Source organism: Caloenas nicobarica, chromosome 10, assembly GCF_036013445.1.
Source record: "Caloenas nicobarica isolate bCalNic1 chromosome 10, bCalNic1.hap1, whole genome shotgun sequence".
Taxonomy (NCBI): Eukaryota; Metazoa; Chordata; class Aves; order Columbiformes; family Columbidae; genus Caloenas; species Caloenas nicobarica.
In genome coordinates this window covers 12,227,837-12,298,930 of record NC_088254.1, presented here as the reverse complement: position 1 = coordinate 12,298,930, position 71,094 = coordinate 12,227,837, and the positions used below count along the sequence as shown (strand labels likewise).

Sequence of the window (71,094 nt, the reverse complement as noted above, 5' to 3'; positions counted from 1 at the left end):
TTGCAACAAATATTTATTTAACAAAATGGATGTCACCAACATATCTCCAAAATGCAAGTATGTATAGCAAATGTAACAACAGTTGGTTTCCAAAATGAAATCAACATCAAATTTAAGGCAGGATATTCTGTGAGTTTTCATGCAAGAGCATATTCAAATGTTCCTTTATCCAACCCCTCAACTTCATCTTCCCATGTAGAAGAGGGCATACTACTGTAGGGGTCTAGCAAGATTTTGAAGCATCTGATAATTAGAAGTCCCAAGAAAACACACAAAATCCCCACAAAGGCAAAGCCAGTTTTTTGCTCTAAAGTCAGAGGGAAGGCAGACATTTCGTTGACACTCATGCTGGCTGAAGTGTTGCTGCAGTAATTACTGCTCATCATTGGGCATCACATCCTGGTGACTCTCTGGGATTTCCACCTCTATTGCTTCTTTGCCTGCATAGAAAAGTAGAATCAGTTTGGTTAGGTCTAAATGGGATGTGTATATCTAAGCTGCAGCGTATGAACTTTAGTCATGTCCTGTTCCTTTTTTCACATTTAAATTATTGTCATAAAATTGCAACTTCTAGCCTCTACACACCATCCAGTTATGGCCTCTGTTATAAGACGGCAAACTTACAATTTTCTGGCCTTTTTTCTCCTCAAAACAGAGCAACTTCAGCACATGGCTGTTGCAAACATCATTTTGTCAGACTGGGCACAAGCCTACAGATTCTGATTAGGCATTACTCACCAAGGTCTCCACCTGCGTGAACCAGCATGTTTTCTGAAATGGCTTTACATGTCAGTCCTTGAACTAGTTACACTCGCATTGACCTCAAAGGGAATTTCAGCCAAATAATGTGGATTTTGCTCATTTTCTCCTTGGTCTTCCCCATTAAATACATACATATCCTGCCACTTTACAGGCATAGTAAACCCCGGTCTGAACATGCTCCTCATGGAGCTCAGGGGACTGATACCGATGTGAGCCCTATGGAGGCAGGATGCTCGAGCATCTCCACCCCTCCATTGCCACCAGGAGAGCTCTGTGTGTTTCCTTTTGTCTTTTTAAGGAGATCTGATATATAGATTTTACTTGGGGGTGGGAAATGTTTTGCTTTATTTTAGGTTTTCCATCAGATATTGAAATCACATCTTTCTTTTGTCTCTATAGACAGCAGGAGAATTGGAAGGACTGGGACATCAGAAGTGCTAAAGGACAAAGGCATTCTAAGGTTGGACCTTGAGGGTTTTTGGCTCTTGTTAACTAATGTGCCTCAGGGGAAAACTCTTTTTGTTAACAATTCAACCGTCTTTCCACCCCAGGGAATTCCCAGTATCCATTTATTTCTTGGCAGAGTAATTAGGCCACTCAGAGCTCTGTGCTGCCATGGCTACACTGCATCAAATACCTGTGCTGTTAGCCAGTTCAAAAGGAGCTCCAGTGTCCCTACTCTGGACTGCAGTCATGGCTGAGAGTAGTCATATCCTGAGCCAGCCTACAATTAATAACAACAGAAAAAGTAAAAAAAAGATTTGGTATTCCTGAGAAGACAGAAATGGGCAGAACTTTTATGTTGTTTGGTGTCTCCTTTCTCACTTCAGAATTTCTGGGATTTTTTAATATTATCCTAAAGAATGAACATTTTAAAACAAGGGTTAAAAGGGCAAGGCACAAGTCTTTTTCTTTTCACAATAACTCTCAATATAGTACGTATTAAATAATATGGTTTCCTATTACAGTCTTTACACATTTGCCAGAGCATAACAACCAACGTTGTGTTTGTTCTGTACACCTGTGTATGAGATCCTTCCTTGCTTTGAATGATGCTCTGCTCTTTGGGTCATGCTGTTTTAATTCCTGTTAAATTAGAGAAAAAAAAAACCAGATACAGCCTGTGGGAATTAGAAGTAATGTCAACAATAATCAATATTTATTTTCTGAAAATATATCATTGATTAAGCCCACCTGCTGTATGGATTTTCATTGGGCATAATTCCCGTTTTTCTGCTAAGTTTCACCTTACGTAGGGAAAAAAATCACAGAAAATACAATATCACAAATTTTTGTCACAAATCAGCTGATTTGAACAAGAGCCAGTCAAGCAAAAATTACGTTCTGAACGTCCTATGACACTGGATTAAAAAAATTAAATTCAAGGTTTACATGGGAAAATGATATGTAGACACTAACTGAGAAACCAGACCCCAAAATCCTGATTGCTGTCTTGAAAGACACATAGAGAAATCTTAGGGATAGGCTGGCCATGCAGAACCCTGCATTTGCACTGAGTCCAGAGAAATATGTATGTGAGGTGACTTTTTTTCACCATAGAGAATCATATTGCAAGAATATGACTTCCAGTCTTAATAATTTTGCAGGTTTCACACTGGAATTAGTGGGATCTGTTTGTACATTATCTGCTTGTCAGGAGACATAATGGGACAGATCTCTGTGCAAAGCTTGACTGATGCTGAAACGTGGAGTGGTAAGAAATTTATACCTTAGTCTTATTTAGCAAGAGTTTGGCTGAAACAGCTGCATGAGAAAACAGTGGGCATTTTGCCTGGGGGGATTGGTTCTGGGAAACAATACTATGCAGCTTTGTGTTCTTCTCTTCCGTGTCCTGAATATCAGGAATTGTAATTGAAGCCTTAAAGTTCACAGAACATTTTGCTCTAATTATGTATCCCCAAAACTGTGGTACCAAGACTGACCTTGAGTGCCTTTGGATTGTTCTCACATTTTAGTGCAGCATGCAGTTTAGATGTCCTCTCGCAGTTAGTCAGATATCCTTCCATTTGCTGCAGTGTACCTGTCAAGTCGTGAGTCAGAAGACTCTGAATACTAACTGACATGGCCTGGATCCAAAAATCCTTGAAGATAACCTTTAGGGCAGTATGATGGGGACAGGCATTATATCAGTTAGAATCTGCAGTCATTTTGTAGGGACTGACCTCTCTTGACTTTTTTTTATAGGTCAAGACTCTACTCATCTTTGATTCATTGCCTGTATAAAAACACTGGCATACAGAAAGGCTCCTTAACATCCAGCTGTGAAATAAAAAGCCACTGGAGGCCCTTGTGAGGCCAGAAGAAACAATTGGAGTCCTAGAGAAAATAGGAATGAGGAAAACAGCTTAGGAAAACACATAGGCCACTGAGGTAAGAAAGGAGGTATGAGCTGGGCATGCTGGCTGAACCTATGGAGGGTGAAGGGGAACACCATGGACACTAAGTATTGTGAGGCAGCTAAAAGAAAGATGTTGAAATTCTTACTATTCTAGCAGCATCACCAGCTCAACTCTGCCAATGTTTGGTGTGGATTGAAGATCTTAGCCCCAGCTCTTTGGTGATTTGAGCGTCATTTTTTTCAGACCTAGCTTTCACCCTTATGTTTTCAGAGATACTGAGAAGATTGAGGAACTAGCCAGTAAGTAAATAAAGACTTCCTGAAAAATCTTCCCTGTATTTTGGGTTTCAGTCGTCACCTTACAGAACCCCCTATAAGTTGGTTTGGTTTTGTTTTGTGTTGTTTTTGTAATGGCTCAGTACTGGAAGTTTGTACCTTTAGCATCTGCTCAAGCTGGGAGTATTCATCATCTTGGCATGATTAAACATCAGGTGCCTGAAAACTTGCTTCATAAACCATAGTGTGTAGCAAAATGGGCTATATTAGTTGCCATCTGCTCTCCCCTTGGGTGTCTGCAGCCCAGCTGCTGGTTCATGGATCTGGTCATTCTGAAGGTACTTCAAATAGCTTTAGTTGTGGGTTTGTGTTAGAGTGACAGCAAACCTGACTTGCAAAGGTGCCGGTGTGGATAGGGACAAACAGGCATCCTCTGGGAGTTTCAGAAGCACCTCATTTGCACTTAACTACCTGGTCAAGGAAACCAAACTGTATTCCAAGAATGCTGTTATAGGAATTGGGCACAGGAGGTGGTAAGGTGAAAGGATTAGCAGTGGGCAAGTCCTAATGAAATAGAACTCGGCATTAATTTGGAATTCTCCAAAGGGTCAGAGCCGAGTTAACAACACATGGCCAGAAACACTGCAAAAAGTGACTACATGGCCAAGCTGTCATGCTCATGTGTACATTGCATGCCTGTATTCTCTAAACCGCTGGGGAGAAGACAGTTTTTTCATGGTAGAGTTTCTAGGACAGCATACAGGGAGGTGTAAGGTAAGAAGGCCTGGGCATGGATGCTGAGCAAATGAAAGCACAGTGAACTGTTGTGCAAGGATAGTGAAGCCCCACAAAAATAGGCAGTGTTTTTGTAGCATGCTAACTCAGAGTGCAGGCAACACTTTTTCACATAAATGGCATTCCCCTGCAAAGAAGCAGCAGCCAGGCAGTGGCATTTCCAGCCTTTAGACAAGCAATGAATTGTGCAGAAATGAGACTTTATCCTTAGCAAATACACAAGCCTGGATTCTCCACTGGATGAGAGCCCCTGTGCTGTGAATTCACATATGTGGTCTAGGTCTGGATAATATAGAGATGCAGGAAAATAAAACGTTTGCTAGCATCATCCTTAAGTTGTGAACGTGAAAAAGCATTGCCTGCTTCCCCGAGGATGGAGGCTGTGAGAGACCAAGCACCTGCAAAGCAATTGTTGCTGTAGGATTGCAGGCACAGCCATCGCATCACCTCCACCGGCCCCGCTTCCCTGGCAGGGCAGGTTTACGCGTTTACCCTCCCTCGGTCGCCCGCCCCCCGCCCAGGGTGCCCCCCACCCGCAGGGAGGTGCGGGCCGGGCCGGGCGGCGCCGCAAGATCAGCCCCGCCGCGCCCCCCGCGCCGCGCTACGAACCCTTCTCCTCCGCGCCCGCGCTGCCCATGGTGGCGGAGCGCGGAGCTTTCCGCGGCTTCGGGCTCGCTTCGCCAGTGGTCGAAAGCCCAGGCTGGAGCCCCGACGGCTCCAGCCCCGAGGGACGGGGTCCCGGGAGCCGGGGGCGGCTCGCCCGGGCTCCCCTCGGCTCCCCTCGCCGCCCGGCGATGCGGCCCCGCCGGGAGATGCTCTAACCGCCCTAATTAAAAAATTAAACACGGTCGCTGCTGCCACCGCCTCCTCCCCGCCCGCCCCCTTCCATCGCTATTCAGCCGCGCACCTCTCTCCTCTCCAACCCCCCTTTGCACGGATTAAACTGAGGAGCGTGGAAAGTTCCTGCAAAACACTACGTGCGCTGCATGGGTAAGGGCCCGGCCCCGGGCCGCTGCGGAGCCGTGCGGGAGCTGCTCTCCTCCTCCCGCTGCCCTGCCGCTCTGGCCGGGTAACGGGGCTCCAGAGGCTGGGTGGTCCCTGCAGGGATGGAGCTCCGGGCTGCGGTACCCGCGGGAGCTGGGCTGCCGCCCTGCCGGAGCCCTGAGCCCGGTACCGGCCGGCGGGGCCCCGGTGCGGGACCTGTGGAGCCGCGCTAGGTGCAGCGGGGCCATTCTGCTCGCCGGGAAACGGCCACCGTGCACTCGGCCAGCAGGGTTTTTACATGCTGATGCTGAGTTGGTTTGCGTGGTGAGCTAAAACCCTCTTAGGCTGCACCTGCACTGTGGCCTCAAGTCCTCCCAGTAGCTTTAACAGTAATAACAGTTAAAGCACAGAATATGTGGTGACATATGGCTGGGAGCCGCTGTTGGTGCAGAAGCCTAGACCTCACTTTATATCCTTTCATTAGCTGTGTTTAGCTGATGCTGGTTGGATGTTAAAGAGGTTTTCATTTGCCACAACAGCAGGTGTTTAAGGTGGATAAGGAAAGAGGATTTCTTTTCCCAAAGCTGGATCTGTATATTGCACTAACAAACAGCAAATCATTTTTAAATGATAGTGATTCCAGATTTGTATGCCACCCCAGTGAATACACTCCTGCAGAAATCCACATGAGCTAGTGGAACAGGACCGTATCATAGTGCCATGCATCATGAGATTTTTGAAGGCTACTGTAGAGCTACTAGCAGAATTCGTTCTGTAGAAAGTAATTTTAAAACTCTTCATGTTTTTTGCTACATGCAATAACACTAGGATAGGTTAAACCTTTTTCTTCCTAAGACAAGCTGGGAAAAGTGTTTTGCATTGCCTGCCCTTTTAATGTCTGATTCTTCTGCTGTGACTGCAGTAGGTTTCTAAGCACTAGGTATTCTCAAAAAAATGCTTTCTCCTGCTAGCACAACTAATGGTTAAACTAATGGTTAACTCTGCACTCGCTAATGGTTATTAGTTTGATCTTCTAATGTTGCAGCATCAGTCGTGGTAAACGATGTCTGCTGCTGAAATTATAAATCAAGCTAATTTTTGAAGTGCCTCTCCTGTTTAAATATCCATGAAGGCTATATAAATAGATGGTTTTAAATAGTGTAAGATTGTGCTTTCAGAATATATATATAAGGAGCCTCTTCTGTTCCTAAGGAGCTCTAATTTTCTTTTTTAGCTCTGTCCCTGATTTACTTGGGGCCCCATGAAGATCTCTCGCTAGGGGGATTTTGGGATTAGCAAACACACAAGGGCTCACAATTTCATGGTGCCCTTCCCAAACCTAGCACAACTATTTAGACAGAGTGATATAAATCCAGGCTTTTCCGATATTATACTTGAGGAACGTTACTGTAAGTAGGTCTTGGGAGTAGCCAGGACCACTGTGTCTGCTTTGGCTGGGAACGAGAGGCAGCATTCACAGTAGAAATACATAACCTCTGAGTAGGTGCATCTTGCCTCTTCTGTCAGATTTTGGGAATGGACACTGGGTCTTTCACTACCATTTTTCCTGGAAAAAGTTTTACTTGTGGGATCTTCCTCCCTATAGATATATTACCCTTGCTTCTCTTTATTCTTGTAGGAGTGAATGTTAAGAGATTTTTTTTTCTAACTGTGAAATAATTGCCCTTCTTGTACTGTGTTGTGGCAGAAGTTACTGAAATCATGTGATTATTTCTAGGAATCTGACGCTTATGTTTGATTTTAAAGACTTTGGTTTTGGTTTTATGTGTTGCAGATCCACTTTTCATGGAAATGAAGCTGGTAAAGAAACTGGCAGCCAGCAACAGGGAATGAGTCTCCTTCTTCAGTTACGGGCTGTCAGCAGACAAGTAACACTGTTTCTGTTCAAGATGTTCTCTTTTAAAATGGAAAAGTGATGGAATGACTTAATCTTTTCCTGTCTTTCATTGTTTCTTCACTTGAAAGTTGCTAGTGTTGCTCTTGCATACAAACAGTGATTTTTTTTGTAAGGCAAGTGGGATAACAGTGTATGTGTTGCTGTTCTGGATATGTGGACAAATGGAGTGTTGAATACTCTTCACTTTCTTTATCAGGCTCCATCTTCTTTGTATTCAACAGAACAATAACTATTACTTCCATCTGACTTCAATCACATTTGCCATTGATTTGATCCTTATTTTAGGCAGTATTAAGCATGTCCTCAAAGGAGAGCTCTTGAACAGAAATAGAGATTTTATAATCATCTAGTAATTTGGTACATTGACCTTGCAAATTCAACTGGCCTAGTTTGAGGTTGGGTGAGACACTTAAAGCCAAGTTGGTACCAGTAAGTGAAAGACAACAGGGAACTTTTAGAGCTATTAGCTGGTTAATACTTTTCAATGTTTAAGGATCATTGAAGTGATGTTAGTGTCAAGAAAATGTAACTATTTTGAGGTATAACTAACTCCATTGCAACTTGCTTTTCAGTTTAGCTTTAGAAAGCTCTTTGAATGTTCCTTCCTTCACAAACAAACAAACTCTCCCTTCAGTTGCTAGAAATTTAAAATGGGCTGATGAGGATAGAGTCAGTGAAGACTATTGTGCACAGAAGAAACAGATCAAGTTGAAATTCCCCTCCTAAGCAAATTTAAGCAAGTCTAAACAAGTCTGAACAGGCTGCCCAGGGAAGTGGTTGAGCCACCGTCCCTGGAGGTATCTAAAAGACACGCAGATGTGATGCTAAGGGACATGGTTTAGTGGTGCACTTGGTAGTGCCAGGTTAACTGTTGGACTTGATCTTAAAGGTCTTTTCCAACCTAAATGATTCTATGATTCTGTGACCCGGGTTGGTGGGGTGGTTCTGAGCCAGTTAGTGCTGTTGAAGACTTATTCAGGATGGGGGAGGGAGAACAAGAAAGATAGAGAGGGCAAACTGGAAAGGTGTGAAAGGACATGGGAGCAAGTGGCAGAAGCAATCAGCACCGCAGCTACAGGTGTGAAGGTCTGTGCACGAGGTGGGCTCTAGTTGTGAAATGGTTGTGCTCTGCTGCAGCGAGGCTGGAAGATGCCTGCTGGCAGATGCCTGCTGGCAGACAGGCTGTTGCATTTGATAGTTTGCCCTTTTGAAGTGTAAAATGTGTTGTATTCCAAAGGTAAAAAGTACAATGCATTTCTCAGACTGAAAAGATAATGTTTAATTGCAAAGAGAGGGTTTGGGGAAGATAATATTTTAATATTTATTTTACTTGAGGTCCTTTACGCTATTGCAAAAGAGAGTGTCAGTTGCAGATTTTTGTGTTTGTTTTTTTTAGCACAGAGTAGTGTAGGTTGGGTGCAGCCTTAGACAATGTAGTCGGGTTTGGAAATACTTGTGGCTGTGCAAAAAGAAATCTTTAAATGAGCTGTGAAAGTAGAATGATTTACAAAGCAAATCTGTTAAAGCAACCGTTCTCCAGCTGTACTCAGGACTTTCTGGAGAAGGGAAAATGCTAAGCATGTTTAGGTGCCATAGCAAACAAAACAAGAAAAAAATATGTGCAACACATTGACTATGCAGGTATCATAAAGGCGAGAACAATGTCTGACTGAAAACAGTCATTTACAAAAAAAAAGTCAACGGATTTAAAATGTATGAGGCTCAGAAGTCCCATTCTCTCAAGTTCCATGCAAACTGACTTTCAGGAAGATAGATCTTTTTCAAAAGTCCCACCTGATAAAAGTGTTGATAAACTGCTTTTGATCATGATTTACCTGGAAGCAAAATGAAAAATAATATTGAGATAAACCAAAGACCAATTAAAATGACTCTTTCTAAAAGGATGGTGATACTTATTTGGTCATTAGCAAGTTGAGAGCAATGACTTGTTTTTCAGTGAGGACTTGAGACATGAATTTACTGGAGAGTTACTGTACTGAAAAGAATGGAGATACTTAAAACACGTGTAATTATTTTAGCTCCATAACTACTACTTGTACAAGAGACTTCCAAGGCTAGTTCCTCTACAGTTGTTTATATTTACATATATATGCAAGAACACTAATAATATTCCATTACCCTCTATCCTCAACTTGGTGTGTAAATTAGTACTGTCAGCTCCCTGCTTGCCAAGAATATACAGCCATAACACCATAGCCCAGAATGGTCTGAGAAACACTGTTCACATTAGGGGACTACGAGAGGAATTTGTTAGGACAGCAGATCAAGAACACTTCTAACAGTTTTGTACTAAATGAGAGATCCCCTTGTAACAGGAACATTCTTCAGAGACCATGTCTTTCTCCTGTGGGGACATGAACAGAGGCGGAAGAGATGTTGGAAGTCCGTGTATCAAAAGATAATTTTAAAATATTCTCAGGAGGGATCAGTAGTGTGTAACAAAGGAGACTTTCTCAGCACAAGCATAGGAAGATTCTCTTTTTCCTTTTTTCACTTACTATGCCAAGTAGACTTGTTAATTTTTATTTCAATCATTTTATAAGCAGAAATCTTCCTAGGGAAAAACTTAAAACTGTTTTCAACACAGTTTGTAGACCAAAGAAATCCCACCTTTTAATCCCAATTCACCCATTCACCCCTGCCAGTTTCCTAACAGCTCCTTGTGGCATTGCTCTTCCATTTTAGTTATTGTTCTTTGAAGACAGAAATACTGAGTGATTATGTGTGAGACTTCTAGAAAAGGATTGCAAGACTCCCATAAAAATCCTGAAACTGGCAACCGAGGTAAACAGAATTCTATAAATAGGAGTTGTAGTGCGAGGGGGACAGGGCAAAGCTAGTAGCACTCCTCCAGGCTTTAAGCTAAATAATGCCCCTATGCAACTGTCACACAGAACGACTCTACATTTATAGATGTGCATCACGTATGGATTGTACAGTTACCAGTAGTTATTTCAAAACACATGGAGTTACAACTGATTTTGCTGGTACAAAACTGTGTGTATGCTGAGCCAAAAAGTCATACAAACTTGAGAACGTAGCAGTTGAAATAGCCAGTAGATTATTTGGAACAAGTAGGCAAACCGTGTGTAAGAAAGTCAATAATTGTTCCTGTTACTAGCATGCACCGGCCCGCGGGTGCAGGAATTCAGCATCGGCTGCTTGGTGCCGTTGTGCTGGGTTAGGGCGCACAGGATTCCAACGCTTGACATGCTCTGTGCAAAGCAAGATCGAACAGAGGTCTGGCAACAAGGTTTAGTTATCTGCACATGCAAATTACTTCCTTTTATCCTGTAGAAGTGAGAGCTGTAAAATGTAATGACAGCAGTTTCAAGTAAACATTAACTATTTCAGCAATGATTACTATCACAAATACCAAGTTATTTATCCAATTATGGTTAATGTGTGAACAGAATTACACCTCTTATCAGACCTCTAGACATACCCTTCTGCCTTCACCTGGGATGTAGGTTATTAGTTTATTAGGGTGTTTCATAGTATCTTTGAGCTTTCTCCAAAATCTCAGGTGTTACCAATAACTGGTGTCTTGAGGACAGACAGACAAAAGTGAGTCCCAGCAGCTCATAAGGAGTTGACTTCAAAAACCCACATTTGTCCAGGTCAGTGATTCTTAACTGTCTCTTGCCAGAAACACACTCCCATAGAGATGTGGAGCCTCCGTACAGCTCAGCTTTTCTTAACCTTCATTTATGGTTTTCCTAAAAGAAGTGCATGGATTCCTGTGGGGCAGCAACCAGAAGCCACTGATCTAAATTTCACAGCAGAGGACTGAATGGTTTTCCATACATAACAGATGTTGGTATACCATTTGGTGACCCCTCCAGAAATACTTCGGTATTTGTGGTTAGTGAAATGATTAAACTCTAAATGATAGAATTTATTCTTTTATTTTAAAAATATCTCTTAAAACCTATTTTTCCCCAAGTGATAGAGAGAAAATGACATTGAAGAAGCCAAGGGAATCTGCGAGGAATGTGTCATAGATTCCACTTCGTAAGTAAATGAACATCTTCCAGGATGAGTGAAAGAGAATGCAAAATGTTTAGTAGTGTGTGTGTGGCATGGACCTATGCAATTTTAAAATTTTGTAGCAGAATTACGATGATTCATATTTAATTGTAATTTATATTTAAGAATAAACTAAATGTCCAACTAGAAGCTTCCAATGCTCTAATTGAACTTGCAGCTTAATCTGCCCAGTATCTTTATATGTTTATAAGCAATCAGACATTTGCGGTGAGAGGAGAATTTAAGTGCAAGCTGATAGCTTTTTAGCCAATACAAGCTGGGTATAAGGGTAGTCCCAATGTTTGGTCCTCGAGCTGTCTCGACCACAGGTTAAGGGGTGATTTGAGTCCACAGAATTCAGGAGCCTTCATTTCCGCATGAATGTGAGGATCTTCTTAAGGCTGGGGGTACTGAAGTGTTTGGAAAAAGACCATACAAAATCTTACAGGCAGGAAGAGTACTTTACTTGTGACTGCATTGATTTTTGAAAGAACAAGGAGACTATAAATGTGGGAAAAATGCAAGGCAAATTTTGTTTTGAGAGATCATGACTTCAATTCATTGAGTATTCCTAGCATAAAATTTGAATAATAAGTTACAGTCTATTTTCTGAAGTAGAGAGGAAGCGGTGACCGCAGTGACTTGCTTTGGAACGCAGATGATACCCAAACAGGCGCAATGCTCCTCCATTAAATTAAGGGTCAAGCAGCCATTTGCTGGCGTGTACGGTATTATTAGAAATGTAAAGGTCAAGAGTGGAAAATGTGCAACAGCTTATCCATTGTTAGCACCCTGCAGCTTTGCAGATATTCCGAGGCTCATGAAAATGGTGTTAGGCCTCCAGCACCGGGCCCATCGGCTTGTGTGAGGCGCCCGGGCCCCGGCCAAGGGCTCGGTGAACCCGCAGTGATTCTGTGCAGGGGCCGCTGGCCACTTCAAGAGGTGGTCGGTTTAAAAGTGGGGCCATTCGCGCACGGCGGGCTGCGCCGCTCGGGGAGGCTGCCTGCCGGGGGTCGGAATGACCGAACACTCGGAGTAGGCCCGGGCTCTGGGCAGAGCTGCCCAGCGGTGGGCAGCAGCACCCGCGGGTAAGGCACCGCTCGGGGCGGGGCCTGCACACCCGGGGCCGCGGGGACACACGGGCGAGCGGCGGTCCCCGGGGGCCGTGCGGGAAGCGCCCGCCGCGGCTGTGGGGCCGCCATGGCGACCGCGGGCCCGGCAGCCCCGTGGCGTCGCCATGGCAACCCGCAGAGCCGCCTGGCGCGTCCCCTCCCCCGCGCCGCACACCGCGTTCTCGCGAGACTCGGCCGGCCCGGCGCGGCGAGGCCGAGGCGCTCCGGGCCCTTTTCAAAGCCAGCGGTAGCGGGGCCGCGGCCCGGCCACGAAATGGCGGAGACCGACAAGCCGGAGGCTGCGGCCGCTGCGCCGCAGCGCGGAGCTGAGGAGGCCGCCGCCAGCCAGCCGCCGCCGCAACAGCCGCCGCCGAAACAACAGCCGCCACAGGAGGAGGCGACAGCGACCGAGAGCGGCGGGGGCAGCGCTAATGGCGTGAAAATGTGTGTGCGGGGCCGGGCCGGGCGGAGTGGGGCAGCGCGGACGGGAGAGCACGGGGGTGCGGCGGGCCCGCCTAGGCCGCGGCGGGGGGAAGGCGCCGGTCTCCTCCTCCCCCCGCCCCGCCGGGCTCCTCCCCCGCCAGGGGATGGAGCCGCTCCGGCGCTGCGCGGCCCGAGCGCCGAGCCCCCGGTGGGCGGCGGCCGGAGGGGGCCGGGGCCGGGGCTGGGCGGTGGGTAGCGAGAGAGGCCACTCCCGCCCCGGTGAGTTCCGGCAGGGTGCACGGAGGAGGCCGTGGCCGGGGTGTGAGGGAAGGTGAAGTGTCTGGGTGAAGCCGCAGCCGCCGCGGGTGCTGGCGGCGCGGAACCACCGGCGGGAGGCCGGGCTGGGGGAGCCCCGGGCTGGGGGAGCCCCGGGGCGGCCTTGACGGGCTCTGGCCAGGCCGGTTCTCACAGGCTCCGTTCCTTGAAGGGGTCTGCATTGTTCATGGTTTTGTTTGCGTTTCTGCTTCTCACCGTAGCGGTATGTGTTGTGAAGCCTTTGAACTAATCCTTGCTTACGTGAGAATGGCAAGACAGCCCTATATATAGTGATTTACTTTTTAAAAACAAACAACCCCACATACATGCACAAAATTTTCTTGTAAATAGTAACGTATATGGAATATGTAAACTGTGCCTTATATAGCAGATCTAAAATGCACGTATTATATGAGAGCTAGAAGAATCAGCTCTCTAGAAAAATACTGTGAATAACATTTGATGGGTTTGGTTGTTCTGGATGCCAGGCTTGAAGGGTTGTCATTCTTTACAGGAACCAGATTTTAGCCTCACATCATTGGAATTTTAGGATCTCTTCTAATCGTGCTTGCAGCTTGGAGGGAAGATACATTTATAGTAGGCCCACTGTTGCAGTACGTCAAAGCTGTGGAGATCTGTGAAGCTGACATGTTCTGAGCAGCCCAGGTTTGATACTGTTTAAAAAATGCTCAAGAGATCAAGTTCAATATAAAGCTGCAGGAATAAAGATGTCCTTCATGCCTTTACTTGACTCCCTGTGAAATTCAAATAGCTTACAAGTTATAGATTTCACATTACCATAAAACAACAGGTGGTGGTTTGGTTCTGGTTTTGTTTTTTTCCCCTGAGCCTGGCCCTCAGCTTCCAAACTACGCAAACTGGGATTGAATTTTCACAGAAAGATTGTGACTCTTTTGCACCTTTGAGGCATAAAACATTTTATTGACTTTTGGGGTTGCTGCTGTTAAAGTAATGACTTAAATCCTCTGTATCTCTCCTTCTGCCAGCAATTTTCTTCTTTTCCCTCTGAAACTGATCACAAGCATGTGAAAAATCCCAGTCATTTTGTGTGGTAGAAATTACAACTTTATGTTTGAAAAGAATGCAAAGTTCTTGGTAATGGAGTTTCAAATCTTATTTTTTTCTCAGATAGTTTCCAGTCTTCCCCAAAACACATGTACAAAGGATTAAGCTGTCAGTGTGCAGGTGAAATGTAGTACTTAAAAAAGTATTTCAGTAACCAGGTTTGCTTAGCACTTGGATTAAATTGGAGAGGAATCCTGGTCTCAACTTGCACACTTCTCTAAATTTGTTGTGTTGAGAAGTGGAACTGTTCAGTGCAACAAAGCTAAACTGATCTGTATGCTTTAGAATCATATGCTTTGAACTTCTTGCATTTCTGTCTCCGCTGATCTTATTATTTGCATAGCCACTTGTGAGCAAAGTAGTAGAAGTTTCTTTAAAAAAAACCCCACAGCTTTTAAGGCTTTCATGTTGATTTATCTTGTGCTTATTATTTTGTAGGCTTCTGGTTTTGTGTTTATATATGGAAACCTTGTCTTTTGTTTCCAAAGAAATTATAGAAGTTCAAAGGTATTATTTTTCAAAAGGTAAAAATTGCCATTTTTAGGAGGATGTGTTGGGTTTTTTTTCCCTAAGAAATTGACTTAGACATCTTTTTGAACCCTAGAAATCTGTTAGTGATTTCATAGGCAAATAATAATTAAAAGTATAAAATTATTAGTTCATTCAAAAGATAAAGAGTAGAAATTATTGGTTTTCCCCCAAGAAAATGTCAAGTCATGGTTTCTGAGACTGTCTTTTCTGTGGTCTGTAGGTGACTAACATGGCATTACTTTGAATGTATTATTTGCTTGAAATTTTTTTCAGTATTCAAGGAGGAGGGTAAGAACTATATCCATAGAAGGATCTTGGCCTCCAGCTTGTTCACTGGCCAGTTGGTTTCAGCAGTTTAGTTTTGTAAGAAGGATTGGGTATTTTTTTTTCATTAATCTTCTGTTTTCATGAGACTGGCTGTGATCCCCAGGCTGAGTGAAATGTCTTCTCATTTCCCAGATTTAAGAGTTTATGCCAAACGCATATCCTCTGTGCTCTCTACAGGTTTGTACAGGCAGGCCTTGTAGAGTCTGTGGATTTCATATTTGGAGACCTGGCTCTTCCTGTGCACTACATTTAGTACCCAGAGGCTGTTTCCTAATCCTTTAAGCAGGAAAGAGCTGAAAAGGCTACAGAGCATCCATTGCTCTAATCCTAAAAAGTTAAGGAAGAACTTGGATTTTACTAGGGGTCTCACTGGGCGGAAGTTTTGCATTTGCAAATGGGACTGGATTGGAAGGAACTGATTTGAACTGAAAAATCTGATACTCTGTTCTTTCCCTCCCCTCTGTTTCCAGCTCCCTCCAGTTCCCTGTGTTGTTCCCCCCATTTCACTTCGTTACAAAGCCACACAAGAATGATATTGCCACACAGACAGGATGGTGTGGAGGAGGGATGACACGGAGGGAAGCTGGAGGATACTTGAACCAGATAACGCGTTGTTGACTTTGAATGTTTTAAATTTTATGAATACTTAGCCCAGAGGAGTGTCAACACATTTCTCAGCTGCTTATCCTCTTTTAATCCACTTGTAAACACAAGGACCACGAAGTTCATATCATGAGTACTTTAAAATTTGGGAAGAAGTCATGAGAGAAATATGGATGCATTTGAATTTATTCCCCCCTGAAAAGTGCCCAAGCTTGAGTAGATAATACATTTAGCTTCATAAAAGGCTATTTGCATGTTCTCTGGAGTGCAAGACTGCCACTTACTCACTGTGTTGTTAATAACTATGCAGACAGCTGTAAAAACTAATTTCAATTAATCGAAATAGGTGATCTTGCCATATGTTGTAGTTGTAAAACTGAAATGTGTGTTTTGGCTAATCTTACACCAGAAACTTTCCAAAGTGTCAAAATGAGATAAAACCTAAGTTTTCTGAAATGTGGGAAAAAATGTGAAGATAGTGATGTAATGTAAGGAGGGTTCACAATCAGTCACTTTGACAGTCCTGTAGGGCCTTTCCTTGTAATTGTTCTAGCTCGAGTGGCAAACACTGGCTTTTTGAAATAAATGTTTGTGTAAAAATACTTTTGAACTTTCTCATGAAGTGCATGAGATTTGAACCATGTATATCTTTAAGTAGCATCTGTTTAGTGGATTACATTTGGATTCTTTCAGTTCAGCAGTTCACCTTTTTTTAAATTAACAATTCAGGCACCTTGATCCTCTGTTAGCATGCTAGACCACCTCTTGACAGTAATGCTATCAAGAGTGCTGAAGAGTTTTGGATATTTCATCTAATTCTGTTCAAAGTGTATAGTTTTATCGAAGTTAAGATTTGTGCTGCTTTAAAAGAGAGGAAGGAAATTTTCCTGCATCTTCATGTAAAAATAAAAAGACTTTAGAAGGAGAACAGCTGCTGGTGCTATATTTTTGAAAGATGGAGGACCGGAAGTTCATTTTGTTGTTGTTTCTAGTGGATAATGCCTGGTGACTTAATTAGTCTTAGATGCAGAGCGTGCCTTAATATACCTATTTCCTATGCATTTAGCAAGTTTTCAAATTCTAGTAGTGTTAAGCCGTGAAAGTGAAAGAGCATTTGTTGTCCTTTATTGAATTTTGGTTTCTGTCTAAAAGCGGCCTGGCACAAATTGTGAATAAAAACTATTTACATAATAAAACGTGATTTGATCTACAACGTATTAAGAGTTGCTTTTTATATATTATTATTATATTGAATGAAGTATACCAAGCTGTTCAATAAGTTAGACCGTTTTGACTCTCACTTCTCTGGTGACTATCGTGTAAGGTAGCCAGGTCTGATGTGAATATTATTGAAGCACCAAAGTACAGATGCTCTAGCTTATTTTTCAGCTAAGCTGTGGTATTTTGGTATTTGTAGTAGTTTCATAGTACCATATTGCTGAATCTTGGCATACATAATGGAAATGGAATGTAACTGAAGTAGCAAGATGTGCTTTCTTTACCTACGGTAGTGAATAAATCTATGGTAACATTTTTTGTTCTAGATAAAGCAACGTATTTTGGAATTAGATCGGTAGCATGAGTTTATTTTTCCTAACTTGAAAAGCAGGATTTGACATCCTGGGAGTTCTAATAGCATAGGAAGTATACAGCTATATCTGTAGGAGGTATAATAGTCTAATGATCCAACACAAGACTAACATGTTTTTGGTTTTGTTGTTTTTAATGTAGGGATAATGATGAGACAGCAAAAGAAGAGAAAGCGCCTGTGAAAGAGAAGTATGTTGCAAAACCAAAGGCAATCCCTTCTCTTGGAAGTAAGAATAGATTCCACCCCTACTCTAAGGACAAGAATGCAGGCACCGGAGAGAAGAAGACTATTAATCGTAATAGAGTTTTTATTAGCAACATCCCGTATGACATGAAATGGCAAGCTATTAAAGATCTTATGAGAGAGAAAGGTAACTTATTCCTTATAATACACTTCACACAGAAAGGGGTAGAACTGAAATGGAATGTATATGTCCTTTGAGCCACACAGATTTGATTTGACTTCTTTTTTTTTTTTTCCTTTACTTGGTACATCTATTTCCCTTCCCCCTCTTTCATCTGAGACAATTGCATTATAGGGTAGGATGGGTAACTGAAGTGCTTATGATCTTCTGCCATTCTGGTGTGACAGTAGAGAGTATATGCATGACCTCATGACTTCTTAAAGAGATTGTGTTTCGTCTAGTTGTAGTCTTTGTAGATTTTTTTTTTAAGGGCTGTTGTATTTAAGCAACAGATTTAGTGTGTTAACATGAATAATAAAGGATGTCTTTCAAAAGTTGTTTTGTATTTCTTTGGTGGAATCTGGCTGTGGAATTATCTTTGTCTACATTGTCACTACTGCCATGACTGTTTGTCTGGAGATGTGTATTAAAAGCTTGTTACTATTGTTGCAGTTCTGATAGAGTAATCTTACTACCCCAAACATTTTATTTTCAGTTTGGTGTAAAACAATGCTAATATATGAATTCTGTAAAAAGTTAGTTCTGTGTTTTCTTTGAAAAAATTGATTCTTCAAAAGTAATGCAAAGCACACTTGGCTTTTAGGCTATGAAAAATGCCAGACCCCCCCTTCTGTAACTGCTGGTTTATCTGTTGTAAGGTGACGTGACTATTTGATTGGTTTATTTACTGAAACTTCCTACTTTAGAAAGTGAGTGGCTTGCTGTGAAATATTTGATGAGTAAATTTAGTTATTATTGAAGGCAAACTTACTATTGAAGACATTCAGGTAGAAAGTCACCTTAAAACAGGTGTTGTGAGTAGGATGATAAATGTAACACTTTCTAGTGAACGTTGACGTTTCATTTGTGAGGTTAAGGGACTGTGTATATCTGAATTTGTTCACCAACTATATCATACTGGCCAAAATATGATCTGTAGTATGAATTAGGTTAAATATAGTTGTTTGGTTTTAGCTTTTGAGAATGTGGCTGCTGCATATTTCTGAAAATTAGCTAAATTCTATAGCCATTGGCAGGAGGTATGTTGGTCTGGTTTTGATTGTTGGTGAATAATAGGTGCTGCTCTGTAGAGTTGTGCACAGGGGCACAGTAAAGAAAGATACTGGTGTTTAAATGCATTGTCTCTTGGTATTTTCCCTTTGTATGTCTTATGTAGTTGGTGAGGTTACATACGTGGAGCTGTTTAAGGATGCTGAAGGAAAATCAAGGGTAAGTGCCGTGGGCAACAATCTGCTAGAGGTGTAAAAGTTCCTCAGCAGTTTTATTTTTGTATAATACCTGTACCAGTTATTGGAAAGTAAGTTTCATTTTTACATTGATTTTCATTATGATAGCCTTGAGGATTTTGTCTTAGAAGTAGTCTGACACTTTCATGCAACTCAAGCTAGCTGGCTGTAAAGGACGAAATACTTCTGTAAATGTTAACAAATGGCATTTACTTAATTCTTTTTAGCCAATATCTTTGTTTTGGTACAAATCTGTTTCGTACAAAGGATGTTCAATAAACCACTGATTTTATTTAAATTTTGTTAGCATAGTATTCTCTTCTTGAGGCAAATGAGTATAAAACGTTAGCTAAGAAAATACTGTTTGAAGTGCCTGATTTGACAGCTTTGCAGGGTTGGTACTCTAAACACTGGATTAATGTATTTGTTTTCTTAAAACTAAATGGATAGAGGTGGTTTGTAGCCAGCAGAGTGCCAGCAATGAGGCACTAAGAGTGACGATTGTTAAAGCTCCTTTGTCGTCTTAAAAATAGTCAAAAGTTTGGCCAATAGTAGCTCCGAACCTGCAAAGAGAACATGAGAAATGCAGGTTTTGACTCTTAACTGAGGTTGTATCAATTGTTGTAAATGACTTTCTTTAACACTTGTTAAAACTAAAACATGCTGTCAGCTTTGCTTTACTTAAAGCAATCTTCAGCCCTTTGCTTTATTAGAAGGATTCTGGTGCAGTCAATAGGTGATTTTCTTCCAAAGTAATTTTTCAATTATGCTTGTAATACTGAAGAGGTATGCAGACTCTTTGTTCATCATACTTGTATGTTTAATGTAGGTAGATTTGACTTCCGTAGTCAGTGTGAAGCTTTTAAGGACACGATGAGTGTCTTGATTGTTTTTTTGTTATGTTTTGGGGCTTTTTTTCTTTCCACCCTTTCCCCTACCTCCTCTCTCCAGTTGTCCTTACATGGATCTGTGTGGCATTTTTCCAATTCTCGTTTGGCTCAAAGAGAATAAAAGATAATGTATTCTCTTGCATTTGAAAGGTATGTATGTTGAGAAAGTAGGAGCAATTCAGATTGGCTACCACTAAAGAGCATATATTATGGATTTTGAAGCTGAAAATATCTTCAATAGTTATTTAACAGTAAGCTGGGATCTTTAGCTGGAATCTTAAATGCTCTATCATATGTGTTGACTGACTTTTTTTTTTTTTCTCTCTTTACATATGATGACAAATCATCATGGATGTAGGGTTGTGGGTAAGTTTCTTTTTCTATGTGTGTAGAAACACACTACTATCCAAACATTCTGCTAATTTTAACATTTTAAACTTGATTTTAATACTTTGAATGTTTTGTTCCTTCAAAGTGTGGTTGAATTCAAAGATGAAGATTTTGTTAAGAAAGCATTAGAAACTATGAACAAATATGATCTTAGTGGAAGACCCCTGAATATTAAAGAGGTATGGTTATTGCTGCTGTTTTTAATTCAAAATAGTGAAGATACTATAACTGACGAGATGACAATACATCTTAGCTGTGTGATTTCCAGTTGAATTTTTTGTGTTGTTTTCTTAATGCGCTAATGTGCCTGGTGGCTTGCAGAAGGTCTTGGTGCTATGCCAAGTGAACTGACAAAAAGTGTGTCCTAAAGTCAAAATAATCTAATGCTGTTTTTCTTTAAAACAACTTCATGTTCTTACTTTAGTGTCATTAGGTCTTTTCCAGCCTAAGTGATTCTATATTTACATTGCTTACTTGCTTCAAAATATGACACAGAATGAGCTGAGTATCAGACTGCTACGTACGTGCAAAAATGGAGCTGGAAGTAGAGAACTTGTGCTGACTGGAAAGTGAAATTAATATGAACATTTCTGTTGTAGTGTTTTTAGCATATGATAGTGTCTGATGCAGTTCTTTGTCTTGTCACAACTTTAATAACGCTATTAACAAATAAAAAAAACCCCAAACCCTAAATTAATTCAGTTCTTGGAAGAAGATGCTAGACTAACAGTCCTTTAGATTGAAATCTTTTCTACTTGTCCATAGGCTAGGTACAGCATGTGAAGTGGCAGTGCACGCTTCCTCACCAAGTGCTTTGCCAATATGCCTCAACCCTCATCTGAAAGGACCCACCTCTAGAGGTGAGGGAATTAGGTCTCCATGCTAATTCAGTTCTTGATCCCTCTGACATGGACAAGGATACTAGTTGATAATTTTGATGGGTTTATGTAGAATTTCAAATAGTACCTTTTTGTTTGTTGCCAGTCCTCTTGCTGATGATTAAGTTGACGTAATTTTTGCCCATGTTTCAGGATCCTGAAGGTGAACACGCTCGTAGGGCAATACAGCGTGGAGGAGGGCAGTTTCCAGGAGGACATGGACCTGATGTGGCACCTGGAATAATGAATTTACCACCTTCTATTCTCAATAATCCAAACATTCCTCCTGAGGTTATAAGCAACTTGCAAGCAGGCAGGCTTGGGTCCACTATTTTTGTTGCTAATGTAAGTTAATTTTATAACTGTGATATTTGGTCTTTGTAAAATATATTCCTGCATAGTTCAGTTTTAATATAAAGAGGAAATTGGAAATTAGTTCACAACTAGTGTATTCAACTAAAAATGCCGGATATGTATTCAGATTTTGGACATGAAAGATACATTAAACTCTTGAGGGCAACATGCATTTTGAATTATTGCACAGTCGTCTGTCAATTCGACAAAAATATTTCATGTATCTTTATTTACAATTGCATTTTTTAAATTAAATATACACTTCAGTTTATCTGGCTAGTTGCTTAGAGTAACTTAAACTGTTATATTTGTTAGAACTTCATAATTTCTTTTTTTGCACAAAAGACAACTATGTCCGCAAGGGGGCTTGTGGGAGTACAGCTGCTCTTGACAAGAACCCACCATTTCTCAATGTTACTATGTCAATTAATGTAAAATACATGTATGTAGTATAAATCGTTGCTTTTAGTTGACACTTTTGAACTTGGTTGCAGTGTGTATATGTTACAAAATCCAGCTTATTTACATATGTCAAGCATTTTGTGAAGCTGAAGAGTTAATGCAGAAAACCTCTTCCAAATGTAATGGCAGAATGTGCACTGAAATCACATGTGTATTTCTGTGTGTAAGCTTGACTTTAAAGTTGGCTGGAAGAAGCTGAAGGAGGTATTCAGTATTGCTGGAACTGTAAAGCGTGCAGACATCAAAGAAGATAAAGATGGCAAGAGTCGAGGAATGGGAACAGTTACCTTTGAACAAGCAATTGAAGCTGTTCAAGCAATCTGTATCCTTGGGTTTGAAAAATAATTGATGAAATACAGAGTAGTCTTTAATGACTTCTGATAGCGTGGTTTTGCAAATGGTGCTTATTTGCCTTGTAGCTAGTATATAAGGACTGGAGTGTAATACTGTGCAGATAACATTTTGAATAGTGACTGAGTTTACTGCTGAAGTCTAAAAAGGTGTTCCTGATAATGTTAAACAAGATTAAAATACGGGAGACTATGACGTGTGAAACTAACTTTTATATACCTAACAGCTTGTATAGTCTCTTCAGGCCTTTGAATTGGCATTCTCAAGAATAGGAAAGAAAAGATATGACTCCTAAAATGGTACAGAAATAAAATGAGTTATTACAGTGATTATTCTGAAATAAATTGTCTTTTGTAGTTAGATTTCTTGACTTGCATTTCTTCAGCTATGTTCAATGGACAATTCCTGTTTGATAGACCCATGCATGTAAAAATGGTAAGTTGCGGATGTTTCTTTCTACCTTACATGTCTCTGCCAAAACATTGAAAGGATCGTAACATAACATCCTTGTTTTTTATCAGGATGACAAATCAGTTCCTCATGAAGATTTCCGTGTTACAGACAGCAAAGCTTCACAGTTACCTCGTGAGTGCACGCTCTGTTTTCTGCTCTTTGCACTTAGTATATGTTGCTATAGAGCCTTGGAACAGTTTAGTAGTACTTTTGCTTACTGTGGTCTCTTTATGATACAGAAGAAAAATCTTTCTTCTGGTGATACTTATTTTTGTTTTCAAGGTGGTCTTGGTGGCATTGGTATGGGACTTGGACCAGGTGGACAGCCCATCAGTGCAACACAGTTGAGCATGGGTGGTGGAATGGGGAGCATGGGTCCAGGAGGTAAATGTGTTCGTAATTTTTAAGTTTTACAGAGCTTTATGTTTAAAGTTGTCACTTCTGTATTTGAAAAAATGACATACTTCTGTCAAAGCAAGCCTTGTGTCCTTGCGTAGTGTGCTTTTGAGATGTTAACTGTCTCTGCGTTGTTTAAATCCATTAGGATCTTACCTGTCTTCTAAACAGTGTTCGTCTTTTTGGTTTGAAGGTATGGGAATAGACGGTCCAGGATTTGGCGGGATGAACAGAATGGGAGGCGGTACGTGCAGTAAAATTATTTGTATTAAGTGTTCTTTTAATACTGTATAGAAAACGCTTTTTCTTATTTTACAGGACTTGCCGGATTTCGTCGAATGGAAGGAGTGCCTAATATGGGGGGATTTGGAGTCAACCGAATGGGAGGTAGGCGAATGCTGTTCTCATCCGCTGATTAGTTTGCTAATATTTATTTGTTAAAAGCCCTTCCTTTAGGAATGGGTAGTGTAGATGAGTTTAAAGGAAATACAGTCAATGGCATGACTGGAGACACAGGAACTGGTGTGGGAGTTAAGTATTTAATAGATGCCTCTGACTTGTGCATTAAACCCACTTCTGTTTAAACAAACAGCTGTGAAACAAGTATTGTATAAACATCAGCTTAGATGTATGTAACAGAATATTTCTGGTTTTTTTGCTCTGTTCTCTGCAGAAATGTTCCGTGGTGGAATGGGAGGAAACATGGACAGAGATTTTGGTCGTAGTGAAATGGCATTGAACCGTGGTTTTGGAGATTCTTTTGGAAGGATGGGTATGGTAACTGTTAAATTTCTCGTGGCAAATTGCAACATGGTATTGAAAGAGCTTTACTAGAAGAAGAGACTTGATTTCATTTGGTCATCTTCCTCTGTACCCTTTCCCGCAGTCATTACTACAAGGATGTAATCTGAGTGTTTATTGTAGCCATCACTTAGGTGTGGGGTTTTTTTAATCTGTAAAATATAAATAACAATTTGGGGAAAGCATTTATCTTCATACTGTATATTGTAGGGATTTACAAATATAATAGTTAATAGATATAATTTTTAATCAGGGAAGGCCCTAGTGGACTCCTGTTACAATACAGGGTGTTCCAAAAAGATGGACTGAATTTGACTTCTCTATATCTCTGCAACCACAAACTGCCCATGAGTGAAACTCTTACCACTGGAAAGGGCAGGCCATAGAGTTTCAAATGATTACTGCTTGATAACTCAATAAACTGTTTGTAAATTTTTGTGTAATTGTAACATATTGCCATTGTGAAATATACTACTTTGACATTGGGTCCATCTTTTTGAAACGCTGTGTATTTAGGTTAATGGTATCTTAAAAGAAAATGCTGTGAGTGCATTTGGCTTTAGTACCCTGCTAGTTTCAAGGAGGGCATCAGTTAGTGAAAATGAGGATGTTTGATTTGCAGCAGAATCGTTGGAGTTGCCATTTAAATTGGCAAAATTTTGAAGTATCAAAAAAATCAAAGGTTGTGTCATGGAGCATCTCCAAGCATATAATTTTTTGTTGCTGAAAAGGCAGTGGGGGAAAAAGTACAGGTAAAGGATGCCCCTGAGGTCAGAAACAGCTGAAATCTTGCTTAAGATTATTTGAGCTTTCAGGTTGGTTTTGGGGGTTTTTTTGAAGTGCATCTTGGACTGCTGGGGAGGCTGTTTTTTTGTTTTTTTGTTTTTTTTTTTTCCCCCCCTTTTGAAAGAGACTGGGTGTGGATGGGATGTACTTGCAAACAACTAAGGTTTTCTAACTCTGGAAAACTGTGTTTCTTTTGTTTTGTCTTTACGATTCTTTTTAAGTACAAAAAACAATTGCGCTGACAGCAATCTTAAAATTTGACTTGGTGTTTCATTGCAAGACCCTCTCTGGCCTAGTGAATAAATATGAAGATCTTCCTCATATGCAAACTGTTGGCTGAAGTACTGGGAGTAATCCTGCTTGTGTTCACAGTCTGTATTTTTTTTTTTAAAGAGGCTAGTCCTTATTTTTTGATGTCTTGATGTGGCTATGACAGCATGTTTACTGAGGAGACAAATATTTCCCACAAGAGACTGGCAGGGAACAATTGTTGCTGTTTTGAACTGTGTGGAGAAAATTAATCTAATGGAATACTCAGCAGTGACCTTTTTAGATATTAAAACAATGATGTCTGGCCTAAAGATGATGGTTATTGATCTATTTTGCCATAAGTAAAAACCGAACTGCTTCTTTTAGGTATGAAAATCAAGGAAAATAAATGCAGCTGACAGTTCCACTCTGTTCTGCAGTGACAGGAATGTAGTTCTTTTGAGTTTCTACAGTTCTGGAAGCTCCCTTGGGATTACTTTCCTGAATATTAGCACTTTGATGAAAAGAATGATTTTTACCTCACTCTAGGATCAATCTCTGCTGTTCTGGAGGTGCCAGGTTTTGCCAGATAGCTTTTATTAAGTTTTGATTCCCTTTCTCCCATTTTCCTAGCAAATTCCACAACTCACTCTTCATATGCAGTAAAGAAAGACATTGGGAGAGCTGTTCATAGCTTTTCCATTAATTTCTTAAAAATAGAAGAAACGAGGGCATTTTTGTACTATGAAGTTCAAATAAGATGAACCCTTCACTTTTGAGGCTGTTCTTCCCAATGTGGGAAATGGCTTATTTAGTTGTAGGGAGTTTGTGCTGCTGGCAGACTGTCAGAGGGGAGAAAAGCTAGAAAGAAATCCTAGTAGCTTAAAATACCATAACAGAGAAGGAGGAACTAATGTTACTTACTAGATGTTTCCTATTTCGTTTGAATAATAAAGGCACGGGTAAAAGTGCTCTGTAGAAAAGAACTGCTGGGTAACATGCAATCAGTGCCCTTCGTCAGCGTGTGCTTTGTTGTTGTCGTCACTGACTGGTGGTTTCAGTCTATGTAATTTTATTATTTTTCCTGTTTAGGTGGTGCGATGATTGGTGTGTTTGCAGGAGGAATGGGAGCTCCTGGCATGGGCCCATTAAGATCTGGAATGAGTAGGTTAATTCGTTTTAATAGAATGTAAATGCACAGGCAATGTAACGATATGGTGTATATGTAATTACATCAGAGGATTTTGTTGTAGTGTCTTGCCAGTGTTGGAAGAAGTAGAATTCTGTTGCATGTGATTGCAAGTCTAACAGTTTTTAAAGCTGTTCTGTTGAGGTAAAAGTTCAGAGGAAAGCTTGCTAATACAGTCTTTCCCTTAATCTTAGTTTTGAAATGGGTTCTGGTTTGGAAGAAGTGATTCAAGAAAACTTTTGTTCCAGAAAAAAGATGAATATGCACAGTTACTTGTGTTAACTTCATGAAGCTGAACTTCAGTAATCTCTCATCATTTAAATAAAAAATTAGCCTTGAATTTCAGATTATCACTCAGTTTAATTTTGCGAAAAAATCCAATACTGAGTTTTTATTACAGCAAATTTCTGAGTTCCTCAGGCTAAAGCAGATGAGAAATTAAAATCTTGCTAGTGGTGATCTTGAGAGGTGAAAAGCTTAAAATGAGCGTCCCTCATGAATGATCTCGATAGTTTTGCTTTACATTAATTTTTAGTTATGAATTCAGGAAGATTATAATAGGTTATATGAATGCCATTGATCTTAGTTCTTTATGTAATGTATGTTAATATTGTTCATTGCACATATCATAGGCAAGTCCGTGCTCTTCAGAGTACTTGCAGTAACATCTGTTCTCTGCAAAATCCAGTTTCTCTAGAAGATTGTGTCATTAAATGTGGGTATGGCTGCATTAAATAAAGCTGAATGTGAATGCAGGAAGCAAAATAAACAATAGTGTGTACAGTCAAATTATGTATATCTTAACATTGCCTCAGTTATTTACTTGATCTCTTTTTGGTACACGGTATCAGATTTTTCTTAATTAAACTGGACAGCCTTTACATCTTAATTCTTCACTCGTGTTCAACATTTTACTGCGCTAGATGGTGTGACTAATAGCTTGATGCAGTTTACTTTTATTTTAGAACTGACACTTTGTATCTTCTAGTACTTTCCCTTAAAATATTAGCCATGCTACTAGATAAATCACTGTGCATGTATGAAGCTATGATTTATGTTACAGCAGTTTTATTGAAATTATTTTTCTCCTGATACAAAAGAATAATAACAATAATTATTATTATTTACAAAATACTTGTGTGTTTATTACTAGAAAGAGATTTTTATTTTATTCTCCTTTTCTTTCTCTATGTAGGTGGTGGAATGGGTGGTATGAACAGTATGGCTGGAGGAATGGGAATGGGGATGGATCGGATGAGTTCTGGTTTTGATCGAATGGGACCAGCTATGGGTGGAGGCCTGGATAGGAACATCGATATCGATCGTGGATTTGTGCCTGGCCCGATGGGAGGTGGCATGAGAGAGAGATTAGGCTCTAAAGGCAACCAGATATTTGTGAGAAATGTAAGCATTTGAATATATAGAAACCATGAGCTTATTTTGTTTAAATGTTTGATTACGTGCTCTTTTTCTCTTTGTAATATTTTGTTATTAATGCTGTTTTACTCTAGCTTCCTTTTGACTTGACCTGGCAGAAGCTAAAGGAAAAATTCAGTCAGTGTGGTATGTATATGAATTTTTTCCCTGTTCAGCTCCATTGATTTCGTGTTTTATATGGCGTTTGTTAGATATGTATAGGAAGACGAGGTTGTTGCTTTATCCAGAAGGAAGAGTCTGGCTAGCCTAATCTTCCTTACTTCCCCAAGCTTTCCTGAGTTATATAAATAGTTTTTAGGCATGACAAAACACATGAGACCAAAGTACAGCATGGGCTGTGTTGGTTCTGAGTGCTCATCTGCTATAAACTTCAACCCATTCCATTGATAAAATTACTCTTTGAACTTTTTCTTTTTTGAAGCAGGTATTATGTGTCCTCTGGCCAACACAGCGTATATAATGTAGCATTTATTTTGAGACAAATGCGTGCAGGGGCCTGGGCCTGTCCAGGTTATGCATTACTTCCAGAAATGGTGCTGCATGAAGTCAGAGTTAATAATTTTGCCAAAGTGGCAGATTTTTTTTTATGCAAATAGATGATCCTGATTAGCATATTTGCAGGCTGTGTTTCTTCCCCTTTCTGTTAAGAAAGAAAGGCCCTTTTTATGTAAGATAAAGGATTGCTACAAATATCCAATAATTCTTTTTATCTAATTCAGAAAAGTTGTCTTTTCACAGAAGCGAATGAAAAATGAAGCTGGGATGTAGAAATGTATGATTGTTTTGTTTTGAAAACACACTTTCAGAATGGAAAGCTTTAACTGAATTACAGGGTGGCTTTTCTTATCTTGGAGAGACAGAAAAGACAATTTAAAACATACTACTGATACCTAAGACAATCTTTGTACAGCTGCTTACAGTTTTGATATAAATTAGAACTTGCGGTTCAACTATGAAAAATTTTCAGGTGTTTGCATTTTTGTAGCTGGAGGATATAACGAGAGGTTGTTGGGTTTTTTTGTTGTTTTTTTGTTTTGTTTTTGGTTTTGTTTGTTTTTGGTTTGGTTTTTTAAGTCTTAACTGCCTCGGCAACTTTCAGATTTTTTTAAAGAATTATAAGCACAAATATAAGCAACAGATTTTATTCATGCCATTATCTTAAAGGAAATATTAAGGCCATGTCTCCATAAGTTCCATTGCTTTCAGTGAAAGGCCAGTCCTCTATTATATGATACTTAAAAATAAGAAGCATGTATTTTAGGGAAATGTTTCTTGTTCCTAGTGGTATTTGGGGGCTATAACACACCATAAGCAAAAACTCATTAGCTCCAGGCATTGAACGTTCCCTGAGGTATCAAGACATCTACATAAAAATGTTGCCTCACGAGTTGAGTGTCCAAACTTAAAACACTGCAGGAACTGAATAGTGCATGCTAGCATTCCACCAAGGCTCTAATTTTGCTCTGCAGCTTCTCAATAACGTTGCTTGATAATTGTGATTGTTTGATAATTGTGTTTGCTTGATATGTTGCTGTGATGAACACGGTGGACTGGATTGAACTATAATTCAGTTAATGCCTGGCAGTAGTCGTGCATCTGGCAGTGTCTGTAAATCAAACACAAAACCTTCCCTTAGCCTTATAGGGCACGTTTTTCAAACTCAAGGTCAGACACAGGCGTAGTTCATCTTGCGCTGGTGTGAAGGAAGGATTCGAAACAGTGGATGTTAATTTGGATTCTTCACTGCTGTCTTGACCTGTGTCACCTTCCCTGAATGAGTGAATATACCATCAGTCTGAAAGTGCTGATTTCGTATGTACCCCTAGATTAGATATTAAAATGCTTTTTTAACACTTCTGATGAGTTCTTTAAGTTTTTAGGGCACTGAAAACTTTAAATAACTGCTGTTTAACTTATTTATTCAGGTCATGTAATGTTTGCAGAAATAAAAATGGAGAATGGAAAATCAAAGGGCTGTGGAACAGTCAGATTTGACTCACCAGAATCTGCTGAAAAGGCCTGTAGGATGATGAACGGCATAAAAATCAGTGGCAGAGAAATTGATGTACGCTTGGATCGCAATGCATAATTTAAAACTCTGTGTTCAGGAACATTCCTATGTCTGTTTAGCTTCTCTATCCTAGTAAGTCATTTTTAGTAACATTGTATGCTTATAAAAGCTGTAAAAAGAACTTTTAAATCCCACCAGCCTTTAACAGTATAGTGTTTAATATACTGTGAGACTTGTTAACTGAATCTTACTATGTTTGGTTTTTAAAGACAATTTGCCTGATTTTTGTTGTTTTTTTAGAGGTACTGAGCACCTGCAGGTCGCTGTAGACCGTGGAAGCTTTGGATGCTCAGCGCCTTTGGAAAATTAGGCCAAGTGTCTCTAGTCATTCAGTTTAAATGAATGGTTATACTGTTTTTAATAAAATAAGCCATTTTCTCTGTTAATCTCAAGATTGCATAGTGGGATTTGTTCAGTGTTTTCTGATTTTTATTTTCCCCCCCCGCAGCGTGTACCAACATTGTAATGTAAACACTAGATGTCTTTTTTTCAGAATTTTTGTTTTACATGTGAGTTGTAGTCATACTGTAATTCTTGACTCTAACAGAAAGGGCTCCAATTAGCTGTGATGTTTTCGTTCTACTTAATATTACTTTAATGACATGACTTAGTTCTGTAAATAAGATTTAGAGCCCAATGGGAGTTTTGAATTATTTTGTTTTATTTTGACTAAATGAAGAAACTGATCTTTCTCTCCTGCTTTTATTTTTTTCATCAGCATAATCACTGATTAAAACTAGTTACCGCAGACCCTCGTAGGATTGTTCCCTATGATGCCAAGTTCATATAAAATGGATAATATAGTAAATACCAAGTACAGTACAAGGCAAATTGCTCCCAATTTTTTATCTATTTTCCAGCCATTGAGGTGAACTGCCAGAAAAATAAAAACAACAGAACAGACAAGAGAGATGGCTGTATATGTCAAACCACTGCTGTTCACTTCTATGGGTCCTGATGTATTTATGAAGGCAGTTTTTATAAACCAGGGTATTCCCAAACAGAGCATATCAAATACGTTGGATCCTACAATGTTAGACATAGCCATATCTCCGTTTCCTGGAAAAGAAGAAATACAAATAAGTCTGCTTAATTGCGTTGTATGAAATTGCCAAACTGTTTTGGAGGAACAAGACGTCAGCCCTCAGTTTCTCACAGAGCACCCTTTTCAGGCTTTTCATTGAAAGAACTATAGTCATGATTCTACAGAACATGGTTTTGGGTATCACAAGCATAAAAGTAAGTCTCCCTAAATCACCAGCATCTGCACAGTTGCACTTAAAATAAGCTAGACAGGCTATTATCAATTCCAGTCGTGTTTAAAATACCAAGACCTACAGTTGTGTTTTGCAGTAGAACTGTAACGCTTGGTCAACAACAGATCAAACCAATCTAGAACACTTCTCTGAAATACTGAGGGGTCTTTAAATGCCTGAGCCACAGCTTCTTCAGGTAAGCTATTTATTTATTATTAGTAAACTTAAGCTCTAGAATCTGGAGCAAAAATTTTGAAGCTACTCCTTGAATTTTTGGAAATGTTGACTAGAACTCTTTTTTTGTTAGTACCTTTTAAACACATCCCTTGGAATGAGCCTGAATACTAAAATCTTTACCTTTTCGAGCCACCAGCACACTTGCAACTGTATCTGGTACACTTGTTCCTGCTGCTAGTAATGTGAGACCCATTACTGATTCTGGAATTCCCAGTGTTTCACCTGCAGTTGATAAATAACAGTAGAAAATGCAAGTATGTTGTTAGTTTAAGTTTCATCCAAAGAAATTGCTTTGGACTTTGTTTGCTGGAGAAAGGATTAAGTAATTGTATGGTAATTTCAAAAGGAATCTGTCAGACAACTTGACTGAATATGAAGTAACTGAACCATAAAGTAGTTAAAAACAGTAACAACAAAATATCATCCTGTCTTTTGTTCTTCAATCAAATAAAAAAGGAATTGTAGTATAGTAACCATCTTACTTAATGAGTTTCTCAAAGACCTGAGCGGAATGTCTCCAGTGGTCAAGACAATACCAATTACAGACTTTTTTCTTTCAGATACAGTAGAATTTTAAATATCTAACAATTTACTCCTTTTATTTTCTTCAACTTCTAGAAAATATAATAGTCTTCTATGTTTTTGGGCATCTCATTGTTAGTGCTCTAAAGTCTCACGAAGCAATAACTCTTATAATCACCCTTTGTAAAGTAGGAGGGGGAGAAAAAGCACATGTATTTCTTGGGGAAGAGCGTCATTAAGATCATTACTACAATACTGTCTCAACTACATGGTTTTAGTATTTCACTCCAATTAGAAAGTTCTTTTATTGGAGTCAGAAGAATCAAAATGCAGAATTTTTATATGACTTGTAAGTGCAAGTAATCCTTTAGAAGTGTGAATTTCTTTAGGTAAATACTGGTGTAAATTAAGAAAAGTTTTAAATTGTTGCTAAAGCAGCACCTTATTTTTCCCCCACTACTTTTTTTTGGCCCCACATATCCTGTAAGCATATTAATATCTTACTTAAAATTACAAGGATTCAGATCCTCAAAACTGTTTCAGCAGTTGTACCATTCACAAGCATCAATATGATTAATTATTTGATATGTCTATTCAAATTATTAAGTAATTAGTTTTTCTTAAAATTTTTGTTCACTAAAAAGTATCTTTGTTTGAAATCTGAATTCTTATTTGCAATATTTGGACATGAATGGGAACAGTCTTAAAATAAGAGGCAGTACTCTGTAAGGTAGGTGAGCAGTGCTTGCCTAGTACATACCAACTTAGTCTGCATCAGCCCAGTAAATTTATTTTTGAAACTCATTTGTTGGTTCAGAGGGACTAACATGATCCTGTTGCAGAATTTGTACTGGTATTTATTCTTCAGTCACTCCTTATGTAAGAGATTTGTAGGATGAAGGACCAAGAAGTTCAGCTTTTATAAACCATCCAAGCTGGAAGGTAATGGTTCATGCCAAGCAAACCAAGGTGAAATATGAATGAACCTGCCTTATGTACTGAACAGCAGTTTCTAGCCCTCTGAAGGTTATAAGATAGAATCTAAACTCAGGTGAATCTAATTTTTTGTTTTTATTAGATAGATTTGTCTTCTATTTAATGTATAGGGTGGTGTGTTTTTTTCTGGCAACTGACCATAAAGAGAGAATGATCTTATTTTTCTAGACTTTAGATAATTTTGTGTATCAGTAGCAATATCTTGCTATAAGTAGTCAAATTTTCTTTGCTAGGTAACAAAAAGGTGTAATAAGTTAGGTTTGTTCTTGACCATCAAAATTTAGTCCCCAGCTATGACACCTTTGTGGCATTCTGACAGGCTGTTTATGTAATGATAGAATCTGAGTCACCCTTCATGAAAGAACTGGGACTTAAATATAATATGTGTAATGTTTAGTGTTTTAACATGTAAATAGAACACATTAGACCTAGAAGTAGTGGGCCAAAGACCCCAATATGGCTTGTGATAGATCTTCAAGGTGGAGTAACAACTGCTACACTATTTGAATCTCCAGCGTACCTGCCTTCATATGAATTAGTGCTTTGTCTAACAGAACAGCAGTAACTCGTTTGAATCCTATTTCAAAGGCTTCTAGCATTCAGACAGTAAACCCTTACTCTTTAGGTACAAGTGGAAAATTATTTGACCAAGGAGTAAACGTGGTGGGTGTTATATCCAGCAATCTACTAGTAATTTCTCAAAGGTTTGCCAAATGTGCAGGTCTGTTTCTGCACTGAACAAGGAGTTATTCATGAACTTAAGTTGAAAACAATTTTAGGATGCTGAACTAGCAGAATACTTGAGTAGGATTAGTGAGCTATAATGTGGAAATGGCAGGCTTTGTAACATTTCTTTCTTGTTCAGAGATTTTTTTATGCTAGTTCCTAAAATGAAAAACTGGATTTTTCTCAAGCTGACTGGAGAAACAGTGAAATGCGACTTACTAATACCTTAAGATATTTTTAAAAGAATGTTTTACACACAGGTTCATATCCCTTCTCTCACTTAAATGCAATTCTTTTACTACTTCACTTTATGATGCAGGTTTGTAAGAGGTGTACGTACCCACATACTCCCCCCGAATGTTTAATAAATGCATGATGCTATAGTTGAAATAAAATAATGCAAAAATTGGGGGGGGGGGGGGGTTGGGCAGTTAATTTATGGCCAAACCTCTCACTACAGTGTTCAAGAAAAATGCAGGTATAGAGATAATAGATCTTTTACAGCTATGTAAACAAATTCTAATTCATGTGACAGTAAGCAGTCTGAAGCAGCTAAACTCTAAAGTGGTTTTCATTAGATGGAAGAAAGTGGCAAACTAAGCAGTCAAACATAAGTTTTTGTTGGTTTTGTTTGTTGTTTTCTTACAGCAAAGTATGTGTGGCTAAACTGACTGTTAATTGTGGAAATGAAAACTTTTCACAGGGAGAAAATTGTCTTTTCAGTGATTCTCAATTGGTTGATTCTGTATAGCAGCAGCACTTTTGGTACCTACCTACTATTGTTACCATCCATACAAGAACATAAGTTATTGCAGAAATCCATGCTGCTGAAATTAAAAATGTCACCATGAACCAGTTCCTCCAAAACTGTCTTCTGCAATCTGGTACAGTCAAATAGAGTAGTGTAATAATAGGAAGGGATAACACCCACAAAATTCTCTTCATATCTGCCTCGGGCATGGTGAAGACACTTGGATGATCTGTTGAAGAAAAAGTAACGATTTTAAATTGTAGCATTAAGTTTGAATCCATAGCATACAGTCATATTACTGGCCTCTACTTGTGAGAATACTGAAAAAAGGTAAAAAATACTTCCTCTTGTTCTAGCTCGTGTCTTACCCAGTACCTACATCAGACTGGACAAAACTCTGAAATCAAATGTTATTACCATGTCACTAGGAGAGAGCTAAAATGGATGAAAAATGAACTTTTCTATAAAGGTTTACACAAAACTTTTACCAAGAGTAAGCACCAACTGCTGCTTTTTACCTAAGCGAAGAGGGAACTCATGGTCTGTGGCCACACCATAGCTTTTCCTTTATGGACTATGAACCTGCCATTGTCATAACAAAACAGTATATATTAGTACAGTACCAGTGAGTCTTCTGGCTGATACTGCATTTTACAAGCAGTGTCGCTGGGAAGTTAGAAATGTGCCCAGCACAGGCTGATGGAAGTCTGCTGTTCTAATATAAGACAAATGAGCAACTATCCTAGCATTCCCCTAGCAGCTAACTTCCTATAAATGCCACTGCTTTGATTTTCCTTAATGTTATATTCCTGGGAAGAATAATGATTTACTAAAATACTATGCTGGAGTTGTTTTGTGAGCAAAATCTCAATAATATCTCAGAATCTACCCCCTATTAGACCTGACGCAGACAGGCATGCAGAGTGCTAGAGACAACCGTAACAGTACTTATACCTTCAGAGATTTCATCGAGCCCGTGCAAGCTTGTTGAAAGTTGAGCGTAGTCCTGCTCATCTTGAAAAATTCCGCTATCTGTTCTTGACTGCTGACGAATTAGAGGTCCACTCTCTTCCCTCCATCCAACCAGTGGCTGCTGCTCGGCATTGGCTTCCATAGCTTTTGTAAAACATGTACAGCAGGGACTGAACTTTTTCATGAGGTATTGGTTGATTTTAATGTCAAAACATAGTACCAGAATATAACACCCATATATCAATAATAAGGATGCGCTCTCATACCTAGAATGAAAAAATAGATTTTACATAATGTGTAATATAAAAAACCCCAACTCTTTAACTCATTAAGCTGGCTGGCATAAGGTGAGAGAAAAAAATTGCATGAGTAGCAAAAGGAAAACACAAAAGCATCTATTTGCAGTTGTGTGGCTGGTGTCCCCATGTCTTTCAGCAGTTTGATTAATTTCCCTCCCCTGCAGATTCTTGTTTGTGTATTGTATAGCTGCATGTTTTCCAGGGGATCTTACTGACTGAACATCTTGCTGATGCTTCCTGTCATGGTTCAAGAGGGGGATCGTATGTGCTGCTTTGAGTTAGAAATTTCAGGGACCTCCTGCTGGACCTGGCTGACTTGTTGAGGCAACAGGAGTGTCAGTGTTAACAGAAAAGAGTTAAAACATCAGCAGCTCATGGTTGCTTCTGGCAGACATGGTTTTCTGAATGGTGATGCTGTCAAAAAAAAGGCTCAAAAGGAGTAAACTATGAAGACTAATTGCTATGCCAGAACAGTTATGATAGAAATTGTGAAGTCTGTACAGACAAACCTATGCAGATCAAACTTTACAAATATGCAGGGTTTCCTTGTTTAGGTAATAATCTTTACAAGCATTGTGACTTTCTACATTTTTTTAAAGCCAACAGGATGTTTATTTCTGTTAGTGAATGGCAGTTCAGGCCACTTGAAGTTTGGGGTTTGGGTTGGTTGGTTTGTTTTTCAAGATACTGTCTCACTAATCTCCAGTCAACATGAATTCAACACTACTTGTGCTCTTACCAGTAAATTGTGTTGTCGGATATCATCGCGAGGACCGCCGCTACACTAATTGTATATGCCAGACAGTCTCTAAACAGCGGCCAACAGGATAGCCTCGAAACCTGCAGATCACAGATTCATTTACTTTTCTTAACCCTGTCTGTAATACTTTCACTAAGTGCTGTAAATGCTGCATCAATATGTTGTTTCTATATTATGTAAAAATTTAAGATTCTTAGGAATGACTTAATTATGATATTTAACAAGTTAGTGTTTTTAAAAACTTTCATAGCAAGTTGTCTTAAAACTGATTACTTGCAGGTTTTGCTACTAAATAATAAACTTGGCAGTTGTCATAGTAAGTCTCTCTTGGCTTTTGTTGTCAAATCAGAAAGGGTAACTGTTTGGCTCTTAGGAGCAGAACTATCGAAGTGGATACATACCACACTGGAAAGCAGCCCACAAGCTGCAGAAATACCAAGAAGATTATAGATTGCTGATCCAAGGATGGTGCTGATGCCAATATCTCCCTTTGTCACGAAGACTCCTGTAAGGAAAATGACTCTGGTACGTTTTGGTTTGGCATGCAAGGAAAGGAATTCTAGATTCCAAGGAGTCTTTAAAACGTATGTCTCTTACCTAGAAAAGCAGTGACAAGCTCTGGAGCAGAGCTTCCAGCTGCCATAAAAGTTGCTCCAGCAACATCTTGAGAGAGGCCAAGGCCTGAGGATAGAGCAAAAGAATTGCTTAAAAATAAATACGTCAGTAGTCTGTACCCTTTACTTGCATTAGTATATAACGTTAGAAGCTACTACAGTTTAACAGAACGAACTTTGCTTCCTTTCATACAGTTAATGCATTTATTTGAAATTGGTAAAATAATATATTGAAAACATGGCCTCATTTATTGGGCCAATTCATTTCTGACTTTATTACAGGAACTAATTTAAGTAATTGTGAGGATGTTCCTTGAACGTTAGTGTGATATTGCTACATGATCCGTGTCAAGTCTGTCTATCTTCCAGGGAAATCCATGCTACCGTGTCTTCGCGTACCAGAAACACTACATTCAAACCGGTGCTGGGATCTTAAAATCAAATTTTCACTTCGTATGGACAGTGTAAGAGTCTGTGTCCTGCTTGAATGAAATGAGATTTTTGTTCTGGTAAGTTGACTGTTTCTGAAATGTGACCGTGGATCAAGTTTTCCACGCTAAGAACACGGACATATGGCTAACTATGGAAGAAGTCTGACAAATGCATATTTGTTATCAACAACAAAAAAATAGCAGTTCTACAGCAATGTTTAAGCTTACATTTTCTGTAAGTGTTCTGCTCTGGAGAATGTTTTCCAGTGCTCAGGAATGAGTTTCCCTGGGGCATTTTTATAATTCTTGGCAATTAAAAGCTGAACTCCCAGCCAAGACCATTTCTGTAATTCAGTGGTCTGCTGAAGCCCCAGGAATTATTACAGGTTGATTAGATTTCACAGAACTGTTGTAACCGTGCTACTCCTTTCCCTCCTGTGTCATACCTTCAATATGTAAACAGTAGCTCATGCTGATACTTATTCGCTACTTTGGGAGAAATACAGAAACTTGAGCAAGGTGCTTCACTCCCATGTTCTAATATGGGGAGAGTTTTGGTTTCATGTTTCCCCCACGCACCCTTTTTTTTTTTTTTTTTTTTGCTAGTGATCTGCACATACTGCTGCTGACCACAAAGTTACATTGTCAGTTCAGTTAATACTGAGGAAGTTTTAAGATTTTCCTTCAGGCATGAGGATAACAAATTCTAAATGAATGCCTGTGCAGAGTGTAATCAGAATACATTTTTTCAATATAACTGATACATTGTATCAAATTCAATGTTAAATTGCTAAGTCTAACTATGCATGGAGACTCTGAAATTTCTTTAGTTTTATCTCCAGAGCACTCTGACGCTTTTTTAAAGAGAATGTTCTACACCAAGCTGCTTAGTTACACAGGAAAAAGATGAGGATGTTCACTTACATTCACTGATGATCTCTAGAGAAGGTAGGAAGTAATCATCGCACACAATGGACACGGCCAAAAACATGTAAAGTATAATTATGAAATAGATAACAATTCCTCCATCCCTTCTCTCCTGCGGTGTAAAAAATCCTTCAGGGAACTCCGAAGAAGGCAGGATACAGCCCGTCCGGTTTTCTGAAAATTGAGTACAAAGGCGTTACGCATCCTAATACCTTTCCATTTTTCAGGCTGTAGGAGTTCTGTGGATTAGAACTATAAATGGAGGATGGCTTCAGTGGACGTCTGTCTTTCAAATAGGTCTGTTTTTCATTTAGGCGCAAGGACAGCTGCAGCAGCACCGATAAAGCTGCAGGACTGCTGCACACGCGGGAAGGGGGCTAAGCCAGCTCGCGCATCTCCCCGCGGCAGCGCCGTGCGGGCAGCGCCGTGCGGGCAGCGCCGTGCGGGCAGCGCCGTGCGGGCAGCGCCGTGCGGGCAGCGCCGTGCGGGCAGCGCCGTGCGGGCAGCGCCGGCCCCAGCCCGGCCCGCCCGTACCTGCATCCCCGGCGGGGCTCTGGGCCCGCGCTCCCCGCGGCGGCGCGCGCCCGGCCCCCAGCAGCAGCAGCAGCAGCGGCAGCAGCGCCCGCCGCGCGCCCGCCCGCATCTCGGCCGCTCTGAGCGCGGGAGGCGGTGGCCGGCGCGAGGCCCGGGAGGGTCACGTGAGGGCCGCGCCCGGGGCCGTCCCCCCCGCTCACCGCCCCCCCGCCTCCCGGGCACCGGCCGCTCCTCCCGGGGACCCCCTCGCCGCTCTTCCAGGGGGTCCCGCCGCCGCGCCGAGCCCCGCAGGCTTCGTGCGGCACCTGGCAGCGGAGTTTCCACCTCGGGCTCCTGGGGGCTGCGGGCCGGAGCGGCCCGAGGAGCCGGGGGGGTCCCGCGGCCCGGCCGTCGCCGCCGCCCGCTCCGTGCGTGTGGGAAAGGCGGGGTGCTGGCCCCGCCGGCGCGCCTTGGGTGCGAGCTGCTGACCGCCTTACCCAGGTGCCGCGTGTTTGGACAGGTAGAAGGTGAATTTATGCTTCCTCCCGTGTTGTTTTCTGCTGCGACAATTTCTGTTTATTCCCACCGACCTACCAAAATTCCCGGGCTGGGCTGAGCGAGCACCGGGCTCGTCCTTGGCTGGCCCAGGAGAAGTTCACGCTGTTCGGATGGATGGTACGGCGAGAGCAAGGCTGGGACCCACCACACAATCCTTCCCTTCAGACCCGGTTCACTGAACTTCTTTGTCTGGTGACCTTTCCACAATGAAGTCATGTGTATGATTGAGGATTAAATAGTAAAATACAGTCTTTTAGCAAAATGGTTTTGTAAAGCAGTTCCCCCCCAGTCCTCCCCAGTCACTGGTTTCTCAAGAGTTGTGTTTCCATTGAATCACTTGTAGACATGTTTCCAGAAACATTTTCAAACCCATTATGCCAAATGACATTTTTAGGTGCCCGTGTTTTTACTAATTGGTTTTTAGGTACAGGGCTGATGCTCACATTTGTGAGAAAGAAGTGCAAAGTGGAAAATACTGTTTTGCTTCATTGCATCTAATCCCTCTAAACTTCTTGTTCCTTGCATCTGTGGTGTTTGGCTAATACGTGATCAGCCTCTCTCTGGGATGCGGGAGATGAGATAAGGTGAAAAAGTGAACATTCTTTTTTTGGATTTAACCAAACAGAACTGTACAGCCACTGTTAGAATATGAACACTGGATCTCAGAGAAATGTTTTCTGGAATAACAAATTCTACAGCAATTGCTGTTGTCTATTTCTGACCCCTCTGTGGCCCAGAGTGCTTTTTACCAGAGCAAGAATTATTTTAATGGTCAAGATTTTTCAGAGTGACAACTAACTTCCAGAAATGAGTTCTCCGTGCTCTCTGAAAACCACAGTTATGTCAGCTGCTGCTTCTCCTGCTTTACAGGAGAAAAGAAATCATTTTAGTCTTAAAAAAATGAAGGATTTTCTTTCAAATCCCACTTCGCACCAGAGTAAACCAGTATGAATTTTCCTGTCTGAATTACTGGTGGCTCTTTCCTTACACAGGTCAACAGAAAGGGTTTCATTATCAAGGTAAGCAGCTTCCTTACCCACTGCCTCTCTTCCTCACAGCTTATCACTTGCCTACTCTTAAAAATCTCAGCACAGTTTTCTTATATCAGCTACTTCATTTCAATTTAGATATTTTTTGATGGTGTGCTCTTTTGTTACTGCTTTTAATTACTTAAGAGCCTGCTGTTCTGATGGGAATGTGTTCCCTGGTACAGCAATGTGCTTGCTGTGTAGTTAGGAAAGTTCAGTCATGTGATTTCAGGATTTGGAGGCTTTGTTATGCTCTGGTTCTGATCTGTGTTCAAGCTCTAATTCCTTTCCATAGGCACCCCTCTCTGTGCACAGCTGAAGTAAAGCTTGAGCTTTGATTTTAGCGAAGACTAAAGCCGACCTGGTTTGTGGAGAAGTTGTGAGTGAGGTTGCTGTGCTCATGCCCTCCTTGCCAAGCAGATCTCTGGAGAGAGCAACAAACAGAAAAAAACAAAACAAAACACCTTATTCTCCCAGCACAGGGAACCAAGCACTATGTAGCTGCATGTTTGACCCTGCACAAAAATCCGACAGCCAGAGCATACTTTGGCCTCAGCATGGCTGGCTGCCTCAGCTGGGCTGTTTCAGTCTAAGAGCGCATTCTGCAAAGCTGAGGTGGGTCAGATAATAGCACAGATTCCACATGTGCTACTGCATTTTTTTGGCCACTGTTAAGATAAAGCCCTGCTCTCCTTAATAGTAAAAAGAAGGGATAAATAAATTTTTCAGAGTTTCTGAAGAAGAGAGAAGAACAGCTGTTTGCTGGTCAGGTTGGTAATATTAATACTCTGCCACCTCTGCTCAGCTGAGGATAGGGTGTTGTTTTGTTGTCCCTTCAAGCAAAAGGAGGTTGGGCTGTCTGGAGGTCTGACCCCAGCTGTGTGCTACTTAGGGGGCAGGTGGGAGAAAATGTGAATTGGGATCAGCTGCTGTGCCTCCACCCAGCAGGTTCTCATTTTCTTGTGAGTGAGGTAAAACTTCAGTATCGCTGTGTGAGTCCAAGAAGGAGCTTTTGTACAAGCAGTGAATTCTCTTAGTATTGTTTAAGATTTTTCTCTCCCGCTTTCTTCATAATGTCAGCAGACAGAACATGGATAGTAAGGAAAAAAAGCAGGTGAGTTTGTCAGAAATTAAGGGGAGTGTGTGTCCTTGCTGGGAAGATCCAGTCCTCAGGCACAAAAGATATGGGGATGGCATGATGAATCCATGACTAGCTTAAAATAACAACAGAAAAGTTTTGTGCTGGCAGGGTTCCAGTCTTGCTGGGGGAATAAAAAGGAGGTAGAGATCCTGGTAAGGGATGTGCAGCTAGTTTAGGTATGTGTGGTTGTTATGTACCTGTACAAGAATGCTGAGTTTCTTTGGCTTCCTTAGTTTCAACTGCACTAGCAATTATTTTTTTCTAACTCAAGCTCTAGCCTACTGTTTCAATCACAGTTCAGTTTCTGTGTTATCCTTTCCTTGTGGTTTTGGGCAGGTTGGTCGTTTTTGGTTTGGTTTTTTTCATGGTGGTCTGTAGAAAGTTAGCCCAGTCTGGGTTTGGATGATAGGAGTGCAGCTTGGTGTTAGCTGTGCCCCAGTGTTACAGCTACTGTCTCAGTACGTGACCCTGTGCACAGCCGTAGTTTTCTCTTGTGATTGTCTGTGCATATATATGCTATTCATGCTCCCAGTCACAAGGCCTAATGTGCTGGGAAACAAAATAAGTGAACATGTTCTCATCCTCAAGCCCCTCATATTCTTGTGATAATGTTGTGTTATTCCTGTTTGGCAGAAAAGAAGCTGGGGATGGAAAGGGAACTGACTACCTGGCCTACTGCTGCAATGGGAGGCTGTGTTAGTGCTGTTCAGGTTGGTTTCCACGCTCCTTTTCTTCTGCTTGTGTGGCTTCTTTGGAGGCTAGAGTACCATCTGTGTTAAACGGTCATCTCTAAAAGAGCTGGTAGAATAAATTCTCTTACCCTGAGGTGCTCAGATATCACCCTCAGGTGATGAGATACACAGTTTACTGTTGCAAAGTTAAAACGAGTCTCTTCAGTGTAACTCCATTATTCTTCATTTAAAAGATAAATATACTGTCATTGTCAGACCAGATATTCCCCTTTGTCAGCATTTCATGGCTCACTTCGTGGATCTAGATAGATTGATGATAGCTGTTTAATATTCTTTCCTCCATAAACAGTGATTTGAGAGTTGCCAACTCTCATGATGGCTGCTGTTTGTCTAAAGCATCAGCTTAATGTACATTAGCCACAAAAGACTCCTAGGTTGCTTTCCCTTTCTTTCAAATACATAGTTGTAGACAAGGCTTGAAAATGGGAATCTGAACATCTAATGTTGGAGGTAAACGAACACATCACAGTATTCTTTTCAAGCTGATCTCCTCACTTGAGGAAGGGGTACCAGGTTAATTCATGGCTTTAGGACAATGTCAAAGGGAAAGATTTGATTTCTGACCCTTGGCTCCCTGAAGCACAGAAGAGCCAAGTGCTCTTGCCGTGAGTACCTCTGAAGATCACTGGAAGGTACAGCTCAATTGCAGTCCCTGGTGGCAACCAGAAAAGCTGTTGAGTTGTGAAGGAATAGCATTTGGTAACCAGCACAGGCCCGAGTCAAATTTATTTTAGGACTCTTGGCCTTCATGTTCTGACCTTGTATGTGTGGTAAATGGCTTTTCTTGACTCCAAGCTATGAAGTTGTGAACAGTATATGTTTTCAGGTGGTCTTGTAATTAGACTTCAGTGCTAATGCATCTGTGAGCTAAAGACAGGAAGCTTCTGGTTTCTCAGTTGTGCTGTCTGGTTGCCTCCAGCTGTACTTCAGTCACTAAGAGCGAGCAACGAGGTTATTTTTGGCAGGCAGACCATGGAAGCATTCGGGTTACATAGTCAAGGGGAGGTAAGTGAGGATGGGGAGTTGTTTAAGGCTGTTTCTCTTCATGTTAAGCTGTGGAGTAACGTTGCTCCCTGTGATAATGTGGATTATAGGCTGACAAAGGCAAAGCTTTGCTTAGGGCTACCCACAGCGTCAAAAAAGCTAGAAACGCCTTGTGGCAGTTGCACTTTGCTCTGTCCCCCACGCTGAGAACTGGTGTGGCAGTTGCACATCCCCCTCTGAGAACTGGGGCCTTCAGTGGGCAGTTAATGGCTCCTTTTTGTGGAGACCCGGAGTCGGTTGACAGGGTTGTTAGCAGAGGAGGGGCCCAGAGAAGCTGAGAAGCTTCTGGAATGCCCACAGCCAGATCTGATCAGACTATAAACGGGGCTCCTGCCGAAGACTCCCTTTGTGTGGTCTTCTCGGAGCAGCGGGTCTGTGAGCCGGAGCCCTCCCCTTAGACTGGAAGCCGTCTAGGGAAACTTCCCGGGATGGGGAGCGCCTCACCTCCTCGTTTGGGTGAGTGATCATTTACTGGATATATCCTTGAATAAGTCCTTGCCTAGCTCAGGCGAGTGTTTGTTTCTTGTGGGCAAAATGGGGCAGAGGGCTCTGGTTTTGTTTCTTGTGAGTGCGTGCATGCACGCCATGGATCCTCATTATTCTTATTTTGCTGCACCCCAATGATCTCCTCAACTGATATACAAACCTGCATTTCATGTTATTGGAGTGCTAACTAATTGTATAAACCTTGTTTCTAGTCTGTTTATTGCCTGTACTTTTCTGGCCAGAATAAAGTTTGTTTTGGGCCATGTTGTCTGCCTAAAACTGGCTTTGGGGTGCCTCTGTGACACTCCTCAACAGGATTTTTTGCTTGCTTGTTGTCAAGGGAATGAGTGCTGAAAGGAGAGTGTACTAGTGTTAGTTGGAGAAGATTGGATCTGTTCGTTTTGGTGCCTGAGGATTTTTATTTTCTCTGCAATTCAGGTGTACAAAATTGAACCTCCCATCTTCAGGCCCAGAGACTTCTCTTACTTCATCTGCTGTCTCTTTGGTGAAACTTTACAGTAGTTCTCATGATCTGAGCTTGCTCACTGGATGGTTTGATCATCTGTTCAGGACGTAGAAGGAATCTCTGAAAATGAAACATGTGCCAGATTAAATGTTTTTAAGATTTAAATCAGTAAGTACTTCTCTAGTACTGTTTGAATGCTCCTCCATGTTAACTGCTTTCCTTTGGCTAAAAGTCCTCATTAAGACAATTAGAATGTATTGTAAATGTCAGTGCTTGTGGTATCACAAAACTGATCGTCTGGTGGTGGTTGACTGCCTAGACCGAACACATCAGAAAATCTTACTGCAAAGGCTACATATACCAGGAGGTCAGGGCTGTTGTTAGTAATAATGCTGTAGAGAAGCTTCTTTGTATAGTTCTTGTTTGGTATCTCAACATACCCAGTGCCTTCAGAATACCTTCAGGTTGTGGAACTCAGAAGGCTGCTCATTGTCTAAAAAGGATAGGAAATTGTGGATGGTCTGCAAACAGAGCCAGCTTGCTTCAAGCATGCAAGTTGGGTGTTTGCATGCAGGATGGCCAAAGAATGGAGGAAATGCTGAGGTTTGTGAGGGGAGTCCTATGGTTAATAGCACTGCACCATGATCACTTGAGGTTTCTCTGTTCCATCCCTCTAGCAGTTTGTGTATAGAACAGATACAAAATCACTTCTTCTGTTTCTAATACACTGTTACGTCTGTGGGGCAGGTAAATACATCACAAAACATACGGGAGAGTAGATATTGGCAATGAGCGAGTCATTGTGAGGTTTGGTTTGTTTGGTTTTTTTCCCCTCTCAACAATGCAAGGTCTTGTTCCTGTGGGCAAAGGAGAACCAAAGAGCAGAAAACTGCTTCCTTGCCTGCGATTTCTAAGTTTGTCTTTTCCTGCCAGTTCTGTTCACCAAGGAGTTCTGGTCCTTCTCAGTGACATTTGCTTCCACTTGTTTTCTTTCCTCTTCCTGTTGACACAGACACTTCAACAAACACTTGTGCTTATACTTACACTGGAGTATACGCTTATTTTTTTTTTACTCTTTCGAATAGATGTTTTTTATGATGTTTTTACTTAAGCTCTTGCTCTGGCTGTCTTGAGGCCTGGCTTCATCCGCTGCCTGCCATCCTTCCCATGCCCTCTCTTGATCCATTTTGGAGATCGAGATGTGTGGTGAAGGTCGTGTGTCACAGGCTCTGAGGTTTCAGTGAGTCTGCAGGGTTTGTTAAAGTTTTGCTGTTGTTTTTCATTGTGTCCCTAATGAAACAGTCTAGCTGCTCTGGCAACTTTCAGCTGACCTTGAGTTTGCAAGTACTTAGGAATTTACATTCTACATAAATAATATGGAAATTATTATTCTTATGGTTATAATATTATGGTTATTGCCTGCAAGTTCTGTAACCTCAGTGATATCTTGGGAGATAAAACAAACTCTCAGTACTTAAGTGTCTGTATATAAACATCAAATCATGTTTTCTCCAATGTGATTGCTTCTTTTCATGTATTCCTATAACTGAACAAGCGTTAGAAAAATAATTATTATTGACATACTAGAGAAGAGACACATTTAATTCTATCTTATAGCTACCAAGTTGTTTCACCAGATAACATCAGCATGTACTAATGCTATTTACAATGTAATAGGTGGTGTTGATTTGAGGATGTTTCTCTGTTTCAGAAATTGATTGCTAAAAGACGGTGTGCTGTCAAATACTACTTTTGTATGTTGGGCTATCTTACTGTGCATCAGTCTAGAGGAGATTTCAAAGTGCCTTCAGGTTTTGGTGCAGTATCTGTGATGCTAACTTTTTGTTACTTCGTGCATGTTGTGATATGCTCCTGGAAATTCTCCCTTCCCTCAGCCCTGTGCAGCCTTAGGGGTGAGGCCAGCAAGTAAAAAACCAGCTTGGCTGCTTTCTGGCTGTGCTTTTGCCGAGGAGGGGAAAAGCAGAGAGTGGATAACAGTTTTCTTGGGAGATGGAGCCTGTTGTGTCTTCTGCAATGAGGGGGTGGGGTTGGGAAGGAACAAAGTGAGGAGAAGAAACTTCTGGTAAAACACAGCTGAACTGCTGCACACCAAAGAGATGGTCTAGACAGATAGTTTTGTGAACACAGAGTTTTTGAAAACTGGCTGAAATTCAGCTGGAACTTCCTGACAGATTGGTTCTCCTAGTTTGTGCTTTGGGCAGAGTTCATGTAAATTATATCTAGGCTAATATGCAACTTATACATGTGTGCAGGTGCCTGCCTTTCCTCTGGAAACACTGTTAGCTTTACAGGAGGGTAAGGAACAAAATCAATTCTGTGCTTCTGTTGAGGAGATGACAGAACTATTACAGTTCCAACTGAGCAGTGCAGACAACTGAAGCATAAAATTCCTGCAAACTCTGAGAATGTGTCTCTCTAGAGAGCTTTGGTGCAGTCTCCCATTGCTTCCTTATGAGATATAATCTCATCACCAGAAATGCAGTTTGTGTTTTGTCAGAGGACTTAGATTCTCCCAAGCTCACATAAACTGCTGGTGAGTTACTACTGATTATTCCTTCACAATGCTAACTTTAAAAATCTCCACTGTGAAATGGAGAGTATTTAAAACATCACACATTTAATAGTAATTCTGTCATTGCTGTATATGCTGGAACATAACGTTTTTAATATTTTAATGCAACTTTTAAGTTTTTTATCAGACCTTAAAAACTGAACATACTGATGTCTTAATTGCTAGCACAGAATATATAGATAATACTGTATCTTTCACAAGAAACATGTTGTGCTGACAGAGGAACTGATGTGATAGAGCTGAAACTTTTTCCCCTCAGGATAGAACAATTATATCCTTATGTCACTAAAACTGGTTTCTCATATTCTCACATATCATGAACTATCTATGATTCAGGGCTTTCTCATCCATTTTAAAAGCTTATAGCTTATGCATCTGTTCCCTGGCCACTAGAAGCATCATTTTGTTGCAGTCAGTTGTCACTAATAAACATAATTGGCAACCATGGAGACAATGTGCATAGTATATGCAAGTTCACGCAAGTTCTCCCGTGGACCATTCTCCCTCTAAGCAGGGGTGGAAATGGCAGCCAGGTCTCCAGCTGCTGTCCCATTCCTGCTTTCCAAGAAAGCTGTTTCAGTATTGACTTGTTTGCCAATAAACATATTTACAATCAATTACTGGCTTACCTTTTCCTGGATCATTTTTAAACGTTCCCATCCATTGCTGCAGATTTCTCAAAGCTTGAATGAATCAATAGCTGATTCAGCATAACAGGCTGGAAGTCACCAGCAGGGATTAAAAAATGGTGGGGAAATGAGGAAGTGGGTCAGCTAGAAATGGAAAAGATGCTCTGATGACAACTGGAAAATCCAGTGGATCTGCTTTCAGATGCTTTGGTTTTAATCTGTTACGTCCACCCTGACCTCCTGCATTCTCAACTTGAATGACAATAGCTGGTTCAGAGGTCATTATAAATGTCAAGCAAGTATTTTCCTTTTTCAAGTGTGTTGCTGCTGAATTTCATCTGCCACACTTAGAAATTTGTAGTTAAATGAAGAGTTGTTTTTTTTTTTTTTTTCTTTTCCACCATATTTTCCCGTCTGTTTGAGGAGAAGCAGTGGTGACAGTTCCAGTTTTGTGAGCAAACTCCACACTTTCCCCAGCTATATGATTTCCACTAATAGAAATATGTTTTTATTTGTGTTTGAAGAGCTTGGGCTGGACTAAGACTGTGTGGAGCCTTCTGTGCTTTTCTGGTGTTTATGCCTGCTGCAGCCAAGGCAAAATCACTTGGAATCAAGGAGTGGCTTTAGGTGGGTTCTTGTGTTTTACTGTGAAATCCTCTGGTCAACATGAAGGAGGAAGCAGTGTCTCCTAGAAAATAGTTGAATGCTGTATATTTGTGCTCCCTTGGAGTTTAGGGACACTGACCTGAACTCTGCTGATGAATGAAGTGTGGTAGAGTATTTGGCAATTTTCAGCTGTCCCAGAACTGGTGGTTTTCTAGGTAGTGAAAAGAGATGTCTTTTTTGTTTATTTGTTTTTCCCTACTACGTTTATTTTGATTCTGTGGGGGAGTTGTGTATTTACGTGTATTTTATGTAAATACAGTGTCTGGTCTTCCCCCCACTGTCTTTCTCTTGAAGTGACCATTGAGTGTGCCCACTCTGATTCTTCTACTCAGTTCAACAGTTCCTAGTTTTGAAGGCCCCTCTAATTCAAGGTGAAGGACACTGTCCTAACAGCATGAACTGTGTATTCTTCTGCTCCTTTCTGGGACCTGTTTAAAACTCTCTCTTCCTCAAGGACTTCTTGAACTTTTTTTCTAGTTTAATCTCCTGCCCGTCTAATGAGTTGATGCTCTTGGTGAGATACCTTGCACAATCTCTAACCTTCAAGACAGGGCAAACAATAGGCAATATAAGATTCAAGGCTTTCAAAAGCCCTGCTTGGAAATGCTTTTTTCATATCGTTTCCGATTTAAATATTTCTTTCAATTTTACAGAAGCAATAAAGAAAATTATGCAAATTTAAACAGGCTTCAAAAATGTTCCATTTAGTTGCCCTTGAGATATTGAATACTGGATCTGCTTAATGGAGTATCTGCTGTCCAAGAATTTAATGTTATAGAATCCAGTCCAGTTCTGTAACTGTGGGTACTCAAGGGTTTCCTACCTGCTTTCCATCTGCTGCCCTGAAACAGGTCCTGCTATGTCTGCCAGCCCCATGTGAGTGTCTCGGGTACTCCAAGAATCCACTGCTAATCAAGATAACTAATATTTAGGCATCCGAGTTGATCGCTTAAGTTATTGTCATTACTTTAGGTGGTTTTTTGGTTTGTGGTGTGTGTTTTTTTTTTAATATAATCTGTTTTTACTTTCTTCCCTGTTCTGATGAGCAAAACAGCACTATGGATAGGACCTTGTTTGCAGCAAAAAATTGTTCCTGTGAACTGCTGTCATCTGTTGGAGCCATGAGCCCATTTCTGTGCGAGTCAGCTTATTGCTGTGAAGTTGTGCCAGCTCTGACCAAACCACAGAGGGATTATTAAATTTCATAAAAAGTTTCAGTGAATCCCTGCATCTCTCTTTACAGTGCTCCCAGCATCCAAGGTTCCTTATGTTGAAAGCTAGATACAGGTCAGATCCAGTAGCTTTAAACTACTTTGGCAGTTCTCTCGGAGCAGATGTGGAGCAGTGAGGCCTAGGGAAGTGCAAGAGTACTGTTGCAAACTTGCAGAACAAAAATGTTCTTGCTTTTGCATTCCAGCACAGTTTAGAACACTTTTTTTCTTCTCCTCCTTTGTTAAAGTTCTGCACTTGGGAATGTTAGGCATTTTTTCTGACTGAACTTAGGCATTTTTTCTAACTGAACTAGAAAATAGAAATATGCTTGTGCCTGCACCCAAATCTGGGGCCAAGCAGACTGTGACTCTTGGCTGATTGAAATATAAATCCTGGTGTCTGGAAAATCCAGATCTAAATACAGGATTCGTAGCACCAGAGTGCTGCGGGAGGAGGGAGAAAAAATATCGTCGTTTCCACAGTTGCTGAAAACTAATGGAAAATGCTGTAGAAAGAATTTTTAAAAAACCTCAGACAATGCACTTACTAAGGTATTTCCTGAATCTATAGGGAAAGAAAATAGTTTAAAGCTTAGTCTGTCAGCCTTCTTGTGCTGGCAGCCCAGCCAAGACAGCAAAGTAAATCCATATGCTTAGTATTTGTAATGGACAAGTAGGGTTACAAAGAAGGTGTGGTGATCACTCACTGACTTGCTATCTTGCATGCATTTGACTTTGGTTTTAATAAAAGCATGGTTACCTCTTACCGTCTGTTGCATATCAAGAGAATACATGAGTGTGTTCCTATTTGCACAATGTATTGTGGCAAGACAGCACCCTCTGTTCACAAGCTTACCTCTTGTTAGTGCTAGTGTTATACTACAAATGCATCTCATGCATTTCAGTTACGGTTATGTAGTGCTTTGCTTGGGCAGTATATTTAGCAAATTGTGTCGTCAAACGATTATGTTAGACTGAATGGTTGACGTCTAGTACACAAATAATTATGACACTAAACTTACTATGTATGAGCTGGAGCCATAGCTGATTTCAGTGACAGATGGAAAACTCCACTGAACCTTTTATTGGCCATATGCCATTTCTGAGTGTTGGCCAACAACAAAATTTGTTGCTAATATATAATGATTTAAACAGTAAAAAGAGCAGCTGCACTTTGATTTTTGGTGCCTTTACTACAGGTTTTCCTGGAGCTTTTGAGTATCTACTGCTGCTTTCTAATGCAGAGCTGTCACTTCTAGTCTGTGAGAGGAGAGTTTATCTTCCCAGCACTATCTGTGGTAGAATTTTATATTTTGATACTTATAACTAAAGCTCTCCTCTGCTTTTTATTGCGTTATTAAGTTGACAGCATAAAAATGTCTCTGCAACATGGGGCTGGCAATGGCATGCAAGAAGCTGGCTCTGTTGTGCAGTACCACAACAGAGCCTTTTTTTAGGCTGTCAGTAAGTCTTATGTTTTAGGGCCTGCCTGAGGACAGGGAGACCAGCATTCCTCCAGCTGTTCAGAGAAGATGACTTTAAAAGCATAGTTCATTGAGAGAAACCACATGGTGTGGTTCATCGTAGTACCAGGATGGTGTTTGTGAATGTATGTAAATATGAACTGCAATCGTTATCTATGCAGAACATGTCATAGTGTTTCTACTGCTACTGGCAGAACCAAGAACTTGCTGCCATGCAACACTTTGACCTTCATTACTCCTGAAGAGGTTTCACCGCATTGTTCTTTGTCAATCTGCTCACTCTGATATTCATCCAGAGGAAAAACAAGATTGGAATCTGGAAAGCAGAACTGTTCTGGCCCTGGGCCCAGCATGGTAAGAGAGATACATGACAAGGAAGCTTATTCCAATAGAACTTCATATCTATTTTTTTTGGGAAAAAGAACATTTCATTTTATAAAATTTGTATTTATATAAGCTTGCATACAAATAAAACTGGCTGAATATTTGACTGTCCTGGGCAGCATCAATCTGCACTGCATTGAGAAGTACTCTAGAGGTTTCTAGGATGTGTTTGATCCTGTTTGTCAGATAAGGTTCATCGTGTTGCTTCTGTGCCAAGGGAGGCATGAAGTGGTCATTGCATGAAGTGTTTTTCATTGCAGAAGGCGAGCAGGTAGGGAAGAGAGCAGTTAAATACCCGTATGCTTCTTGCATCTCCTTGAAAATGAGTAAGAAATAAGATTAATATTGCTCTCCCATTTCTGTGGCAGCTTGTTTGGAGAGAGCTACAAGGACTCAACTGTGTGCCTACACCCATGGTTTGGTTCCTGACCCACTCATGGGCCGTGCTGTGGGTGGGACTGGCTTTGCCCAGTCTCACTGTGGTGTGCACCAGGGCAGTATTTCACCTTAGCTGTGCCTGAGCTCTGCTCTGCATGGCTGGACTGCCTCTGGGTCTCAAGCCTGGTTGCTAGTGTTCCATTTTGATGCTGTCTGTAGTGCTAATCTGCTCTTGCGTTGTATCAAAGACCACCTTTTTCATCTGCCTAGGTGTGTTGCCTTCTGTTGCTAGAGCAGTTGTTCCCCGTAGGGCAAGCAAAGTGATTTACCCATGCAAACCTTAAAATATTAATTTATTTCTTACCCAATATTAAAAAGTAGCCAAAGGAAAAGCCTCCATGTATCTACTGCATCTTTGACCTTTGCGGTGTTTGCATGCCAGCTGACTCCAGCTTGTGCAGGTTGGATTGCTTGCTGACTGCTGCATGATCTGAAAGTGTCAGTGTGTTGGTCCTGCTCATCCCTTTCTTTAACAGACCAATGTTTTGTTATGTTTGTTTGTTTTTTCTCTTGTATCTCTTCCTTTAGCTTTGGAAAAGCAACCGTGTAACTGCTAGCTGCAGGCAGGTTGTTTCTTCACAGCTAATAGCCTGTCTGTTACAGTTTGAATGTTTGTTGGGATGCTCCTTATCTAGGTCATAGTTTTTCTTTCCTGTCAGATTCCTCCCACATCCCTCTCTGATCTTACCTACAGCAAGCTATCTGTCTCAAACAGTCAAGCAGAGCTATGCAAAATATTTGTGACAAAGTGGGAAATATCTGTATCATTGTACATCTTGTAGAGCCTTGGACCTATGTGAAAAACACATCAGTCATAGGCATAGAAAACAGTGTAATTTTTATTTGGTTTGGAACTGAGAAAGAAAAGATATAATGCTGAGAGAGGTTTGTAGTTGGCTGTGTTACAAGTCTGAGATGGTACCTACTGGGGAATAATTTTCCCAGTGATGTGGATGCCCTTAGTGTATCATCTGTGAGCTGCATGCTCGTTCAGAGTGTCCTGTGCATGTTCTTATCTTGCAGAGCTGGTGCACGACAACTTGTGCACCTCTGCAACAGAGGCCAACCACCTTCTTCCATTTATGACTATGTTTTTACACATTTTTTTATGCCACCTTCCTCTGGTGTCTTGTGATAAATCAAGCTGAGTCTAATACTATGTAGAACAGCTGCACTGTTCCTTGCTGTTTTGGTGTGTGTGTGTGGGGGTATTCCCGCTGCAGTGTTAAGAGAGTCTGTTATCCTGGTGTCTGTGGTTAGGTGCAAATTGATGATCATAGAGCACTTGTGCTTTCCTTATGTTGTGCAATTCCCTAATGCCCATTAATGTCACTGACTGCATTATCTGCCCTCTTTTTAATATTTGTTGGCATCGATGTATGTTGATCGAAAAACTAGTTCAATGCGGTAGTATCTTTTGCTAGAAGGAAGTAATACCAGCTTATGTTTTGAGACTTACAAGGCTAGAGCTGTTTTCAGATACCTTATGTCCACATAGATTGTCTAAAGCTAAGCGGAGGAAAAAAAGTATATTTTAAAAGTTGTTTGGAATGTCCATGAAGTTTTTTTCCCTCCCCAAGTCATTGTCATATACTTCCCATTGATGTTCATAGGCTGTTGTGTGTGCAGTCAAATAGGAAACAATCAGATGATGGAAAACTATTATGGAAGCAATAAAATTCTACAGTTTAATTTTTTTCTCAAAACTTTAGTCTTGCTTCATATAAAAAGCTGAAATGATTTTTTCCCTATCTGACAGGTGTACTGTGAGTAGTGTTTAGCCATGGTTAGCAATGTCTCCTCGTGATGTTATTGTGTAGCAAGACCAGTGATTTACAAGTTCAAGATAAGGGTCCTTGGCAACATCATTGCAGTGTATGAAGCAATTAAAATGTGATGATTCTTGAGATGACATGTACAAAAATAAAAGCAATTTGCTAGAAAGCAGGACTTGCTGGTGTCAGCTGGTGATTAGTATTTGTTGTCTTAACGGCCCGAGGTTATTGCAGCCTTGTCTTTTTCAACACATTGAGCTCTTGGTGTGATGGGCAGGACTCATGCTTGGCTGAGTGCTGTGGCTGCAATTTCTTTTCAGCTGGTACTTGTGCAGAATGAGTGAGTTAAGGTCTTCTGCCAGATCTTGTTGAACAGTCATGCCAAGCACGTCTGTGCGACAGGTAAAGCAACAGTATGGTGTGTTTTTCTGTAACCATAATTAGTGTACTTTGACTTTCATAAAATGGGACTTTGAGGTGCGGAAATAATAAGTCCTACTATTTCTTGTGCCTCTTCCGCATCCGCTGTGATTTCTGGGGTTTGTGCTATTAGCAGCCTTCACTTGGCAGGTGAATGAGGGGAAGTGGGTCTCTGAAGCGGTGATGTGTAGTAACCCTTTGGTGTTTGCTCCAGGCACATGTAGATTATCTTGTTTGTTCCTTAGCGGATCTGTTTTCTCTTTACCTTTCAGCAGTTCACCCTGCTGTGTCCTTGTGTGTTTTGTTATACAACTGCTACACAGATCTGTGCTGTGTGAGTCTGGATGCTTCACAGCTACTGGAGACAGTGACCAGGCAAAGCAGACAGCAATAAACGAAGGCACCGCTGCTGGATGGGACCCAGGCACGTAGTGAGTTTGCTCTGTTAATGCCCAGCTGGATGAGTTTAGCAATTCCCTCCCATATATGTGGCTGTGGCAGTTGCACATCCCCCTCTGAGAACTGGGGCCTTCAGTGGGCAGTTAATGGCTCTTTTTGTGGGGACCTGGAGTTGGTTGACAGGGTTGTTAGCAGAAGAGGGGCCCAGAGAAGCTGAGAAGCTTCTGGAATGCCCACAGCCAGATCTGATCAGACTATAAACGGGGCTCCTGCCGAAGACTCCCTTTGTGTGGTCTTCTCGGAGCAGCGGGTCTGTGAGCCGGAGCCCTCCCCTTAGACTGGAAGCCGTCTAGGGAAACTTCCCGGGATGGGGAGCGCCTCACCTCCTCGTTTGGGTGAGTGATCATTTACTGGATATATCCTTGAATAAGTCCTTGCCTAGCTCAGGCCAGTGTTTGTTTCTTGTGGGCAAAACGGGGCAGAGGGCTCTGGTTTTGTTTCTTGTGAGTGCGTGCATGCACGCTGTGGATCCTCATTGTTCTTATTTTGCTGCACCCCAATAATCTCCTCAACTGATATATGAATCTGCACTTTATGTTATTGGAGTGCTAACTAATTGTATAAACCTTGTTTCTAGTCTGTTTATTGGTTGTACTTTTCTCGCCAGAATAAAATCTGGTTTGGACCTTGTTGTCTGCCTAAACTGACTTTGGGGTGCCTCCGTGACAGTGGCCTTTAAAATGAGGACAGTGTCAATGTTCTGTGTAGGGGTAAAAAATTGTAATGTCTAAAGATAAGTGTTACTTGAGAAGTCATTTTCTTGATTATGCTGTACATGGCAAACAAAACAGGGGCAAATGAACAAGTGTTTTCTAATAGTTTTGACAGAAGATGGCATCTGTTGAAGTCCAGGTGGATTTATTAGTGGAGTAACCCTGTCTCCCTAGAGCTTGTTGCTGTCACATTCCCTACTGGAGTGCATACAAGTGCAGTGTGCAAATGATATTTAATTATTTTTAACAGTTAAAAGAAAAAAAATAAGTTCTTATTTCCATACCAGTGTTGGTGATAGATATATAGATACAGACACTTGTACATGTGTATTTTTTATGGAGATAGAATATAGTGAATAAAAAAGATTATCAGATGATCAGATTCATGCATTCAAGTACCTTACTTTGATTTTCTTCTCCTGCACTGAATTTGATATGCTATAGAATTAAAATATTTCATGAGAGAAAATTTTACAAACCAAATCGTGGCAACCTTTAGTTCCTAATCTCAAAGCTGCCAAGAGAGATCCAGATGCTTGGGAGCTGTATCCAAATGTAGAAAAATCTCAGGTGCGAGCAGAGAGGTTATTGATCAGCAGCTGTGCTTATGAACACTTGTAGTTATTCCATTTTTTGCCTAAGTAGTAAAAACCCCAGACTTTTTAACCACTTTAAATTAATAGACATAGCAAAGTGGTTTTTTGGTTGTTTTTTTGTGGTGGTGGTGGTGTTGTTTTGTTTTGTTGTTGTGGGGGTTTTTTTGTTTGAGTCTAGACAATAATATGATTTATAAGCTGACCAGTGTGAGAATATTGCTCCCCTCTGTTGCCTGGAATCTTATACTACATGTGTGTATCAGACTCTGACATTATGAGAACATCCACCTTTAACTGAAGTGATAGGTGTTGTGCATTTGCAGCAGAAAGAACCATGATGTGATGTCATGTCAAGTTCTGGAGGGACATAACATACTCAATAAAATACTTAAGTTTCTAGGTCATTGTAGGTCTAGTAATTTATCTATGTGTGTAAATGATACTTCCTACCATAATACTCTGTTTGAAAGAGAAATGATCACAACCAGATACTGTTAAATATTCTGTTCTCAGGTAACCAGCTTGTTTGAATAGACAGTAAGGTTGTGCATGTAAAACAGATGATGTTTTTCTGAGGTTTCTGTTTGCTCCAGGTATATCTCTACTGTTGCATACCCAAATATGCAGTGAGGACATATGGGGAATTGAAGAGCTCTCAGAAAACAAATGTTCCTTCACAACTAATGTTTTCCTCCTGCTGGTGACAATACCTCAGGATATCAAAATGAATGGCAGAAATGAAAGCAAAACAGCATTTATTTGACCAACAGTATTAAGCATCAATGTGAAATAAATTAGAAGGTGTGTCTGCTTAAGACTTTTCTTTGTATTTTTTGATTTGTACAATTTTTTTGATCCCTTTCCTCAGACCTTGAAAGCACTGGTTATTTATTAGCATAATATGATTACATACCTATCTGCAGGTTTAAGATGAAAATTGAAACCTTGCAATAATTTGGCTAAAAACTACTAGAGCATTCAGCCAGCTGTCAACATTTTAAGAGAAACCATATTAAACAAAACCAAGCTGTAGCTGTGTAAGTGATATCTAAACACAGTCAGCGTAGCTACCTGGGTAGGTGGTACTTTAGCTGGCTTAATTTGCTGGCTACAGATATGAGTTATTAGCAAAATGCAATTTGGTGACAGCTTACACACTGTGGGCCATAGACTCTCCTCAGTCCACATGTGCAGCTTGTATTATAGACAAATTAGATGCATTTATAATTCATTCTCTCCCTCCCTCTCTCTCATACACTCTCATTCTCTGTTCTGTACAATCTGTATTTGTAACTTAGATGGACCGGGGCTTTGTTAATTACATTTCCAGGAGAGTATTGCTTGCTATCACCTTATGGATTCCTTATAGGTGTAAGTGGTTCAGAACTGATTAAAAACTCATGGCAGAAATAGCAGCAGCAGTACTGTTACCTAAAATGTGGCTGTAGTTTGTTTAAATGGTGGGATTTACCTTTGGGGGGAAAAAACCCCCAAACAAAAAAAACGCGAACCACTACAAAAAAACCAACAAACCCAACATTCTGCTTGTGGCCAGCGCAGCAAATATGTGCCAGAACTTGCCTAATACCCTTTCTGGGTCCTAAAGGTAATTCATTTGTAAGACAGAAGCAGTCAGTAGTATTGGTAAGTAATTCATTTGCTTAGTTTGCATGTATTTTCACCTGTTATGTAAATTGTAATAGTTGAATGGCTGTTCATATCTTTAAATCTAACAAAAACATATTCTAGATCTTGCTTTGAAAGTGTGTGCAGCCTTGGTGACTTGCATGTTACAGAATTAACTTATTTGGTGTGTGTTGCCTGCAGAATGTGCACCATATGTAAAGATTTACAGAAGACATATGGAAAAATTTCATTGTTTTGTCAAGTTGAACAAAAGGTCAAAGTGGTACCAGTGCACTTAGTTACCCTCATAGTAGTTGTTTGTGTTTGAGGAAACAGTCTCTGTTACAAGGTTTTACCAAGTTTGAAAAACCCTGAACTGCTCTTTGGTTGGGGAGACTTGAATATCCAAGCCAGGGAAAGTAGCTCTAAAACTTCTGGAGGGAGGTGTTTCTTTTGTGTATTGTGGTTTTTTGGGGTGTGTGTGTGTTGTGGTGGTGTGTGGTGTTTTTTGGTTTGTGGTTTTTTGTGGTGTGTTTTTTTTTTGGGGGGGGTGGTGGTGTTTGTTTGGGTTTTTTAAAGACAAAAAAAGGGCAACACATGCATGCTTTGTGACTAGAAATGTAAATGTTGCTCTGTTTTCTCTTGTGTGTTTCAAATTGTCCCTCTGAAATACTACATACCGAGCGCTACAAGCACGTGGCAATTTACTTGGAAGTACTTACTATATTTTGTTTCGAAACACCTGCTGAATCTGCAGTGCTTCACAAGCATCTTTTATCTTTTTCTCAAATAGTCTCTAATGCTGTATCAAATATTTTAATATTTGGAAATTAATTCTTAACTGGACAGAAAGTCTTGTAGCAATAGAGTATAAACATCATTTTTCTGTTGCGCAAAAGTCCTTTTTAAGTTCTTGACATGCCACTATTTTAATGTGATGTGAAGAAAACAGCACTGAAGCCTGTTAAATGATTCATTTGCATCCTCTGAAGCCCAGATTTGAGAGAATGATGAAGGAAAAAGGCAGGAATCAAGAGATTCCACTATCAGTGGCTAAGTGGTCTAGGGAACTAGTTGTTCTCACTGCTGGTGTCCATTTCTGAAACCAGCTCGGATGGATTTAACCCCCGAGACAGTGTGGAATTATGGGTGGTTTCAAACCGCAAATGTGGACTCAGGTGCCAACTGTGAGATGAAATCCTGGAGCTCAGGGGTGATATATAGCATGTTCTCACTTCATTCCACCCTTAATGTGTAGTGATGTAGCTCATGTCTGAATAAGTAACTGAGCCTTGCCTTTTTTTCTGCCTAAAAAGTATTTGCACTATTCAAACCTAAATTTGATTTTGTCTTGGTTCTGGTTGAGATTCTACTCAGGCTGTGTTGTTTAGAAATTTTTAAAATAGGCCTTAATCCTGCAATGTGACATGGAGGAGTGGGTAGCTGAACTCATTCAGAGCTTTGTGAGGAACTCTGAAGCTGGATGTTGCACAGTCAGGTCCATATTTTGTGTATTTCTTAGTCATGTTAAGGCACGTTTTCTCTCAGAATTTCCTGCATGAGCACCTGCCTTTCTTATTTCTAAATTCTCCCACATGAAAGAGAGAGATTTGCCTATTTATATATATTTTTAAAGAAAATGGCTTTTCTTTAATGGTGACTTCTGAATATAAAGACTTATTACATTCTTAAAAGGATGTTTAATGACAAATCACGTAAACCCATACATTTAGCTTAATTTAGAACTGCTGTACTCAGTTGTTCTTTTACTGGGTTCCTTCATCTTATTTGTGTCTGGAAGTTCAAGAATCTCATATTTTCATCACTTCTGGATCTTCCACTCAAGCTCAGTGGAAGTGGGCTCCTCGAGTGGTGGGTTGATGCCAGATGCTTCAGTTGTTCAAGGTGTGTAGTGTTGGTCGTGGTCATGCCTGACTGTTCTTAGTTGAGCCTCATCTTGCTTAGATTGGCCTCCCTATTGTGGTTTTGCCTTGGTGATTTTTGACTTCGCTTGTTTTGTTTTCTTTCCTTCCCCTCATTCCAGAGATGGTCTGTATTTGCTGAGCCTTTTGATTGGCTTTTGTCAACCTTTACTCAAGTTTTGAGATTGAAGGGGACTATTTTAACTCGAGTCCTGAGAGTCACTGCAGTGACTGTTTTCTGGTGATTCTCCCTGACACCTTAAGACTTATTGCCCTGTTAGGAAGACAGTAGGGGCTTTCACTGCATGTGCAGTATTATTAAGAAAGACTTTATTGGAGGATGTTTCTGGCACAGGAAAAGGTTTTTCTCTTCAGAAAACAAAACTTCATTTTCCTAGGAAGTTTCTATTTGTTCCACTGAGCCACCTGCTACCCTCTCACGGTAGGTAGCCAAAAGACCAGTATTGCCTTTCTTGTATATTATGTTCTTTGTTCTGCCTACCTTCAAGCCTCCTTTCTGGCAGAGGATTTTACTCAGCTTTTAACAAGATAGTCTTAATTAAGCAGCCTGCAATTTCACCAGCCGTGAGAAAAGCATTACAAACATTGATTTAAAGTTTTACTTATTGGTTTGCTGCAAATAATTTCTTATTGAGATAGCTCCTTTCTGGGTTTATTTGACTAGTGTACAATCAATTGCTAGGTGCTACGTAATTAGCAAGAACTACACCAAGTATATCAAGTTTATGGTAGGCTCTCAAGTACTTTGTGAAAATTAATTCAGATGAAGATCAGTCTCCCTCTTTGGCCTGAACTGCCCACTACTGAGTCACGAAACCTGTTGCTGTCTGCTGACACAAAGCTGACTGCTGTGGCTTCTGTGTGCCCGAACAAGCAGCTGCAGTAATTTGGATGTCACTGCCCTGCGGTCATGTGCTACTGTCCCTCTCCTAGAGGTTACCTTCCTGCAGCAGAGCTGCTGTACCGGAGAGCAGCCACTCCGTTTCACAGTCCAGTGCCTTCGAACAATTCACTTCTAGATCAAATTAATTTACATTTATGTGTTTTCATGCAAGGGTGTATGTGATGTTCTGTGAAAAAACACAGTTGGAACTGCGAGATCCACTTTAAAGCAGCTCCAAACCATACCAAATCAGATGGTGCCCATAGGCTATGTGGTTGTAGAGAAATAGGGTCACAACCATAGTGAGGCGCTTGGGAGGCACTGGTGGTACAGCTGTGCTGCTTTGGATACTTCCGAGGTCATTTAGCACTTTGGGTACCCAAAGAAAGCACAACTTTGCATTGCAGTCAAATTATAGTCCTTTCTGCATGATATTAAAAAGATACTTCCAGAAATGGACACTGAAGTGTGTGACTGACAAAATCCTGGCTCCCCAGGAGCTTGTTGAGTTAGCAGTGATCTCAGCCCCCACCAGTGTGCATTGTGTGGTCCCTTGGCTTCTCTTACCTGGCAGGATTTGAGATTCACAAGAATTTCCCCAGTTCTGGATGTTGTGAAAGCAGGATTCCTGCTGGTTTCAATACCTTATTCATTCATAAAAAAGTGGACCTGGCAGGGAGATTCATAGTATGGTGGGAAATGCATACATGTGTCTGTGATTAAAACAGACTCTGCATCCTGGAAGTCATCCAGCCAGCAGGCTGGGATCTGGTGAGTTTTGTAATTCCCCTCCTGCAGCTCTGCACTCCCCCTCCCACAGCAGTCTGCTAACATGGTGCAACAGGCTGCATCCTCAACTAGTACAACTCAAAACATAGCAGCTGAATGAAGGTAGAGTTGCACAGCATTATTTTTCAAGCCTGGCACCTTTGACAATGTTTCAAGAGACAAGAGTTTCATAATTCAAGTCAGTTTTTCAAGGCAAATGCTGCTTACCCATAGGCTGTGTGTGGTCTACCAGGGTAATTAATCTGGCCAGTTTCCCAGGGTAATTTGGAAGAGGTCTGCAGGCAAAAGAAGTGATTCTTTGGCGGGGGTAGCCTGTTCCCAGCTATCTTCTTTCTGCTGGCCTTCCCCCTTATCATGTCGTTGTGTGTAAGCAGGATATTTGTTTGTGATGGGGGAGAGAAAGCCGAAGCATGTCCCCCTGCATTTAATTAGCGTCATGTAATGGCTGGGCAAAACTGGACTGGGTTAGCCTGGAGACTTCTGATGTTTTTCTGATTACTTGCAAGCAATGGGGCTTAAACAGGACATGCACCAAATCTTTACTGCTCTTCCAAAATTGCAGTAAATCATTGAAAATATAACTGGGGTAAATGCATTTTGTCTGCCACTGAGGAATAGGAAGTTTATTCAGGTGAATGCTATTTACCTACACAGGATGTGTGTTTAACAGCAACACATCTGTTCCTTAGACATGCAGAAACACCTTCCAGGGGTGAACAGAATCTAAGCCTGATCCAGCTGTGTTTTCCCATGATATCTCTGCTGGTTTTTCCCTAGGTGCAGCAGTTTTCAAACCAAAGAAGAGTTTTACTTTATCCCCTTAATTTTCTAGACTCTCTAGACAACAAAGACTGTTACCTTCCTGCTTGGGAAAGGCATTAGGCTACTTGGCTCTCAGGAGCCAGAAAGGTGAGCTGGGGTAGGAGCAGTATAGGTGATGGATTCCTGTTGCAGTAGTGGGAGTCTGAGGAAAGTCTGTTATCTCTTTTTTTTTTTTTTTTTTTTTTTTTTCCCTCTGGTTCTTGCTGTCGTCAAGTATTCGGTGTGGTTTCTTCCTGTGTGCAGATGAGAGCGCAGGTTCTTTGATACTGCTGAGGCTTCACATTTCCGCATGTATTGGTGTTCTGTCTTCTGGAAAATAATAAGCCCTTGAGTTGGACAAAACGAACTTCAGGAAAGGAATTGTCTGCTTCTACCAATAGAGAGGGAATTGTGCAGCTGAAGGAAGAGGTCACACTTAATCAGAGGTCTAGTCTTAAATTACTTGTTCCTAACTGTCATGAAGTTCTGCAAAGTCTCTCTTTCTAAATTGCCTGAAGTGGAGGCTGCAGCCAGCTTGTGTGCCTTGAAGATTGAGTCACAAGTCTGTAATGTTAGCTGGCTTAAGCCATCTGATTATTTTTTTTTCTTCCCCCCATACCTGGATGAAACGGTGCTGGTCCCTGTTTCAGCCCAAGCCACTGGCTGCCAGAGTCTTAGGGGACAGTTTGCAGTGAGTGCCCGCTCTGTTCTTTCTAGAGGCATATGGCTGCAATCCTAAAGCTTCCAGGTTCCTCAGGGCAGGTTCTGAGTGATGCAGACCCCTTGCATGTGGATCCATACAGTGTCCTAAACAAAGTCTCCTTCTCTGTGTGCAGAGAAGCCTCCCCCACTTCCCCTGGATGCCTTGTCACCAGCTTGGCTGCTGCTAGTTATGGGCTCTTCAGCTCATGCAGATCTAGTTACTTACTTATTCAGAATTAAAGTGGTTATAATTTGACTGAGTTCCCTTAGCAAGTATGTTAATACTTTACTTTTGATTGAGAGTGTTTGCAGAGGGGCTGTGTTTAATGCTTCAATTTTGAAAGCTAATTCAAGTTAATATTCTTCAGCATGTGGTGTTGTTCCCCTCCTGTCCCATATACTTGCTCAGGATTTTAATTCTTGCAATATGGGAAAGCTTGAAATCATGAACCTTAGCCTAGGATAGGAAAAGCAAAGAAGCCTTAAGAGAGTAGTGAGAAAATGGTTTTGCTAACCCTATATTCACCTCCTGATATTGGATAAATTGCATGTCTGCGGACCCATCTGGCACTGCAGGGGAGTAATATCCTTTATGACAAAGACATTTTAGTTAAGGTTTTCTTCCAACTCTTATCCAGAAGGGGAAATTGATTTAGCCTGTGATGTTAGAAACCAAAATCAAGGAGTGTTGAGAGAGGGCAAGCTGCACTGTGACACCTTCTCTGCATTCAGGCTAGAAATGGGATCCTTTCCCTGCTGCAGCGATTTGTTCTTCACGTCTGTTGCTCCCTTCTTACTCAGACACATGCGAAGTCACATGTGCTGTGCTGACAGCACTACAACTGTTCTCCTGGAATCAAAGGATTCCTCATATGAGCTCCTCTGCTCTTGCTGTAAATACCAGCCCACAGAGGACAAAGCTCTGGACTTGTTCCATCCTGAGAGGAAGCCTTTAGAAGAAAAAGGTTATTGCTGTGAGTGTTTGGGAGCAGTACCCTAAGGGGAAATATTTTTTTTTTCTTCTGTTGATGCCAGTCTGACTTGCTTTTGTAGCTGGCAGCAGTTTTTATAAAGCTGGTATTTCTAAGTGAAAGGACAAAGACCTTTGTGAAGTTTGTTTTGGACCCTTTGCCTCGTATTCGGAAGTGGGACACAGTAACTAGATTGTACCTCTTATTTATCTGATGTATAAAATGACAAGAGCTTGCTCGTAAAGTGCCAGTGGCCATAGTCTGTTCCTAAGTAGAAGATTAGGGCTTAAAAATACTAGGTTTTGAGGTTGCACTCAGTGGTACGTTACAGCATTTGTTAAGAAAGCGTAGCTCCCTGGCCAACAACTTTGCTGTTTCTCTGATTCGGTGATAGGAAGCCCTCTGTGGCTCAGGAGAGCTGCACAGCCAACGGTGACGTCTGGGTGGAACTTCTACATGAAGGGTCTTGTTTAAATTTCTTCTTACTCATTTGGGTTTATGAAGCTCATGTGGTTTCTTCTCTCCAGTAACCAACAGCCGCCGTGCTCATGAAAGTAGTGTATCAGCCCTTCTTTCTGGGGAGTAATAGGCCTCCCACAGCTAGTTCAAAACTCTGACACAAGTGTGTTTTCCTGGGGTAAGTGCTTGATATGAACCAAAATGTCTTGCCAAATTAGGTTCATTAGGGACATTGTTTTGAAAGAAAATTAGAAAAAAATTCTAGTGATGTCATTCCTGTTTTACCTTCTGGGAATTGAAAGTGTGGTGTTTGGTGGTTTTTTTTAAATTATTATTATTTATTTTAATTTTTTTTCCTCTCCTTTTTCTCTTCTAAATTGGAAGCAGATTTTCATTTTAGAGCTTCCCCTCCCTGCATCTACAGCATATAACTGAAGTGAAAATCAGACATTTAGATTGAGTTTTACGGGAAAAAGTTTCATAGATTTCCATTCAGATTTGGCAGAAAGTTGGAGGTTTGAAAGCTCAGAAACTTTTATGAAGCCAAACCTCTGCTCTTCACACAGCTTTCATGCTTGTCCCTGCAGTGGCTTCCACCTAGGTTATTGCAGCATACTGCAGTGAGGAATACATGCGCAGATCAGCAAAGGCTTCAGCCGAGTGTCAAGCGTCTGGTCTTCTCCATATGAACACCTGTGTTTTCACTTATGTGATGCTGAAGTTTGACAGTGACAATTAGCTGATAATATGATCCTGTTGCTTGCTGATGACTGTCAAAATTATAGACTGCCATGCTTGGAGTATGAATTAAGTATTTAGTGATTTCTTTTTTTTTAAAAATTTTTTTAAAAAATATGAAATTTGAGAAATCCCTAATCTCTATGATATAGGCTCATTCAAATAATCTGTCAGTGCAGTGCTAGAAGTACACCACAGGAGAACTCATCTAGAAGAGGAACTGAAGTTGACTTTCATTACTATTAAAGTCTGTGAAATTTTGTCTCTTGAAGTTTGGACTTAGCTTGTGAAAGTTGTTTCACATAGTATGCAAGTGGAATTCATACCATGACTATTATGGGAACTACATTGATGGGTAACTCTTAATACTAATTTCTCTCTTTTTATCTGAGGAAGAAATCTTACATTTTTTCTTTGTTTTGTAGCTTGTCCCAAAAATGAAGGAAAACAAAAGACACACAAAAGCAGATGTGATTCTTTGTGCCTGCCATCGCAAATACTCCCCTGAAAAATCATAATGGGAAGGATGAAGATTGGTGCATCCATTAGGTGAAGCAGCTTGCTAGCAGCAAAACGTGATGTGGAACCTCCTCCTTCCTGAGGCTGATAGTTCACATACAATTGCACATATATACTCTCTGAGGGATTAAAAGAAAAGGCTCTTGAAAGGCCAAGATACCCATTATGAAGCTATCAGGCTGGAAAACTGCCGTTTATTAGCTGAATATGAACCTGGTCAATTTTTCAGAACATACATTATAAACAGAACAATGCCTAGTGTGTTATGTTTTCAAGGTGCTTTCAGTCATTCATGAAATCATCCTCAGAGATCCTAAAGATGTGCTTCAGCAGTATTTGGAAAGCGTTTAATTTGGAATTTATTTAGTCATTGTATAAACCAGTAAGACACTGGTTCTCAAGCATTTTTAACTTTTTTCCCCTCCTCCTTGCCCCTACTGTCATCCTTATTTGAGACTTGTCAACGCAATGGGAGGTGCCCAGCTGGTCCACTCATGCAGAACCACCAGGAGAAGGTGGCAGGGCAGAGGGTGCTGTGGTTGATAGGACTGGCTGGGAGATAAGGTGACCTGCAGAAAAGGGATGCTATGTGCTTGTCCTGAGTGGTGCTCTTCATCCAGCCTGGCCTGACTCCCCATCTCTGGGGTGCCTGGAGTGGCCTCCCAGGCTTGCCTGAGCCAAAAGTACTCTGGTTTGGCTCTTACTTTAGACTCTGTCACTTTCTTAATTTTCCACTTTTTTTTTTTTTTTCCACATAGGATTAAGGAGCAGAGAGAGGTGGTGGGACAGGCAGCCACTCTCTCTCATGAGGTCAGGAGAGACTCAGAGTGTGGCCAAGCCAGGAGGTGCATGAGTAGAAAAAGCAGTAAAGGGGCTTGAGGTTGTGCCTTCCCCTTGAGATGCTTCTTGTGCTTCCTGCTGCCTTTGGCCTTCTTGGCTACTGCATCTCCTGGCTTGGCTCTGCTGCCTCCTTCCAGATACAGCCCGGGCCTGCTGCTTCTGTTGTTTCAGCATAATGGTTTGTGTTGCAAACACAAATTGCACGTGAGCCGTGCTTTGTCCACAGCTGCAGGAGTGTCCAGCAGGGAGCAGAGCTGCAGAGGTGGACTGACCTTCCATTGTACCTTCCACTGCAGCACACAGGGGAATGGAAAATAACTCAACTATGTCAAATGATGTCTGGTACAAAACACACTTTGCTTTAACAATTGCCCTTATTTTAGCATTAATGGATTAGGAGAAACCTGTCAGGGTATTGGAATAGGAAGTTAAAGATCTGAAAAGTGGAAAATGATTCTTCAGGTAACAATGAGAAAGGGCATTCAGAGCCTTATGCAACTTTTAGACTGGTTGGTGAGTTGCTTCATTCTTTGTATTCTTTTCACCTTATAAAATGATACAGAGACTAAAGATTATCACACTCCTTTCTCCCAGTCTTAGCCATTTAATATAAACACATTACAGATGAATCAGGAGTGTTGGTTTGCCTCAAAGTTGGCAACATGAGAAGTTTTTATGAAATTTTCCTTACATGTTTAGAATAGCAATAAGCATGCAGTATTTCATCCTGTTTTAATGGTCTGGATGTGGCTGCCTGGAAATACAACCCCCTGGGAACATCTCACACTGCTAAATGTGTTTTCATTCTGTATCAGACCCTTCCTCTCTCCAGCCCTCTCTCCCTCGTTCTAAGGTTTTTCATTGAATGGAAAGTAATTTTGGGGACATTCAGTATTTTCATTTTACTAATGTAAAATCATAAATGTAATCTTGCAGTTTTGGTAGAACTGAAAATCAAATCACTGGAGCAAAATAACATAAACATATCTTGCTTCAATTCTCGTCAAGGGAGTTCAGTCATTGAACTATTCTTGCAAAATGTTTAGACTTTTGATAAAACTGCATTTCCCACAGAGAATGTAGCTCTGTCTCACTTTGGCTTTCTAAGAGTAGTGCTAGCCAGCAGCAATCCTATTGACTTTGCTTAAGATCTGGGGTATAGTTTAAAGAAAAAGCTTCGGTATGTTTACATGTTTGTGCATTTCTAAGAATGATGCTTTATATAACTTCAGGGACCTTATCAGCAAGAAAGAATAGAGAAACTGAAGTAAATTTGTGCTGCTCAGTGGAGTGATGTATAGAACAACGACAACAACAAAATTACATATTGATAACATTGACAAGTGCAATTTTTTTTAATTGGATTGTTGTAGTAGCGAAAATTCATGTTTTTATGCATCGCGACAGTTGAAACCAGTTGTTAATTTGGCACTCTGATAGGGAGAAAGAAAATTGATCTGCAGTAGCAAAAATGAGCAGTCTCGGATGTTAGCTGGTGGTAGTATTATTTTTTTTTTTTTTGGTCCCCGATGTAGATTACAGACTCCTGTCCATTCATTCTTTAAGCTTATTTTTTATTGCTAGCGTATCTTTATGCCTTCTTTTAATTTGAAGACTTAGAGCAATATTTTTACTGTCTATAAGTGAGCATTTCTTTCAAATATGCCCTGATGTAAAATGCTGAGAGGGTTAGCTTTGGCTTTTTTCTTTACCTACTGTGTACTTTTTCTGACATGTTAGATTAACTTTCAGCCGCAGGCCAATCTGTCAAAGAAACAGGGAATGTCTCCTGCTATGACAGATTTGCCAGAGGCTGAGGTTTGAAACAAGCTGGGTATTGCTTCTTACACAAAAGTAATTTCTCCCTACTGAAGAGAGCTATCACTGAATCAGCTGAACAGAAGCCTCTGACTTGCATTACTAGGTTCTGATCAGAAAATCTGCAACAGGCATTTTTTTTTTAATAAACTTATATGCCACAAAGGAGCTCTGGCAGTATAACTGTGGGAGAACTTTCAGCAATATAAGGTCAAAATAATTTCCTCAAGGATATCAGGAATCCAATATATATTTAAAAAACTTTCCCTGGTTGACTTCAGTATTGTTATCATGTCGGATGAATATACTGCTGCAAAGACAGACCCATAGGTCAGGCTTTAACATACAGGCAAGACTTGCACTACCATCCCAGCATCTGCTCCAAAAATAACCACCCCACTCCTTAAACCTGACTCAATTTACTGTACGAGCTGAATGAAATTGTGCCCTCTGCACCGCAATTGTCCTACCTTGGCTGTGGTGCTGAGGGGCTAGAAGATGCTGTGCATCCTGAGCTTCCCTTTGCAGCACAGCTGGTTCCAAGGGGATATCAATAGGCAGCTCTCAAAGCAAGTCCAACTGTGTAACAAAACCCAGGATCTTTGCAGAAATGGCTGAACAAGATCTATTACAGATCTCCCCTAAGAAGCAATCTAGACATCGCACAACAGCTACACTGCTGCTGGGCAGCTCGCAGAGTGAAGTCAAGCCACGGTTCGTTCAGTCAGGGCTCATTTTGTGGTGGACTGATGTTTTGTGTCTTCAGGACTGGCTGGCAAAAAGCGCATGAATAGCACAGGGAGCTTTATGAGAGAAAAGGGAGGACTGGGCTGGGAGCCCTCACCATCTCTTCTGCCTTCCACGATATGGGTGTTTGACACCACAAGCAGTGCACTGTATAAACTGGGAAAGTGCATCGGTCTTTTGTTTTGCCAGGCTTTAATACCCCTTACGTGCAAGCCAGACTCTGGCATAGTATAATAATGTTCTGTTGGGCTGACAAAGGAATTAATAGGTAACCTCCTCGGGCATGTGTCATAAAAAACCCCTGGCTTAGACACACATAATGGACCCCTTCTGGCACTGGAATAACTGAAGCTATGCCCATTTCCACAGACTAATTTAAGTTGGTACAACTCTATTAGGTTATATCAGCCAAGGATCTGGCCCAATTAAATTAGAATGACAAACCACACTAATTTTAATACTTTCTCCAGAAATACGTCTCTGCCATGTTATGTACTGATCACAAAGTTCATAAGCTGCTGGTTATAATTTAAGTTCCCCTTTATAAAGTGGAATTCCTATTTGGATTTTACTTTTAAAAAAGTGGTAAATGTTGTGAACAGTAAATAGGTGGTGATATTAATTATATTGTCATAGTTCCCAGAGGTTCCAGTTTTCCCTTATCACTGCATGAAAACACAATATAGTTCAGAGGGCTGTGGGGAGGTAGGAATTATAGCCCAATACTGCATCTTGACTAAAGTCCTAGCTGCCAGGTGGAGTCCCTGAGTGCATTTATAGAAGAAAACAGTGTTAGTCTGACATGCGGTGGCCTTCTGAGAAATGAGAAAGCCTAGAAGCTTGCAGGTTTAAAAGTTCAAGGAATGCCAAAACCAGGCTTCACATCAACTTGAAGCTGCAGAGGAAGAAGTGCCATGTGGGCTGGGGATGTCCTGCTGGCTCCTCCATGGGCCCCTGCGGTGGGACTGGATGTTGAAGAGGTGCAGGAAGAGAGGGTGTCTCTTGGCTTTTCTTTTTGAGGTGACCAAAATTTAAAGCAAGAGGATATTTCACCCTGAAAGCTGAGTTCAGCTTTGGTACCTTGTGGTATTGCTAGTGATGTCAAAATACAGTGAATTGCAGGACAAAAAACAGAGGGGAGACAGAATGTTTTCAACCTACAGGAAACAGCTGCTGGAAGATCATAGCAGGAGACTTTCTTTGACAGAGTCATGTAGGGCTCTTTCATTTTGAAAATGTGCCGGGCTTTAGTGACAACTGCATAGGAATGTCTTTGTAAAAGAGATGTCACAGGAAATGGGTGGCAGCTTGTTTTAAGTATATGCCACCAGATAGTGAGGGAGGGGACTTCACACCAGAATGGCTTTGAGGGCAGATGACTTTGGGCACAGATGGCCCCTAAAAAGGCTTAGAAGGTATAGGATTTGCCCCCTCACCCCCACTTTTTTTTTTTCTTTTCTTTTTTTTCTTTTTTAGTGACTTTGAAAGTCCTGAGAAGCAAGACTAAGTTTGAAAGCATATTCAGGGAAATTTTATTTTAATCTTAGTAATAGAAAAGCTCTGTATGCACATAAACAGTGAGGATCTGCTGCAGAATCTCTCAGGAAAGATGCTGAATTTCTGGGTTTGACAGAACCGGGAGAGTTTTTCATCCAAAGTAATACTAATTTATACTTCTTGGCATGTGTCTGGTTTTGCTTTGGTGTAAGTTACTCAGAGCAGGGGAAAAATGATCAAACTTAATGGTCAATGAGATTAGAGGTCAAAAGATGAGAAGGGTCAAAAGATGGATGAAAGGGTTAAAAATGCATGTTGGGAATACAATGAGGCACCAAAAAAAAAAAAAAAAAAGAGGGAGACAGCAAAGAATGGAGCAAAGTTTGGCTTTGGTTATTTTTGCTCCCTTTCTTGAAGCCAGAACACAGACAAGAAAGCTCCTCACCTGCTTTGGAGGGACTAAGAAAGTGTAAACCAGCCAGGGTTGGGGTGTGGGTCTCTGAAGAGAAAGGTATAAAGGAAAGGTGGATGCTGTAGGGTTCTTCAAGGGAGGTGCTCCATCCTGGAAGTGGAGAAAAGCAGAAAGGTTCATGTGGCCCTTTCATAAAGAAAATGTGTACAGAATAGTAATTTGCTGTGGAACGAATTAGCTGCAAAAGGCGGGACAGGGTGCAGGCTGAGCCCTGGGCTCTAACACAAGCTGAGGTAAGTGCCTCTGGAGAGCCAGGTGTCAACTTGCAGTTCAGAGGTCCTCAGCATGAAGCACCTTTTTGCTGTTTGCTGGGCTGATCTATACCAGCCTGGTTTCCAGGCTCTGGGTGTAGAATAGATGTCTAGAAGGGCTACTGTAGCCATTAGGTGTACCAAAAGAGAGGAAAACTCCCTCCTTCTTCCTTCATCCCATCTACAGGAGAGCTGGCAAAAGATTTCCTGGTTGACCTGAGGTGCTATGGCAGTGCCTTAACGTACCCCAAATTTTTAGCCCACTGCCAGTATGTGTGTGCCTGCAGTCAGAGCTGAGTACTACAAGTCACCTTGCTGGCAACACACCAACCCAGAAATGGTACCATATGTCATAGCTTCTTACTATTAAAAAAAAAAGCCAGCAGAGAGCTGAGAGGAGAAATAAGAACAGAACTACCTGAATTAAATGTACATGTTATATCCTTGATGCAAAATGCATACTGCGAAAATGTCTCCAGCCTCGCGAAACTGCAAACTCGTTAGCTCTCACAACACTCCTTGTTTGTATTGCCCCAATTCTCTGTGGTTTTAATAACGTTTAATAGCGTTCATAGTTACTCTTATGGTTGTGCTGCCTTTGGAACAGCAGACATGCAGCTAGCCATCGATACTGTGAACCTACACTGCTTATCTTGCTGCAGATTATCTGCAAATGGCCTTTTAATCTTTTTATAGACTTAG

At 40.9% G+C, this 71,094-nt stretch overlaps 3 protein-coding genes across 3 annotated transcripts; 1 reads left to right on the top strand and 2 right to left on the bottom strand.

Moving 5' to 3' along the window:
• Positions 1-137: 137 nt before the first annotated feature.
• Positions 138-386, bottom strand: CTXN2 (cortexin 2). The gene has a single exon (XM_065642060.1). It carries the CDS (start codon positions 384-386, stop codon positions 138-140), a length of 249 nt encoding a protein of 82 aa, XP_065498132.1.
• A 12,075-nt stretch (positions 387-12,461) lies between these two features.
• On the top strand, positions 12,462-36,257 carry MYEF2 (myelin expression factor 2). The gene is made up of 17 exons (XM_065641522.1): positions 12,462-12,700; positions 17,273-17,502; positions 18,713-18,765; positions 20,031-20,038; positions 20,148-20,241; positions 21,094-21,285; positions 21,925-22,078; positions 22,493-22,542; positions 22,629-22,692; positions 22,843-22,944; positions 23,150-23,200; positions 23,275-23,343; positions 23,630-23,728; positions 25,885-25,956; positions 27,177-27,385; positions 27,493-27,544; positions 29,344-36,257. Exons 1-17 carry the CDS (start codon positions 12,531-12,533, stop codon positions 29,505-29,507), a joined length of 1,833 nt encoding a protein of 610 aa, XP_065497594.1. The 5' UTR covers positions 12,462-12,530; the 3' UTR covers positions 29,508-36,257.
• Positions 30,226-38,059, bottom strand: SLC24A5 (solute carrier family 24 member 5). The gene is made up of 8 exons (XM_065641521.1): positions 37,978-38,059; positions 36,606-36,689; positions 36,410-36,513; positions 35,988-36,088; positions 34,932-35,215; positions 34,000-34,206; positions 31,103-31,204; positions 30,226-30,548 (listed from the first exon to the last, which is right to left on the bottom strand). Exons 1-8 carry the CDS (start codon positions 38,042-38,044, stop codon positions 30,226-30,228), a joined length of 1,272 nt encoding a protein of 423 aa, XP_065497593.1. The 5' UTR covers positions 38,045-38,059.
• Positions 38,060-71,094: the final 33,035 nt, after the last annotated feature.

Bases quoted from the DNA above. Each gene is read 5' to 3' on its own strand.
- SLC24A5 (XM_065641521.1), bottom strand. From the start codon at position 38,044: ATGTTTTTGGCCGTGTCCATTGTGTGCGATGATTACTTCCTACCTTCT. The intron at 36,089-36,409 runs GTATGTATCCAC...TGTGATCTGCAG, and splicing joins GTGGGCTGCTTTCCAGTGTG to GTTTCGAGGCTATCCTGTTG. The intron at 35,216-35,987 runs GTAAGAGCACAA...TTTTCATTCTAG, and splicing joins TCCGACAACACAATTTACTG to GTATGAGAGCGCATCCTTAT.
- CTXN2 (XM_065642060.1), bottom strand. From the start codon at position 386: ATGATGAGCAGTAATTACTGCAGCAACACTTCAGCCAGCATGAGTGTC.
- MYEF2 (XM_065641522.1), top strand. From the start codon at position 12,531: ATGGCGGAGACCGACAAGCCGGAGGCTGCGGCCGCTGCGCCGCAGCGC. The intron at 22,945-23,149 runs GTAAATGTGTTC...TTTGGTTTGAAG, and splicing joins GGGGAGCATGGGTCCAGGAG to GTATGGGAATAGACGGTCCA. The intron at 23,201-23,274 runs GTACGTGCAGTA...CTTATTTTACAG, and splicing joins GATGAACAGAATGGGAGGCG to GACTTGCCGGATTTCGTCGA.